Source organism: Periophthalmus magnuspinnatus, chromosome 17 (genome assembly GCF_009829125.3).
Source record: "Periophthalmus magnuspinnatus isolate fPerMag1 chromosome 17, fPerMag1.2.pri, whole genome shotgun sequence".
Taxonomy (NCBI): domain Eukaryota; kingdom Metazoa; phylum Chordata; class Actinopteri; order Gobiiformes; family Gobiidae; genus Periophthalmus; species Periophthalmus magnuspinnatus.
Window position 1 is genome coordinate 20,526,443 of NC_047142.1, and position 72,089 is coordinate 20,598,531.

The 72,089-nt window shown below is 39.5% G+C and overlaps 3 protein-coding genes across 4 annotated transcripts; 2 read left to right on the plus strand and 1 right to left on the minus strand.

Annotated features, from left to right (window-relative positions):
- The first annotated feature begins 2,719 nt into the window (after nucleotides 1-2,719).
- On the plus strand, nucleotides 2,720-4,530 carry LOC117385419 (neurogenic differentiation factor 6-B). The gene is made up of 2 exons (XM_033982716.2): nucleotides 2,720-2,774; nucleotides 3,527-4,530. Exon 2 carries the CDS (start codon nucleotides 3,532-3,534, stop codon nucleotides 4,528-4,530), a length of 999 nt encoding a protein of 332 aa, XP_033838607.1. The 5' UTR covers nucleotides 2,720-2,774; nucleotides 3,527-3,531.
- A 27,496-nt stretch (nucleotides 4,531-32,026) lies between these two features.
- On the minus strand, nucleotides 32,027-34,052 carry LOC117385427 (chemokine XC receptor 1-like). The gene is made up of 2 exons (XM_033982724.2): nucleotides 34,004-34,052; nucleotides 32,027-33,812 (listed from the first exon to the last, which is right to left on the minus strand). The coding sequence occupies exon 2, from the start codon at nucleotides 33,807-33,809 to the stop codon at nucleotides 32,793-32,795; it is 1,017 nt and encodes a 338-aa protein (XP_033838615.1). The 5' UTR covers nucleotides 33,810-33,812; nucleotides 34,004-34,052; the 3' UTR covers nucleotides 32,027-32,792.
- A 3,117-nt stretch (nucleotides 34,053-37,169) lies between these two features.
- Nucleotides 37,170-60,174, plus strand: LOC117385472 (FYVE and coiled-coil domain-containing protein 1-like). 2 transcript variants are annotated; one of them, XM_055228409.1, is made up of 19 exons: nucleotides 37,170-37,243; nucleotides 37,850-37,927; nucleotides 38,861-38,967; nucleotides 39,152-39,277; nucleotides 41,866-41,972; nucleotides 42,795-42,938; nucleotides 45,315-45,402; nucleotides 46,062-48,022; nucleotides 49,457-49,817; nucleotides 50,554-50,646; nucleotides 51,069-51,187; nucleotides 51,444-51,611; nucleotides 52,362-52,502; nucleotides 53,623-53,840; nucleotides 54,653-54,788; nucleotides 55,740-55,844; nucleotides 56,410-56,620; nucleotides 57,564-57,673; nucleotides 58,321-60,174. In XM_055228409.1, exons 2-19 carry the CDS (start codon nucleotides 37,870-37,872, stop codon nucleotides 58,394-58,396), a joined length of 4,329 nt encoding a protein of 1,442 aa, XP_055084384.1. In that variant the 5' UTR covers nucleotides 37,170-37,243; nucleotides 37,850-37,869; the 3' UTR covers nucleotides 58,397-60,174. The 2 variants fall into 2 exon arrangements, with proteins under 2 accessions (XP_055084384.1, XP_033838650.1); XM_033982759.2 differs by having other exon boundaries at nucleotides 37,869-37,927.
- The last annotated feature ends 11,915 nt before the right edge of the window (nucleotides 60,175-72,089 follow it).

Sequence of the window (72,089 nt, forward strand, 5' to 3'; positions counted from 1 at the left end):
ATACGCCATTTCTAGAAACATTTAGTTCACACACACAATACCAATTTATTCACACACACACACAACCACTCAGTTTTATATATACAAATACTCTTTCTTTCATACACGTTCACTCTTATGGTAAATGTATATGGTTTGGATACTGGTTGCATGACATTTTGCAGACTCCATTTAGGATTTGAGTCATGACATGCTCATAAATCATTTAAAAACTATCAGACACAAACCCTATGGTGAGTTTAATGAAATAAAAACTCATAGTGGAGAAATACAGAGACGTCACACCTATCCGTCATAGATACAAGAAATACAGAAGTGATTTTGACATTAAATTGTATAGTATCTAGGTTCAATACAATATGAAAACAGGTTCTTTTGAGATTTAGTGACTGCATGCTACTTTCCATAACATATTTTCTAAACGTACTGTTCTTCACAATATTTTTTGCTTTTTTTTTACATTCAAAGGCCGCCAACATGCCCCACTAGCTCTTCCAAATACCAATCACTCACACCACATTTACAGGTAATGTTATTGAAGAGTCTCGCCTAAAGACACAACAAAAACGTGCACAGGTTCCAGCGGGTGTTGTTCCTTCAATCTTCGACTGGTGGACAAGCGCTTTAACCCCTGAAAAGAGGCTTAAAAAAGTAATACAATAAGCCGGATTTAAACTTTAGTTAGTTTCCTTGTTCACATTAATAATCAATTAAGACAAAAAGTATTAATGTCAACGCCTGCAGTTCACCAGACGGTCACTAGGGGCTGGCTCCAAAACTAAACCAAAGCCCAAGAGGGGGATTAAAAAGTGTGTTTGCTCAGCTCATTGGGCGTGGCTTTAGAGTGACAGATCAGGCAGCTGCAGTCGTCATAGGTGGCTAACTGCTAGCTTTGATTGACAGCTCACTCGTCAATAAGTTAAAACAACAATGCTCTTTTTTCTGTATTTGTTCCACTCTTTTTCTGCGTCATACATGAAAAGGTGAGATGATCGTGGACTGTGTCACATAGAGTCTGAAACGGTGACTACAGCAGTTTGTTACATGAGCCAAAGAGGACCTCAGCCTAAAGCATTGTTTACTAATGGATTATTAATTAAAGCTTAATCTTGAGTCTAATGCTATAGTGACACTAGTGGTTAGGAGGTGAACTTCAGCTAATAACATTTCAGCAGTTGGGGAAAACCTATGAATGTTGTTGGCTGATGTACTTATTACTTTAAGGTCCCGAGACAAATGAGACTCACTGAAAAAAGTATGATAAAACCAGATGCCATGTTGTTACTTTGCACTGTGTAGCCTCTTAAATGAGAAGGTATAAGGGCTTGGTTATTAGATGGGAGACCGCTGGGAATACTAGGGATCATGGGGGCAACAGTGAACAGTGTTGTTGCGTCCTAGAGCAAGACACTTTACCCCAGGGGTGTCCAAACTTTTTTCATGAAGGGCCGCATATAAAATCACAGAGAAAGCCGAGGGCCGACTGAGGGCCATAGACTGGTCGCCAATACAGTGAATACTTCAAATGTGTGTTATTATTACAAGTTAGACTGAACCGCTAGACCTTTATTCATGCTTACATCCTCAATGGGACACATTAAATATTTGATAAGGGATAAGATTTTCAGAAATATACAGTAAAAAGTACTGTGTAAAGAAATACAGGCCAATTCACCTGGAAGCTTGAGGCCCAAGAAAAATTGGTCTGAGGGCCGCATTTGGCCCCCGGGCCGCAGTTTGGGCATGCCTGCCTTACCCACATGGTGTAAGCAGTGTGGTGTGTGTTTGTAAGCAAATTCCGAGAAAAGAGTCCATGGCCACAATCCGGCGAGTTTAAATCATATACTGTACTTCATCTAGGCATTTCGTGGAACATTCTACACAAACAAATAACATCTCTATGGAGACAAGCATGTTTTGGACAAGCTGGACCCTCCCAACACCAGAAAAGTTACATAGTCCTTCTTTTAAAAAAAAGAACAAAAACAAAAAAAAGAACCTAAACAAAATTTGAGACATATGGCGAAATTGGACTGCACTGAGTAATTAGTTGTTGGTGTGGTATGGTTTTCAAAAGTGCCAATTAACTCAACTAAAAGATTTGTTTGTTTCATAGCATTTAGGAGTGATTTTGATTTTGATCGTGGTGTTTTCTACTTATTTGCATAATACCACCAGGCAGTTTTCCACGTAGGCCTGCTTTATGTCACGTTCTTAACCGTGTCAGCTGAATCAAAAGTTACTTGTCCCGCGCTGGAGCCACTGTCCTCGTGCTGACAGCTCAAGCTCGTGGCCCTCTCACCTGTTGAGAGTCTCTTCCGGTGCGCATCCATCTTCCCGCGCGGACAGACGCACGCACAGACGTTGTAACATGGCTTGGAGGCTGCGGATACGAGTTGTTATCCCTCTCCTCTTCGTGTTTTTGACTGTAAACGCCGGGCCTCGCGGTGCCCATTACCGGAGCTGCCAGATGACGGCTGTACGGCGCCGCGGAGCTCCCGTGGGACGCAGAACACGTGGTCTGAGGCTGCCACGAGACGTCAGCGGCAGATGGCACGGTACCCGCGGTTGGCATGAGTGTCATTCCTCAAAGAGAGAGAGAGACGGAGAGGAAGAGACAGAGGGAGAGAGAGAGACGGGGGTGGAGTAGTTGAGAGGGGAGGAGAAAAGGAGCGCGAGACCGGGCTTTTTCTCCTGGTTTTGAACTGAAACGAGAAACACAGCACCGCGCGCTCTGGGGAAGTGGAGACATGCGAGGTGCACGCTGACCACAGGTAAGAGCACTTTGGCAAACTTTGATTTAGTTCAGTGTTATGCTACATCTTTAATATGTTTTATAAAATGATTAATTTTGGTTTATAAGGCTGTTGATTATTATTATCCTTATTATAAATAGATTGGTTTCTTGGCTTTATCAGATTTCATCCTCTGATTGAAAAATATCTTTTCTTTCTCAATTCTTTTATATTTATGCCTGTTTATGTGTATTTATTTATATGAGCGGCATATGTTTTATTGAGTTGGTTATACTTTGTTTTTAGAGCTTCATTTCTCTATAGTCCAATAATCTTTAGTCTTGGCTTATCTTTCTCTTACGTCTACTGCCTGTTTTGATTTAGTCATGTTTGTTTAGTCAAGATCCCAACCAGAAGATACAGTATGATGCATTTTCTAATTACTAAGACCGGGGTGGCGGTGGAATAAACTGTGCAGGTTTTTAGTTCCTTATAATATCCTGTAGTAATATTTAGACTTTGCTTATGCAGTGATATAGTCTCTGTCCACAACTGAGATTTTAAGACTGATAAAACAATCAGGCAAAACTATTGAGCCTATTTAGTAATTGAGACATGGATGTCTCTCATTGTCCACACTGTTATTCACACCTTAAATTAAAGACATGAGACAATGAAGTAGCTGTGACATTGGTCTTCCTCCTGGGAGCGCGTGCACGAGGTAATTAAGAGACAACCTTCCCGTGAGCGGCTGCGCGCCTCACTCATCCTCCGATTGTGTTGTGTTGCAGGAAATATGTTGACACTGCCATTCGAGGAAGCGCATATGATGTGTGAACCCCGCTTCGGCGCGAACTTCCCGCGTGAGGACCCCGGTGACCGGGACCGGGACAAGGTGGACATGAGGGACATGAGGGACATGAGGGACGTAGACTGTGACGTGTCTTCAGACCGCGATGAGGACGAGCGCGAGTTCGATCAAGACGAGGACGGTCTGCCCAAAAAGAGGGGTCCACGGAAGAAAAAGGGGAAGGAGCAGATGGACCGGGCCAAGATGCGGAGACAAGAAGCCAACGCCCGGGAGCGCTCCCGGATGCATGGCCTCAATGCTGCGCTTGAGAGCCTCCGTAAAGTAGTGCCATGCTACTCCAAAACTCAGAAACTGTCCAAGATTGAGACTCTGAGACTGGCCAAGAACTACATCTGGGCCCTGTCCGAAACGCTGAGCGCGGGGAAGAGGCCGGACCTGCTCGCCTTCGTTCAGACTCTGTGTAAAGGACTGTCCCAGCCCACCACCAACCTCGTGGCTGGCTGTTTGCAGCTGAACGCCCGGAACTTCCTCACTGACCACAACGGCGAGGTGATGTTCAGCGGGCGGTCTCCTTATGATACCATGTACTCGTATCCCAGCACGGACACCCCCAGCGGAAGTGGTGTGGACAGCGGCAAAGCATTCCGTCACTATGGCTACAGCAGCACGTACGAGCCCTACTACGACAACGCGTCCTCGGAGAGCGGTGGCAGCCCTCACTTTGACCCGCAGCTCAGTCCTCCCTTAAACTTCAACGGGATTTTCTCTCTCAAACACGACGAACCGCCGGATTACGGCAAGAGCCACGCTTCTGCCGCTTCTCACTATGGGGCTATGCGCTACTGCGGTGCGCCAGGACGCACGACTTTGACGCACAACTCCATGTACAGAGTCTCCCCGGAGGCGCGCTTTCCCTACGACCTCCACATGCGCAGCCAGTCTTTCCAGTCGCAGGGGGAGGTCAACGGGTCATATCACAATTAACTCTTCAATCAAACTAGAGAGGACGTAACCAACTGACGCACAGCAGGAGTTTTTTTTGTGTCATGTGATGTTTGACCTTCAATTCAAAACGCCTGTCCTCAAATTTTACAAAAAAGAAAAAACAATATTTTAATGTGCTTCAAAAGGTTCAAAAACTGTGCTTTTGCGACATTTACTTCATTTAAATCATGCTTCTGTGTCCTTAAACATTCAGGAAATGTAAAATGATCATTTTGCAGTACAAACAGTGCATGTGTGTTTCACAGGACGCAGTTATGATCGTGGGACAGATTATTACAGGGCAAGTTCATGCCTGTAATTGTGTGGAGACTTGATGCAAAATGACAACGGTCTTTGTGTCAAGTGGTAGGCTACTTTATATTCTGTTTAAAACAAATACATTTTGTAGATTATATTTAGGCTGTAAAGTCAAAAATAATACGTTATATTAAACATATAATTTATTCACACTCAGTTTTTTGTATGAACTGAATGTGGCATGTTTATTGCCAAACAGATAATATTTACTTTTTGACAGTGTATTTTATTTATTGAGGTAATTATTTATTTGTTTCATTTGTTCACTTTATTGCCTATCCGCACAGCAGTTTAAATTGAAGTACAGATGTACAGTAGTTGGATGACACACTGGTCACTGTGGAGACTATCATTTTAGACTTTCAAATTGATGCCAACTTTTGTCTGAGTGTGTTCAGGGAGTTTCTGAGACATGATTGGAGTTAGCAATAACAATGACAACACTGAGCTATGCAAAGCTAATGCAATCCTCTTGAAAATCTTTTTGAAAAACAGTAATCAACAAATGATTAAGGTGGCCTGAAGTCATCTGTAAAAAGCGAGTAAATAGTGTGTTCACGAGGTGAATGTAAATCACACTTGTATTTATTTCATGTTGGTATTTATTATTTAGGCCTATGTCGTTATATGGACTTGAATGTGCATAAAGTATTATAAAACTGTATTGTAAAATTACGTTTTCTGTGAAATTCATGCATTTCGTTGATAAAATGCCACAATGGAAAATCAGAACATGCCTTAAAACGAGACGAGGAAAGTTATTATATGCAACGACCTGAAAATTTGGATTTATCTTTTCTGCTCAGACGCACTTGGTGTATTTTCAGACTTTTGGTCAAGACTTTGGTCAGTGGAATACACTTTACACAAAAGAAAACTCGTTATGGATCGAGCTCTTCGTGAAGTAATGTTTTCATGTTTTGTGATGTGTTTGTCGCAATAAAACGAGGCTGTGAGGCGCACCGACACTATCTCTACAGGTTTTTATGACAAGTGATAGACACCAGATGGACATTAAACTGAAAAATAAATCTCCGTATGAAAACATTTGTTTATATTAAGTCTAAATTATACAAACGGAAATATGTTTCATATTTTCACTTTTTTTTTTAGCGAGACGAAATCAATCAGTTATGACATTAAATTCGTAAATATCTGAGCGTTTTAAATTATTGGCACCAGACGAATGGATTTGGATGGCTTTTACGCACGCGTCCCAAACGTGTCTCGTCTTTGGGACTTGATCAGATGCTTGATTTGTGACACAAATGCCCACGAGCTGTTGGACCGGAGCCAGAGAGCGCAGACAGTTGATCCCAGTCCTCAGCCAGAGGAACCCAAATCTCTAGAGACGTTTCGTTTCCAAGGAAATGCGCTCCAAGCACGTCTCCGCTCACAATTAAAAATCGTCCAAAATTATGTTTTAAAAATAAATGACACCGACATTATTTGAAATTATACAGACAAATGTATTAAATAGTCTAGTCGTGCTTATGTGTAGCTGCTGTGTGGATTTTATTGCGATAAATTAGGGTGAAGAGGTTTTGAATATTGACATGCACAAAAACAATGGAAATCTACAATAGCCTTCGTCTTGAACTTTTGCCTTTAGCCTATAAAACGAGTGAATGAGTTTTCCCTAATTGTTACGTGTTACTAAATTTGACTATATCTTGGCTCATTCATTTTCACTGGCTGCCTCTATATTTTAACCTAATAAAATTGTTAATCAAATAAAAATGGCCCCACATGAGAATGATAAAAAGCAATCATGGGTAAAATATAAATCTGACTGAAGTTATTTTGATGCACCGCAACCTGTGTCCTGGCGGGATCCGTGTAAAAGAAAAGAATCTTTTAAATGTTCGTCTTAAAAAAAACACCAAACAACATCAACGCTATAATATAATATACAGACGATTTGGAAGTATTGGAAGTTATATGCGCGCACCAGTCCATGGAGCTTGAAACTTGAACAACTAAATGCTTTCTTCGTTTGACCCTTTATATATTATTTCATCCAAAACACTAAGATCCCTTATTTGAGACATTTAGGCCCTTTTAAAATTCTGACATTTGAATCAACCATCTGGAATAGGCCTATAATATTATTTGAATGTAGTTTTCGCTCAGGTTACTCATCTGACTTCGCTCACAACATCTCACGCGTAAAGACGATTCTTGCGGTTTCAAAAACAGCTCAATTTCTTGTAACCCAAAAGTGAGAAGCGCTTTTCCCCCTGGTACGTAAAACGTGTGGACTCTAGTGTTAGTCCCGTTGGGGCCTTTGAACTCGCGCTGTTGGCCCTTGTCCCATCCTCGCTCCACTCATCCGCGCTCCGCTCCCCCCAGTGCGCGCTCCCCCGGGTTGTACGCGCTTGTGACTGAGGGTTCAAATCCCTCTGGGGACCTTTTCCGAGGAGTGAGCGGTGTGTTTTATCACGCCCACGGGGTCTAGGGGCTGCGCGCGGCAGTTTAGCACAGGGTCAAACGTGTACACGCTGAGCGCACGTTCACGGCGCTCATTAGACGGGGTGCGGGGAGCGGAGGGAGAGAGATCGAGAAGGAGCATATGGCCGGGTTTGTGTGGGAGGTGAGATAGCGTATATGCCTATGTATAGAGAGATGCAATCGTAATTAGTTCACAACAAACAGCGTGCTCCTATAGGGCCCTTTAACAATGAGCATATGGGAAGTTTAGGGAAAGTTTACTCCTTTTTACGCACATCAGCTCTGGGTGGGAATAACGCCTAAGAAAACGCTGAACTTATCCAACCATTACATATACAGCACATATATATAATAATAATAAAATACAGCGCAGGTAACTGGCAGTCTTCAAATACCAAGGGACCCTCATCCAGAGCGCATCATGACAGGTGGGCTCATTTGCATAAAGCACATCCTGTAGCTTTTACAGGTGGACCGAATTATTTATTTTCGGAGCAAAACATAACAAAAAACATGAACAAAATAAGATAATTAAATAATAATACAAATAATTCAATCACACTGAATAATGTCAATTTAAACAGCTTTATATTTGTGTCACTGGTGAGAAAGAGTGGCTTGTTGACTACAGGCTTTTGACTCTGACAGAGCTACAGTTTGAGTCACTTGTAGCTTTGGAAGTCATGTTTGGAAGTGTTGGGTACTTTTGAGCTCAGTGGAATAGAACTGGGAAACTGGAGCTTAGGAGAGGAATTTTGAACGCACTAAAAGGAAAGAAAGAATGGCCTGGATTGGAACTGTGAACAAATGAGTCAATACTTCTTTGTCAAGGTTTGGTCAAAGCCAGAGGAGTCACTTGTTCACACTGCAGTAGAAAATACAGGTCTGATTGGGTGTTCTAAAGTAACTCTTTCAATGTTTCTTTTTTGTCTTAGTCAGTTTAGTTTGGCTGTCATTTTCATTGCTAAAACCCCTGCACAGATCAGATTTCTCACATCACATGTAGGCCTGTAACAAAACTGACTATATCGACTTATCGTTCAATACAAGAGAGATGGAATAGTATTTTAGGGTGTCAATAGTAGGAAATTTTAGTAAGATAATAAGACTGGTAAGACTGGAGAACTTCTATGACTCATTATAGATCCAAACTAATTACTAAAGTGTTGCATTTTCTGTTTAGTGATTGCAGCTCATTTTAAACCATATCCCACATTTTATAGAATAGAATTTGGATATAAATCTGCTTTAGGGTTATTGTGTCAGTGGCATAATTTAGTTTCAGTATTATCATTTATGATCTATATTTACTTGAGCAATATATCACACTTCAGGTCTTATCATATGTAAGAATCAGATAACTCCAGAAATCAGATTATGATGAGATTGTTTGATATAGTGATGCAAAACACTTAAAATCATTCTGTTTTGCAGTAGTGGCCTATAACATATCACAGACTGGTCAAGACTTCAACTTTAACTAAAGATTTACACTTTCTCTGCTTTTATCATTGAATATTAGGCTATAATGTCAACAGTATCGAAACAGAGCCTTTGTTTTCCACATATTAAACTGTCTTGAAGATTTCAGACATGTTTTGTTCAATGTTACAAGAACAGAACTTGTTTGCGAAACAATGTTTTGTGATTCCCAGTTTCTTGGTTTATTGACAACAGACAGTAGTTTTTCCTCAATCAATGAAATAACCAAATATTGAAGTTTCCTTGTCCAAAAGTTGAACAAAAATCCTGCGCTTTAAAACACTGTATACATGGGATACAGGCAAGTTGTTTTTTTTGTTTTTTTGTTTTTTTTAATAACATAACTGACACCCAAAGTTAAAAAGAGAGAAAAAGAAGAAGGAAACTTAACTTATTTTGAATGAGAGCAGTCAAGAAAATGCTAGATTAATGCCACCGCGCCGGCAAGCATCCTCAAATTCCGTGCCATTCCCAAGCCCCAGATGGTGTGGGATGGGAAACGGTCCCCCATTAAATTCCTAATAATCATTTCTCCGGCGGATCGGGGGTGGCAGCGGGACGGGGCGCGCGGGGTGCCTGTGAGTGCGTGTGTGTGCGTATGCGTGCGTGCGTGGGGGGATTTGGTGTTTTAATTAGACAGATTTAAGGAGCTGAACCCTCTCCCCCTCTCCCCCCCATCGGCAGCACCTCTCCATCACTGTGTGGGCTTGAGGAGCGCGCTGGAGGTCGGGCTGCAGCCTCGGATGCGCCTGGGCCTGACACTGTGCGACTACGGGCCAGGATCTCATTAACGTGTCAGATTGGAGGATCAGTCTCCCTGGCAGCAGTCCCGGGACCCTCTCTCTCCCCTTCTCTCCCCCCTTCTCTCTCTCTCTCCCTCACAGGAAGTACTTTCTCTCCATCCACAAATTTGGCACGGAGAGGTTATAGCCGCGGCGGGATGGTGCGAGGAGAAGAGGAAGCTATAATTATAATATTTGGTCAGATTGAGTAAATATTGGTAAAGGATTGTGGGTTTTCAAGAGCAGTTTTTATCCAAGTGGGAGCGAAAATGAAGGGGTTGTACACAAGTAAAGTACACTAAAGTGATTAATCAAGTAAAAGTGAATTGGTGAAGTTTGCTGCAGGATGGCTTAGGGGTTTCATTTTGAATGCGTTATGAAATTGACTGGATTTTGATACCCACTATTCACGTCTATTTAATTTCAAAAAAAAAAAAAAAAAAAAAAAAAAAAATTCCACTCTTTAGGCCTAAATGTTTTTGTGTTTGCATTAAAAAAAAGTAAAAAAAAAAAAAAAAAAAAAGTTAAAAAAAAAAAAAAAAATCTACTCTTTAGGCCTAAATGTTTTTGTGTTTGCATAAAAAAAGTTAAAAAAAAAAAAAAAAAAAAAAAATCTACACTTTAGGCATAAATGTTTTTGTGTTTGCATAAAAAAGTAAAATAATAATAATAATAATAATAATAATAAAAATAATAATAATAATAATAATAAAAAAATCTACACTATAGGCCTAAATGTTTTTGTGTTTGCATAAAAAAGTAAAAAAAAAAATTATAATAAAAATAATAATAATAAAATCTACACTATAGGCCTAAATGTTTTTGTGTTTGTATTAAAAAAGAAAAAAAAATCAACATAAAAATGTTAAGTAAATATCTGAGGAGTAAAAAAAAAATCCAAATCTTCAGATCTACAATGTCCATAACTAATACTGAATGCATCTTTTTTTTTTTTTTTTTTTAGAGCTCAGAATCACAACAGCACAACACTTTGGTTCACACTTTGGTTGATTGAACAAACAGAAAGTTATTAAATAAAACATTGGTATACTGTATAAGAGAAGAAGCAGAGTGAAGGAGAGACCTGTTCTCATCCGACAGGCTGTACATGTGTCCAGAACAATATTAGATTAGAATTATTAGAAAAACAGAATATACAAGTTTATTTTTATGTCAAATATGACCCACATAATTGTAACTCTTTCCTCCCCATATCCGTTATGACTGATGCTCTGGTTGTGTTGTGGAGGTGGGGATATGCTAAACAGCAGAGTAGAGCATCTGTCACTACATCACCTTCTTTGTGAGTCTATACAATCCCCCTGTGTGAAAAAGGGGGTAAATGTGCTTTATGGGCAGAACATGGAGCCGATTCACGTGGATTGGAGCAGGAGCAGGTGGGGAGCTTACAGGGTGTGATCCTATGACACCCCAGCAACACCACTATTTCAGGGTGCTCCGATCAGGCGTCACCCGAGCAGCTGGTACACCCATGGGTGCTTGGAAGGAGAGACAAACCGGCAGACATGCAGCAGTCATGGGAAAACTATGAGGGGAAATTATCAACAATGAGACAATGGTTGTGTTAAATTAAACCAAATGATGGGTGAGAGCAAGAAAGGACAGAAGAAACGACATATTCGACTACTGGGTGCTGTTTCTACACATATGGTCAGATAAAAATATATATAAAATCTTGAGTATGGAGCATAGAGAAAGAAAAATGTAATTCTATCTACTGGACAACAAGTTATTTAAGTGAAGATGTTTTGCTGGTCATTCAAGCCACTTCTGGTACATAGATTGTATATATGCTATCTATGGCACATGTGTCAAACTCAAGGCCCATGTGCCAAATGTGGTGCGTCATGTCATTTCATGTGGCCCACAACAAGGCAAACTAAAAGGTATGACTGTCTTAAAATGTCAGTTTATCAGGAGATAGCAAGTCATACAGCCATATTTTTTCATTTATGGAAATACATATGCAATATTTGTAAATGGAATAAGTAATAAATACAGAAAATTTAAGTTAAAAAGGTAGTTACATTTATTTTAGATTACATCAGGCCCTTTCCTGATGTGGCCCTCGGTGAAAATATGTTTGACCCCCCTGATCTATGGTTCGGCACAAAATACCTTGCTCAGTGCTTTCAAGGGCCTTAATGTTCAATAGAATATAACAGAAGAAAATGTGATAAACTTTATAATCCTGTAAGAAAATGTGTCTCAACCTCGGTGCAACACATAAAACTAGCCTTTAAAAAAATCTATATTTATACAGTGAGAGCCCAATGAGAGCCCTTAGACTCTCTTTTTCAAAAATATAGAAAAAATAGAAACAAAAAACAAAGAAAACAAACGGGTACATAAGGTACATGAAGCTTTGGTCACATGCACACCAAAAATCAGACTATTACCTGGTTTCTGGACGTCTGAAATGATTAAAATGACATGCAAGTCGTTACATCTGAAGTGAGCATTCAGAGGGAGCATAATCACAAAGAAATGAGCTGATTTTGCTGTTCACGTGTCATTTTAAAAGTCTTACAACTCCAAAAATCTGTTAATAACCCGACTGTGAGCATGCATTTAACTGAAGCCATATATAGCTTTAGACCTCCCAAAAAATTCTAGTTAACATTAGTAGAACAGGTTGAGTACTTTATTTTACACCAACTTCTTCCTCTCTTATATGTAATTATGTATATTTTTTATTTATTATAATATTTCTTTCTTTATAAAGCATGAATACATATGAGTACATACGATAAAATAAGATAAACTTTATTATTTATCCACGTGGAATTTCCAGTGTTGCAAAATACAGTAGAAATATGCATTAAGATGAACATAAATGACTAATAGGCTTAAATCCAACCATTTAACTGTTACAATATACCGTGAATATACTTACATGAGCTAAAACTGGTTCAAAATCCAGAAAGCCCTTTATGCAAAACAAATGTAATCCCGCTGCCAACAACAACAACAATAAAAGCTCTTGCTATCTTTTATAATTACCATGTTGTGATACAGTGTGTGTTTTCATTGCTTTTGTGTATAATGAGTACATATTATAACCACAATCACTCCATCTAAATGCATGTAGGGCCCCTCGCTGCTCTTCATGTCACCGGTGGAATGATGTTTGTGCAAATAGGCCTCCGGGTGGCACTAGAGGGGAGGTCACGGGGTCAGCTCTATCAAATACAATCGTTCTTTTGGGAAACATTATGCTCCGTCAAGATGTTTCACACTACGTTTGTTTGGCTCCTCCCACTTTGTTATTTGTGTTAAAACGGCAGGAACATGTGTTTGCCCCATAACATAACATAACCAGAGGATGTTAAAGGTACTTACCTGAAATTGGCTTAATACATTCTCGGCAAAAAAAAACAAAAAAACACCTGAGCTTTGGGTTATTTTCTGGGCAAGTACATTCAAAAAGACGATTAGAGTTGGATTAGTATTGTATTGTTGATTTAATGTGTGGCAGTTACTGATTTTAATTTAGAAAAATGTGCCATTATAAACAAATGTAACTCAAAATAATTAAACATCGCTGGTAAGGTAACACATGTGGATATGAATTCTGTTGTAGTATCTGTCTGTGTGATTGTGATGCTGTCAACTGATGCAAAATATCACTTTTTTCAGCATCTGTGATTCATTTGTGCTCAAGTGTTGAAGTTTAAAGCAGCCTGCATTTTTCATTTGTTTGTATACTAATTAAAATAACATTGAAAAGAAAATTAATTTGAGTTCCAGCCAAAAAGTAATAAATAAAAGTGTTTAATAATGTGAGAGGGTCCGCCACCTGCTTGTTTCCATGGAGATGCTGTTGTGTTGCCTAATATCTATTTCAGTTGCCGGGTTACAAGTCAAATCTATGGAGAGGTGACCCTGTTTTTATCACAGTAAGAATACATGATTATTTTAGCGATAAAACATCAGTAATTTAAGGCATGTGATGGCTGAGTTTAATGCATACTGCGGAAGATTACAGACAAAGCAACATCTAGATAGCATGGAGACAAGCGCTTTTCCACTTTCAAGGCACTCAAACATGGACACAACAAAAACATTCATTTGTGGGAGCTGGAATCGCACTGCCAACCTGTGGGTAAGTGGATCTGACTGCTTAACCGATTATGTTTATGTTGTGAGCGGGATTTGAACCGCCAACCTTTGAATCAGTGGACAAGTGATGGCATAAGGTCCACCAGAAAAGTTGCAAAGTGAACTCTACTAAAAAACAGTGGCATTATTACAAATATATTATTGTGTTTTACATTCAAAAAACATTCAGATGTACTTAAAATATACAGAATATATGACAAGATTAAACCTCTTCTCTCAACTCAAAGACCTTCAAATACTACATGTTAGCTTACATTTCTGTATCTAAAAAAGCACACTCTTTATTCTAAACCTGTTCTCTCAAATCAAAGACCTTCAAATGCTACATGTCAGTTTACATTTCTGTATCTAAGGAGTGAACTCTTTATCTTTGCTGTGATAAATGTGCCTCCGTCCTCACCTCAGCTCTGGCCCCATCAGCCCGCTCCCATTTGGAAATGAGGAATCACCTACATTAAACATGTAAGAACAAGTAGGAACTTTGTCGCCTCATCTAGACTAATTATATAGTGCTTTGTGAGGAGTCATTAGGTACATAATTAACTATCTATTAGTATGGAGAAAAATCCATTCATAATATCCATAGCAAAAGGACTTACTGCTCTTTCTTAACTCGAGCCGTATTGTTTTATAATCACTTCCCCTCATGACTAATACCACCCTTGATCAACCATCAAATAGCACTCCATTTCTGAGAGCGCCGGGGTTAGCTGCACTATGGGAAATTAGAGGGTGCCAAGTAGTGGGCTGGACTCCAAATGAGGGACGTCGCAGAACACTGAATCCTTGGAAGAGAGGGAGAGGGAGAGAAGAAAAATGACATTAAAAATAGCTTGTGATGGAATGCTGTCAAATATTTGTTCATCTATTTAACCTTTTGCCTTTCGTAAACTATACAAATGGCGGAAAAATAAAAGTGGTCACGGTTAGAGGAACATTTATGTGTCTTGCTCAAGGACACAGTGGCAATATACATCAACCTTTCAGACCTTTGAGTTAGTACACAAAAGCCCTAAATACATCTTATTACTTATTAGGCTTATGTAGGCGACAGTAGCTCAGTTGGTAGAGTGTCTGAAGGTTGGCAGTTCGAATCCCCAGTGACCTACAGGTGGGCAGTGCAATTTCAGCTCCCACAGATGATTGCTGTCATTGTGTCCTTGGGCAAGACATTTAACCCACCTCACCCCCAGTGTCTGTGTGCACTGATGTATGAATGCGTGTGTTATACAGCTATATGATAATTCAAAATGTAACAAAGTTTTAAAAATATGGAAATGGTATAATCCCAAGAACACAACACATGAGCACTTTGCTAAACTTGTCTTGTGCACATCTCATGCAGTCGCAGGTTTATTGACCATATTTTCATTTATCAAACACATGAATATTAAGATCACATAGGAACACACTGGTTTTCATCTTGGAACCAAACCCAAAGTCAGGGGGGGGGTCCAAACTTTTCTCATTAAGGGCCACATATAAAAACAGAAGCAGAGCTGAGGGTCGGTTGAGGGCCATAGACTGGTCACCAATACAGTGAATACTTCAAATCTGCGCCATTATTACAAGTTAGACTGAAATACTAGACCTTTATTCATGCTTACATCCTCAATGGGGCACATTAAATATTTTATTAGGGCTTGTTAAATAGATTTTCAGAAATGTACAGTAAAAAGCACTGTTTAAGGTAATATGACTCAATTCACCTAGAAGCTTGAGGGCAAAAAAAAATTGGTACGAGGGCTACATTTGGCCCCTGGTCCACAGTTTGGGCATGTCTGGCTTAGAGGCTGGGGTGCTAACTACTCTGCCACACTGTCATTTATCAAGTGTATAGCCATAAAAAATAAAATTAAAACAAAATAAATCAGCAATCATAATCAGCTTTGTAAATGCAATCTTCTCGAAATATTCCATCTTGGTGAACCGTTTGTACAGACATCAGCTGGCATAGTACATGAACAAATAAAATGTTCTTTAACAAGGTCCAATCCAATTTTTCTGCACAGTATTAATCTTGTTCGGAGTTTACAGTGAACTCAATGGGGGATTTTCTCAGAGATTTTCTCAGAGTAACAAATGTCCCCCCTGCGCGCTTATACAAGTCCAACTATGATCTTGGTACTGCACAATATCTCTTTAGTATTCTGGTCCATTCTGTGCCTTCACAATCTGTCCCATACTGCCTTTCAAGCATTTCCTGTGGGACTCCTGCTGTGCTGCAAGGCCTCGTCGCTCTCCCTCTTTTTCTCTCCATCCCACTTTCCCCCGTCTCTCTCTCTCCTTCTCCATCCTTTGCTATCCTCTCTCTCTCTCCCTTTCCCTCTCTACTGCCCCCTCACTCCTTCCCTTTGTCTTGCTCTCTTTCTCCTTCTCTCTCTTTACCTTTCTACTTCCCTTCCCCTTCTTCCATTTATTTTCACCCCTCTCTCCCTCCCTCCTTTTTTCTTTCTCTCCCTCTTTTTCTACATCTTTCTCCTTCCTTCCTTCTCTCTCCCTCTCCATTGCCACCTTTGCTGCTTCTCTCTCTCTCTAACCTCCTCTCTCTCTGCCTCTCTATTGCTTCCTCTATCTCCGTCCTTCTCTCTCCTTCTCTTTTTCCATACTTCCTCCCTTCTTCTTCTCTCTCTTTCCCTCTCTACTGCCCCCTCACTCCTTCGCTTTATCTCTCTCTCTCTTTGTCCTTCTCTTTCTCACCATCTCTACTACCCCTTCCTCTCCTTCCATCTATTTTCACCCCCCTCTCCCACCCTCCCTTTTTCTTTCTCTCCCACTTTTTCTCCATTTTTCTCCTTCCCTCTCTCCATCTCTCCAATGCCACTCTCACTGCTTCTCTCTCTTTCCCCAACCTCCTCTCTCTCTGCCTCTCCATTGCATCCTCTGTCTCCCTTCCTCTCCCCCCTTCTCTTGTTCCATACTTCCTCCCTTCTTCTGTCTCTCTCTCCCTTTCAACTACCCCTTCCTTACCTCCCATTTCTTTTCATCCCCTTTCTCTCCCTCTCTCACCCGCGCCCCCAATCAGTCCCCTTTTCTTTCTCTCCCTGTTGTTCTCCATCCTTCTCTCTCCTTCTCTCTCTGCCTCTCTATCAGTCCTTCTCTCTCCTTGCCTTTTCTCTCCCCCTCTCTCCTTCTCTTTCTCCACACTTCCTCCCTTCTTCTGTCACCCCCGCCTTCCAGCACCCTTTCTCTCCCTCCTCTCTCTCCTTTACTTTCTGTTTTCTCCCTCTCTTCCTCCATCCTTCTCCCTCCTTCTCTCTCTCTGCGTCTCTATCGCTCCCATTCTCTCCTTCCCTCTCTCTCCTTCTCTTTCGCCATACTTCCTCCCTTCTTCTGTCTCTCTGTCACCCCCGCCTTCAATTTCTTTCCAGCACCCCCTCTCTCCCTCCCCTCTCTTCTTCACTTTCTCCATCATTCTCCCTGCTTCTCTCTCCCTCCCTCCTCCCCGTCCCTCCCTCCATACCCCCCTCCTTCCTCCCTTCCTCCCTCCCTCCTCCCTCCCTCTTTCTCTCGCACATATACATCCCCACTGGTGCTGGTGGAGGAGAGTGAGCTGTCTGCCTGCCTTGCTGCCTGGGTTGGATTCTTGGTGCCAGTCCAAAAATGTGTCACTCGGGACACGCATGGCCGGCTGGAGGCTGGGATGCTGCCGCTAATGGGCCCCGCAGCCGTCGGCGCCACCTGGGGATGGGAGAGGGGATGGATGGATGAGGGAGAACGGGGGAGAGAGGGAGGGAGAGAGAGAGAGAGAAGATGCACAATGTGTTGGGAACAAACAGAAAGAGCTAGAATGTTCTATCGATCTGTTTATGGCTATTTCCGTGTCATCTGGTCTCATCAGAACTCACACGCAGTTCTTTATTCTGTCAAACCTACTCAAGTATTAGATCTATAATAGTCATTTATAACAGTGGCTAGGTTTACATGCATGCAAAATCTGATTATTTTGAGATTTTTAGCGTTGTCAGATTAATAAAATGTGTGCAGATTACTTACTCACATACAGTTTTGCCATCTGCATGTAATTTGTTTTCAAGTTACAAGACTACTTACTACTACTACTACGTAAAACCCAAATAAAACTACACACACAATTTGTTGCATTCTTCATTTATCCATCATTTTTATACAGCGATTTTCCACCTTCAACGCACTCAAACCGCTTTACACACACATTCATACACCAGTGTACGCAGACACAAGTGTTTTGCACAAGGACACAATGACAATATTCATCTGTGGGAGTTGTAATCGCACCGCCAACCTGTGGGTGCGTGAATCTAACCGCTCAGCCAATTATATTTTTGTCGATGACGAGATTCGGACCACCACCAACCGATCAGTGGACAAACGCTCTACCAACTGAGCTACTGTCTCCCACCACAACCCCGTGTTCCAACTCCAACGCACAATAAAACTCAATTAAGTGTCTTGCCCAAGGAGTTGTCGTAACAGAAAGTCTGACAAATTCATCCCAGCAGTAGCAAATAGCGAATCAGCCCCATATAAACGCTATGCTGATAAATAAACTATTCTTTGGTATCATAAATATTTGATCGTTTAATCAGTCTTTCATCGTTTATCATTTCATCACATTGTAAATACTGTAAATAAATCAATAATAACTATAACCCATAAGCTAGTACACGAGGCCTTTAGCTCCCTCATTATGCTTTGTATTACTAATCCCGATATCTTACAAGCTATCACTTACTTCCATCCTGCTCGTTATTTACCCATGAAATGAATCTGTTTATTGTTCAGTAAACTGTAAAAAACCTCCTCAGCTCCAACACCTTTCTATCAATCCCCGTAAAACCCAGAATCCTCCAAATCGATTAGGCACATAAACCTATAGCTCCTTCCCAATAAGCTCCTTTTGAACTTGTGGAATGAATGCGTTTAGAATGAAAAGTCAACATTTTCCCCTGCCATGAAAGGCGCGCTGTAAAAAATGGCGGAGGCATAAACAGGCAGGGCAGGTGTTGACGATGCAAATGAAACGGATGACAGATGGTGAGGCTCGCGATTGCTCACTGTGTAGATAATAGATGGAGGTAATCAAATTCCACTGAGGCTCTGGGACTTTCTTCAGAACTTTCCCATCAATTGCACCATCAAACGCCCCCCCTCCCCTTCTCCAACCCCCCCTTGCCTGCACCTTAGTCCGACACGCAAAGAATTGACAAGATTTGAGGTTTTACTTCATGAGGTTTGGTAGAAAGAAAAACATGCTCTTGTAATGTTTTGGCGTGTTTAGGGTTGCTTTATGTTTTTCAGTATGGGAGGGCTATAGCAGTTTGGTTACTTAAAGAGCCCATATTACACTATTACTACTAGTCTGAAAACAGTCTGTTCCCCCTTGTGATGTCATGTTGTAATACAGGAAGTGCTTCACTGTGTTTTTAAACTCCATACACCTTCACTAGAATCATTTGGATGATTTCAGCCCTGGAATTACTAATATCTACTGAAGAAAAGGTCAAAGGTAGCTGTTAACTCGAAAACTACTGCTTCATGACATCACAAGGTGGAACAGAGCATTTTGAGCTTTGGAGATGGAGTCACTAATAATTAAGGGTTACTCAAACATGTGTGAATCAAACAAAATACACTCCAGGTAACAGCATTATAACATAACTAAAGCTCACAAGAATCAAGTTTGTGTCATATAGGATCTTTTTTTCCCTATTTTGTTTATTAAAGTATCACTTGAAAATAAATCTACTCAAAAAAATAAACAAATAAAAATGTACTCAAAGACTAAAAAAAAAGTATTTCACACAAGTGTTGTTAATTTGTTAAATTGTTAAATGTAGTGATATTGATTTTGGTGAACAGTAGTAATATGAATCAATTTGTTAATGTTTCTTATGAATTTTGTGTATTTATTTTTGTTTCCTCAAAGGTAAAGCTTAAATTCCACAACTTTAATCAAGATGTTACCACGAACAAATAGCCCCTCAAATCATCTGAAAAGTACTTCTTACTTTTCAGTCCAGTTCACAAATGTAGTGGAGAAGAAAGTACAAATACCTGCTCTCAAATGTAGTGAAGTAAAAGTAAAACGTATCCACTGTAAAATTTAGTTAAGTAAAGTACAGGTATCTAAAAACACAGTACTATACTACTTGTACTTTGTTAAGTTCCCCCACTGGTCAGTAGTGTAAGAATAATGCGCAATGGTTGGTCTGAGGCTACTATGGGCCATTGGGAGGTCAGTGTTGTCATGAGACTCAAATATTTCAACTCAGTGTCGATACTATGAAAATCTCAATACTCAATATCAATACTTAAAGCAACAATGATCATAAAATACTTTAAAAACTATATATTTTTAGCTCATAATAGTTTCTTTGTTATTACCATGTGGTCTTATAGTTCTGATTTAGATTAAGATTCTTAAACTGTAAGGAAAGGTCCAATTTAGTCTTTATTATTATAGTCTCAGTACTGATATTGTTTCAAAAGTTTTATTAATGAAAGTGTCTAGGTATTCTTCAAAGTTTTTTTCAAGTTTCGACAACCTCACAGGACAGACGCACACTAACCGCTCTCATATTCATTCACAAGTGGCCACAATATAATACAGATTGCAATTTACACTCCTGTTTTGGGGATGAAAGCACGCAAAAATCTCCCCGCAGACAAATACACAGACAACAGTTTGAAACTATAGGTTGGTACACTTCAACTTATTTTAATGTGACACATAAATGGTCAATAGTCACATTTTTATACAGCACTTTTCCACCTTCAAGATGCTCCTCCCAGTATTATATCATTTATGAGGAGGATTCCTTGTTTTAATTATCTTTTTGGACACTACCTGGTTTAGATGTCCTATGAAAAAAATGACTTCTAATATATATAAAAAAAGCTGTAACTGACCAAGAAGCTCAAGATCTGGGCCAGACATTTCAGTGTGGTAGCCTGTTTCTCCCATAGATATATCTACTGTATATATAAATGGCTACTGCGTTCCAAATAGGAAATGAGTATGGGTGCCCTGAAAACTGTCACCCCTATCTATCTCTATAACTGCTAATGTTCGTATTAACCTGCAGTACATCATCGTGGTGTTTTTATTTCGCAATTGTGTCCGTAAATCAAGATATGAACCTTAATAACAGACAAATCAGGTGCCTTTTTCCCCCGAGGTCGCTCCCTCTAACGTTAGCAACAGGTTTGATTGACAGTGTGGTTAAGTGAAGAGGCGTTCACTCCAACAGCCTTGCTCCGGATTGGCTCTTTGGTCTGATACTTGTGGAAATCGGCTCCAAATTGACCCCTAGCCTCGATGAGCTCCATTTAACTGGAGTCGAACGGTGTAGGTCATGTCACATTCCCTCAGTCCACTTCTTTATACAGTCTTTGGATGCTCCTGACAGGTAGCCCCAGATACCTATTAAAAATGTGCCAAATGCAGAATACAACTTTCCTCATGGGGACAATAAAGTCATGTTTACTTCAACTAGCACAAAGCACTCCGCCAACACGCACACAGAGACACACAAACAAAAACTCGATTTTATGAAGTTCTGTTGCCACGCACTTGTGTAACATTTAACATCTTCCTGAGGGCAGCGTTTTATCCCATGTCTGTTTTATCTTGTGTGCTACAACAGCTGAGCATGTTTTTGAGCATCTGAGGCGAAGCTGTGAATCATAAACACCCATTTGAACAATAACGCCATAGAAGAACTGAACAATAACATCATCAAGAAGGAGAGGCAAGGCTGCGGGCGACACTCAGCTCTCTCCAAACAATCCACACACACCTTTTATGTCCTTCCCTGGCTTTAACTCACTCCAAATCGTAAAGCTTTCATAGATTCACTCGCTTTAGTTGTTTAGCTGTGTCTCGCTTTCACTGCAGGCAACCGGGCTGTTCCCTCTTCCACATAGACCCATCACTGCATTGACAGGCATTTGATATTTCACAGGCCGTGGCTATGAAGGTCAGCGTAATGGTCCGTTTGTGTTTGGTATTTGTCGTGCTTGAGTGGAAGCTTCAAAACAAAGAGGGTCAGACAACGCAGTAAATGAGGATTTTTATGAGTAAAACATGTCATTAAATACGCAAATAAGTCTCTCAATAGGCATGTAATGTGTTCCTGATCACAAACTATTTAGCACAAAGCGGGGACTGAAAATATCACCTGCCATGAAATATACCCCTCATATATTCATGTGTATCTGGAGGACAACTACAACTGAATACAACCATTGATGAGGGAGATTTAGCACTTTGGAAACTTGACTTCATTAAGAATCATGAACTCAAAGGCCTCTCTTACTTTTTTCCCCAGATTTATTTAAAGTGCACTATGTAACTTTTCTGGCAGGTACATCACCTACAGGTCTCCATGGAGATGTTATTACTGTTCCTTGACTATTCCACAACAAAACTATGTTGCATTTATCAATTATAGGTGTTTCTATTGTTAGAGAATACACTGAAAGCATGCATTCTTACTGTGAGTGGGGTCACCTCTCCACAGATCTGACCTGTAATTTGGCCTGATAGTATCACATGTTTGTCTAAATGGGATTATATGAGTTTAATGCTATGAAACATTCCAGGGAAATCATGTTTTCACAAGCAGGTGGTCTTCAGTAAAGCCCATGTTCCAAAAATATGGTTAAATTTTCTCCAAATTAAATGGTAAATGGTAAACGGTCATATTCTTATATAGCGCTTTTCCACCTTCAAGGAACTCAAAGGCACTCAAACCAACAGACATTCTTACAACAGTGTGCACAGACACTTGGGGCGAGGTGGGTTAAGTGTCTTGCCCAAGGACATAATGACAGTATTCATCTGTGGGAGCTGGAATCGCACCGCCAACCTGTGGGTCACTGAATCTAACCACTCTCCCAATGAGGTCTATATCAAGAGCAGGATTTGAACTGCTAACCTTCGGATCAGTGGACAAACACTCAACCAACCTAGATTATGATGAAACAGATAATATGAAAGATTATGATTTAGAGATATGAGTTATTTTATATTGTTTACTTTATTCATGAAAAATATGCAATTATTACCTAAATGAAATCTCTGAGCAAACACACTAAAATTTTCACACCGCAGCGGACATTTAAAGCCGTTTGAAACTTGGCTGTGGCGTTACCAGACAAGAGCTGGGCGGGAGCTGTGGCAAACCAGACTGCAAGTGCCAATAATTCTGCAAAAGCATTTTCCTGTCACCACCCTCAGAGAGCTGCATATTACTAACAATCCCTCTTCACACTTGTATCTCCGCTCACAGCTTTGAGTGTCACACATATGTCTACAGAGGAGCGTAGGAGAGCGGGCATCGGCAGGCAAGTACACGCTACCGATCGCAAGTTTTACACGTGGAAGGTGATGCCGTTTTTTCCCTATGTTTTTAAGGGAATATAAGCGCTAATTGCTCTTGAGAAATCTCGGGACACTGCGCCATATTGGTGATGTTAAAGGTGCAAATGTATTAGCTTATTTTTTTATTGGTGGGATATTGCTAACAGCGCAGCAGTTTTCTGACAGGAAGGGAACGCGCCAAGAGCAATGGTGGGAAGGAACTTTTAATTATTGGCTCTTTAATGCAGTTACAAAGCTATTTCGTATTACACGATTGATTTATTTGTTTTTTCCTCAATGTGAACAGTAAAAGCGGAGGTGTTCAAGACGGCAGCTATAACCTCTGATCACACAGGTCAGGCCATTAGCAAAGAATTGTTAACAAGGACAGAGCTGGAAGTGTCCTTGGCTCTGTATTTCCCCATCATAGTTTAAGCAGGTTTGATGAAAATTTGCGCTGTTACTATGTCAATTAGCAATTCAAAGCAAACTGTTATGCTTATCTTACAAATTCTGGTGGAATCCATAAATAGCAGTGGTTGTAGTTGAGGTTTTTTTTGTTTGTTTGGTTTTTCATTTGGGCTTGCATCTCCACAAACCTGACTCTCATTTGGCCACGTTCTGCTTGTCTCCATGGTTCCACAGTATGGCCTTAAGTGTATCTATGGTTTTAACTTTCTATTTCCCTGGAATCATGCAATTACTGTGCCACCTTCAGAAAGATACAGTGTTATTATTATTATTATTATTATTATTATTATTATTATTATTATTATTATTATTATTATTATTATTATTATTATTATTATTATTATTATTATTAATGCATTTATTATTATTTTTTATTTTATTATTTTTTTATTTATTTATACAGGAAAAGTCAGTGAGTCTCTTTGTCATAAGTCCCCTGTTCAAAATACAATACAAACAAAACACAAGCAAAACAAATAAGTATATAAGCCCACCTAAAACCTTAAAAACAGGTGCAGGCGTGTGCTACTTTAAGGCAAGGTAGTTGTAATAATAATAATAATACCATTGTTAATTAAATTTAATTTGAGGAATATTTATTGAAGAGGGTGAACAGTGGCAACCAAAGTATTAGTATACAGTACACATTTGTAGTACTTTTTTCACCTCTGAGACAAAGTAATGGAGTTTGATGCTGGCGACACTGTTGAACAAACCCATTATGACAACGAGATACATATTGTTTTGGAAATACACATTTTCCTGCTGCTCCCTTCCCATTCGGATCATACCGCCAAAGTGAATGTAATTACTTTTCCCCCACTCATTTGGATAATCTCTCCCACAGTTACCTTACCCTCTGCAAAATTCCCAATTAACTACAAATATCCCTTTTGAAAAACGCAAAACAACAGCACCACGTGAAATTTCTTAATGAATTCCTTTGTTTCAGACTGGCACAGATGAGGCATTAGTTAGTTAGGCAAAACCCCGCACAGCCATGGCGGTGCCCGTTTACGGCTGATGGGGCTGCGTGTCCTCGGGCTGGGCTTGCCAAGCTGCCAGTCTGCGCCGTCACACCTTGGTGCCTTTAAAGATTGCCCTGCAGAGATTGGGAGGGGGGGGGGGGGGCGGGAGGGGTAGGGGGTAGTTTGGTTGGTTGGTGGTGGTGGGGGGGCAGTTGAGGGGTAAAGCACGCGCAGGGCCTTGCGTTTTTTAACAACTCACAGTCTGGCAACCCGGGAGCTTTACGACGGAGGAGCGGTGCCAAGAACTGCCCACCGGAGAGAAGAGAGGAGAGGGAGGGGAGCAAGAGGGGGGAAGGCAGGGGGGGGTAGGGTGGAGATTTGAGTCTGATTTACACATGCATACACAAGTCGGGCCCCTGTTACGCACTGCATGAGTATGTGTTCAAATGTCCCCTTATCATGTATCAATGTGTGGAGCAAATACTGTGTTAAATATATTCATCAAACACTCCCCTTGAAGGCTGTGGTGCGTTTTGTCATGTGGCGCTGTATCGGTAATTAAATATTGTTATGATGAGCTATGGTTAGGAGTTAGCACACACAAATACTCAGATAGGAAAAAAAAAGTATTCAAGCATATATAGTTTTTCATTTGAACATATATATCTCAAATAGATTATTCTAAAATATTTATTATTTGCTTTGGGTCAATATAAAATAATAAAGTGGAAAAGATAACATAATATATTGGGTAAACATTTCTTTTTTTTTTTTTTTAGAGTAAATGTCCACAAGATTTTGAATGAATAAATAAAAAAAAATGTAAGTGTGTGTGTTTGAAGCTTTTAAGGGTAATCCAAATACTTTTCATGCACTGTTATGTTACAACCATTTTAGCAAACACGTTATCTTGATAGAGTCGAAGATGAGATAATGGGAGTGAAGTGTCTTGCTCAGTGATACAAACCCAAAATTTGATGGTCTTCCTGTTTCAGCCTCTATAAGATTGTTGTTTTGACATGGTGCAAGTAAAATGTCTAACCCCAAGGAGCTCTGATTCATCATGGGAATACAACAACCATCATCATCAGTCAGGCCAAATGTAACACACCAGTCCAACACATATGAAATAGTGTTCACCAATTTAACCCGAGCACTGTTTGAAGCTAATATTCCTGCATATCGCTGGATTTCAGATGATGTCACAACATTTTATAGGCCAATCATGTTTAATATATGAAATTAATATTGTTTAAATGCAAATGATCTCATTAAACATTTGTGAATTTACCTTTTGGATATTTCATGGCAAAGTCCAGTGTAATCCAGTGTGTCCAGTCAATAGGGAAAAGTGGCTTTTGTCCCCCAACTGAGAGCATGACATCATCACTTCTAGAAACTGAAAAATACCGATATATTGACCAGATTGTACGTAATCTGAAGTGCAGTTAGTTCTTGGGTCTAATCACTGATAGAAATGATCCAGTTAAACATCTGTGAATTTACCTTTTGGATATTTCATGGCAAAGTACAATATAATCAATAGGGAAAACTGGCGCTTGCCCCGATGTGAGAGTACGACATCATCACATTCTAGCAACTGAAGAATACCAATATATTGATCAGATTGCATGTTGCGTTTAGGTGCATTATAAGACCACATGCACGGTCCATCCCCCTGTATTGGAGTAATCCGCACAAATGGCAGTGGATGGCAGAATGTAAATGAGCTGGTTATTACACAGCAACGTTCATCAAACCAGGCTGGAAAGACTTCAATGGCCCTGATGAATATGCATGCAAATTTGTTAATTAAGTTAATTATTCTGCTGAAAATTCATTTGTCTTCCCAAGGACATTTCAGCGATGATTTTAACATGTTTCCACCATTAGTCATGCACCGCGCCACCAAAAATCACTTCTGGTTCACCTTTTGGAGCGGGATAGAGGGACCGCAGGACGGTGCGGGTGGAGAGGTGAGAGGTGCGGGTAAGAGGGTGATGTTTTTCGGGTGAGGGGTGGAGGCAGACAGCTGGTGGGGCCCGGGGATAGAGAGAAACAAGCCAGGAACACAGAGACTGAGGCTGTGAGAGCAGAGAGAGCAGCAACAACCATGTCTGAAGTCCAGGTCTGGTTGGCCCCAAACAAGACCAAAATGTTTTCACTCACATGTAGGTCACAAGGGATACGGGCAGAAGCCTGTTTTAGGTCATATTGACTTTATAATTTCTCGCTGAACTTCATTAAAGGCTAAGGAAACGCAGCAGACCAGCGGCTATAACTCATATTCTTATTCAAATTTACTTTTTCATGCAGTGTTATCAACTTTGTGGTTTACATTTGCCGGTAAACTCTGACTGAACTGAATATTTCCAATGTTTACAGTGTATACCAGCAGATATTCAAACTGCCCTCTCATTAAAGGTATTACTGAGATATTCCAGCAGTCAAAGTAGTCCCTTATTAAAAAAAAAAAAAAAATCACACATTGATGTTCTCTTCTGACAGATAGCGATGGCCAACCTACTTTTTCATAGAGTGTACAAAAGTAGAGGTTTCAAAGTAGAGGCTGAACTCTGCATGTATATTATACCTTTACTTGCATTTATTTTACTACAGGATTTTTATTTCTACAATATACTTGTAAAACTTACGTCGTCTCTCTGCAGATCTGATTTGTAAGTTGACTTGGCGGCGTCGTGTACAGTGGATGGAGCGTTTAAGACAGGGGTGTCAAACCCATTTTCACCGAGGGCTACATCAGCAAAATGATTCCCCTCAAAGGGCTGTAACGTAAAATAAACAACTTTTTTTTTTAACTTGTTCATTAAGTGTTTATTTATTTATTACTTATTCAGGTTACAAATATTGCATATGCATGTCCATAAATGTATAAATGTATATCTCCTGTTAAACTGACATTTTAAGGCAGACATACCTTTTAATCTACCTTGTCGTGGGCCACAAAAAATGACATGGTGGGCCACATTTGGTCCGCGGGCCTTGAGTTTGACACATGTGGCTTGAGACAAAGCAATAACATTTCCATGGAGCAAGTGATGGAGCGTCCACCAGAAAAGCAACATAGTGCAGCTTGCAGTTTATATCTTTTTAAATAAATGCAAAATACTAGGTCTGTGCCCCTCAGTGTATCCTCAATATCTCAAATATTTGGAACTGGTAGTGTTTAGAGAAATGCATGCAATGGAGTTAAAGGTAAACTCAGGTCACTTATAGTAACAGTTTACTTTTCCATAGGCATCTGACAGCTTCAATTTCCAGCATGTGCATTCCTCTCTTCAGCCTAATGTATAAATATGAATTATTTCGCCACAAAATCAGCACAACACCTGAAAATTAACAACATGAAATAAAAAGTAGGAGATGTACAGATGAAGTTATCAAACAGGCAGATGGGAGCAGTTATAGACACATGCGGCCGCTCCGTTTCAAACATCAAATGGACAGAGAGACGCACTGGCTCTGGTCTGACAATCCAGATGTGTGAGTGCTTAATTAAGTCTCCATAGCAGTTAATCACCACAGCGACAGCAGGGATAAGTACAAGAGGCAAGACTTAAACTACAATATACAGGTATCCAACTGCATGGATTTGGAGGGTATTAGTGAAGGAACATGCTGTCAAAAAAGTTTCTAACAAAGAGAAATATTAATTAGTTCATTACTTCATATTTTAATAAGACAGGTGCATGTATTTGTTGTTTTGTTCAGATTAAACAGGAGATGTTAAAGAATCTGCCTGTTATATATTGCTCAAATCCAATGTTCCCTCTAGTGGAGAAATGCAGTTCTGCAGATTTAAGCACCTGTCAGTTTAAGTGGGTGAAGACAGTTGCTACATGAGGGACAGACAGGAAATATAAAGTAAAGTAGACATATTTTAGCTAGTTTCAAAACATACTTAATGATATTTTTAAGGTTTATTTGAAAGCAGAAAGTTGGAGGAAAGTTGTGCGGTAGAAATTTTAGTCAAGATACACTGCAAGAAGTGTTAAAAGCCACACTAGTCTTTGTCAAATCATTTAGTCTCACAGGAAGGCTATAGGTAACTGTGTTTTCCATTTATATGTCTGCTGTTTTATTTCACATGTTTATTGTTTGATCATCCTTACCTATACTCACATGCTTAGGTAAATGTGTTATCTCTCTGAGCTAAGACCTAAATGTAAATTGTACTTGAGGAAGGGCTTGGACCTCAGTATTTAAGTGTGTTTACCTCATTGCTCTTCGCCCACTGCAGCAGAAACTCTGTCAGTAGTCGAACCGTTTGTTTAGCGGTGCAAATGTAATAAAACCAACATACACAGTCTCCTTGTACGTTTGCAGATAATTTCCATGACAGTTGCTCAGTGAGATATTACCTAAAAAGTTGTCGGTACACCATACTGCCATTGCGCTCTTGAGCAAGACACTTCACCTAGCTTCCCTGTATGAATGTTTTAGTGTGACTGGTTATCAGTGGTGGTTTTTCATGTAGAGGTCAACCTGCTTCTTTCCATCCAAATGTTTTACAGTATGGCACTGGCGTTAAACTTCCCAGCCCCATGGAAACAAGAAGGTGACTTCAGCGTGCAGAGTTACAGGTCAGATCTGTGGAGAAGAAACCCCGCTCACGTTAAGAATGCATGTTTTTCAAGGTAGAATAAACACAAAATGGATATGTTTTATTCAATATTGTGGAACAGATTATAGCAAATCAATAACATCTCCATGGAAACAAGCGAGTGGACCAGAAAAGTATAAAATGCGCTTTTAAGTAAATATTCTTCATCCATAATCCAGATGCCTAACACAACCTTTACTGTATTTTTACTTTTTGGACAAACTTCAGCACTTTTGTCATGTAATCCAATTGGCATTCTAATCAGATTAAACACGGCTGTACATGTTTATGCTTATATATGCTACACACTGGACCTGATCCCTTTTTTTTTTTGCTACATTTGATTCCCATGACGAATATGATTAAGATTAGCCGCTTTAGCATAATGTCATACATGCCAGCGTGAGTTACAGAGGGATTAAGTCGTCTATATTTGCTTCTGAAAACAGTTGTTTGTAATGATAAGGCTGACACACTCAATCGATTTGCACGCGCCGTCCCTGACAGTGCAGATTAACTAGCAATAAGCCTTTATTAGCAGTCAAATACACACATTTACACATTTGCAAGATATCAATTAATTTCACATATGGTAGCAGTAATTATGGTTATAGATAAGGGGGATTAAGCATGTAGAAAAGGAGGGATCGAGTGGTCTTGCCCCGAAGAGAGGAGGAACAGAGAGAGGAGGCATGGGGCTTGGGAGGGCCACTAGCTTGCTGCATAAACAACAGCTGTGTAGCTCGTGGCTAAAAACAGGATTGAACAACAACATCATTTGCTAAGAAAATGATCCGGGGAAGAGATAGACATGAAGATAAGAGATGAGAGGCTTGAAATTATCATCTGTGCAGGGTTCCATTTTTTATTTGTCTTTTGCCTTTATATCGCTGCTGTATTATTAATTCACGGTCTTAATGTGCTTTTAATGCAAAGTTACATGGCAACATCAAAACAGGGACACAATTTGTATTTGCCAGTATTTTGTTTTGGAAAATATTATGCCGCCACTTTGGGATTAACTTGAAATTATATAAAAAGTTTGTGTTTGTGTTTAAATGATATACATATGGCAATGCTATGATGGATTTATATAATTTTTTCAATGCATTCGAAATATTTATTGGATTGTTGTTAATGCATTGTGTAATTGAAAGAAGGACCCCCAGAAGAGTACAGCTGCTGTAAAGATGAGCTAACAGAGATCTTATAATAAACCAAATTTATAAAACCAGGCTAGCACTTTATCATAACTCAATTATATAGGCCTATGGATGACATAATACCGATCTTCCTATATTACACAAAATGGATTCTTGTGAGTTTTTAGCCATGTTATAATCTTGTTACCTCCTCAAAAACATACCTGGAGTTGAGTTTTGTTTTATTCACACATGTTTGAGTAATCCTTTGTTATTAGTCTGTCTACATCTCAAGTTCAAAACGCTCTGTTCCACCTTGTGATGTCATGAAGTGGTAGTTTCCAAGTTTACAGCTACCTTTCACCTTTAATTCAGAAGAGATTGAAAATTACATGCCTAAAATCACCCAAATGATTCTAGTGAAGGTGTATGGAGTTTAAAAACACAATGGAGCACTTTTTGTATTACCACGTGACATCACAAGGTGGAACAGAGTGTTTTCTGTTTGAGAGAAGAACCTAAATATGCAGGATTTATGAGTTAAACAAGTGTAAATGTGAAACAAAACACGACTGTAGGCGTGTTTGTGATGAGGAAACAACATTATAACATATGTCAGGAAATAGTGTAATATGGGCCCTTTAATAAATGTCAATGAAGTGTTTTGATTTTGATTTGAATAAACGGGGCACCAGGATTTCATTTTAAAGTTTAACAAAATACCTAATATTTCTCTCTTTCTCTTTGTAATATGCATATTTACCACAGTATATATATATATATCCACTACCTTAACTCACTGTGCACGTTCATTACATGGTGTGAGGTTAACTTACAAAAAAGTGAAATTTAAAAAAAAAAGAGCATTCAAAGTCTATGGGATTTGGTCACAGTACATATCTTGTTTTTGTTCCAGTGCTGAGACAATATGATGCATGTCTCTTCCCACTCTTCACCCCCATTACACCATTACACTCTGCTTTCTGTCACGTCCTACTTTTGAAACTTTACTGAAACTAAAGCATTTATTGCATTATCATGAGTTTATCTGAGTTTAAAATCAGTTGACGGATTCACAGCATATTATGTAATCTTGTGGGTGTTTTGCAAGTCTAAAGTTTTTTTAAAGTCACAAATTGGAGTCGTATCAGCAGACCTTTTATGATTATTTTTAGCTTCACCGTACCTACTCTCCTCAACACTTGTGTGAAAATGCGTTTTGTGTTCTCCATTGAGGGGCTGTGCGACTGCTCTGTCCTTGACTTGTATCCATCCAGCGAAGCGTGTTGGATGCTTTAGTTAATTAAGCCTAATCTACCCCCAGAGACAAATCTGAGAGCTGTTACAGTGTGCTGTCTCACCCGCTCCTCTTCGGGACCCCCATAGAGGCCCTGTACACCCAGTGGCCCTCACACTCACACGGGACACTTTATGCATGTTTAAAGATTTATAGTACAACATACAAATGATAGTAAAATCATAAATTTGCATGTCTATGTCCTGTCTATCTCCTCCAGTGCTGGGGTGGTATTTACTGCTGTACTGGGGAGTGTAAATTATGTTTTGATAGCTTTTATCTTGCTGTAAAATTGAAACTCCCAAGACCACCTCTTTTTTTCTGTAAAACAATATTTATCACTTAACACAACATTTTAATTACTCTAGTAGTATGTATCTCCACCTTTTCTCCAATGTTGCTTTAATTCATTTAAATATACACAGATTCAACACAAACCATATTAAAACAAAAATATTATTATATCAATTTTACATCACATCTCAATGCATTGTTTATTTACACACAAGAAACAAAAACTATACATTTACAGAGACTAAATACAAACAATAAGTACCCGATTGTTCCCATGTATTTAGCAAAATATGTCTTGCCCAGTACACATATTGTGAGCAGCTCTTAAAGGTATACTACGCAAAATATTACGCAATGTTGTTACCTCCTCAAAAACATACCTGGAGCTGTGTCTTGTTTCATTCACACATGTTTGAGTAACCCTTTATTATTAGTCTCTTTACATCTCTCAAGACCAAAATGCTCTGTTCCACCTTGTGATGTCATGAAGCGGTAGTTTTCAAGTTCCCTTTTACCTTCAGTAAAAGGTAAGGTTTAAAAGCAGGCAAAAAATACACAGTGGAGCACTTCCTGTTTTACCACATGACATCACAATGTGGAAGAGAGTGTTTTCTGTTTGAGAGAAGTATGTTTGTGATGAGGAAACAACATTCAGAACAGATCAGAAAATAGTACAATATGTGCTCTTTAAGGTCTAAAAGACATCTAATTATGAACACATTATTTGAGACAGTAAAAAATCTGACATCTTTAAATTCACAGTAGTACAAATGACTTGCTTAATTACTATTACTTTCTATTGACAAATGCATTGCTGAGATCACAGAGGTTTAAAGCAGGTAATAGAGCCAAAAGTAAATAGAGGCACTATTGATTCTCAAAAATAGATGCATTGCTTTGCCACAGTTTAATGCTATTTTCAATATTTACAACCAAAAATCTGTTTACAGTGACATCTCTTCTCCGCTGGTGATGGAGGTTATTGTCATTCTGCTCTGTCGGCTGCGAACACTGCTGCTGGTTTGCTTTGTGCTGCTGTGTCCTAAACCTTTTACAAATCTCATCAAATGATTTTTAAACTTGACCCCCACAAACACATAAAACACAGGGTTGAGGCAGCAATGGGAGAATGCTAATAGTCTGCTAATATTGAAAGCGTATTCGAGTGCGGTGTATGTTTCACAGTCATTATTGCGAACTTCTGGATGCGACTGTAGGAAGAGTATGACATTGTACGGTGCCCAGCCTAGAAAGAATACAACCATGAGGGTAAAAATGACTTTAAGGGTTTTGCTTTTTCTACGCTGTCCAGTTGGGCGCAACAGTCTCCAAATAATTTGCGAATAGCAGAAAATAAAGACCAGAGATGTTAAAGTGAACAGGGCAATTTGTTGGTAGATTCCCCAAAAGCTTATATCAGAATTTGCGATATATCCGCAAAAATTGTCATCATTTACCTGTGTGAAAATATAGTATGGGATGGCGGCAACAATACTGACCAACCAGATAACAATAGGAGCTAAAATACAGTACAGTCCTGTAGTCGATACAATGTCCGAGAGAGGATTGACGACTGCAATGTAGCGGTGGATGGTCATAAGGATGAGGAGAAAGCCACTGCTGTAAAAACCAATGTAGAAAACAAAGTTGACAGATTTGCACGCAGCTTCTCCGAGGAGCCAGGTGCCCTTCACGTGGTAGTAAACCCAAAAGGGCAGACCGGCCGTGAACAGCAGGTCCGAGATGGCTAGGTGGAGAATAAAAGCGTTGGTGATGGACTTCAGGTTTTCATATTTGACCAGAATGATGACGACCAGCAAGTTGCCAAAGACACTCAGGATGACCACGACGGAGAAAAACACAGGGTTGAAGGTTTGACCGAATTTTACGGAGTTAGTAACGTTACAATCTTCATTTTCATACTCATCAACATAGTCATAGTTTGATGTAGTTGAGTTCATTTTCTATGTAAACAAAAACAGAGACATTGTGATCAATACATACTGCAAGTGGCATGATATATATAACTTTTCCATTAGTGTTTTTGTCTATAATTTACATACATTTTGCAGTTACATGGGGCTAATTACTAGCCCAGATACTTTATACTGTAAACTCAATGCATAAAGACCCTTAAAAATATTGAAACACTTACTTTTGTAGCAAGACACACAAGACACTGATGAGAAACTTAACTCTGGAGCACCAATGCTTCCTTACAACTTCCTTAAATACTATGCAGAAAGCTGAACAGAGAAAACACTGATTTTTCACTTCATCATTTCATTTAAAAAAACAAAACAAAACAAAAAATGACATTTTCTACTGAACATCCATCCATCCATCCATTTTCTTCCGCTTATCCGGGGCCGGGTCACGGGGGCAGCAGTCTAAGCAGGGACTCCCAGACTTCCCTCACCCTGGACACGTCCTCCAGCTCCTCCGGTGGGACCCCAAGGCGTTCCCAGGCCAGCCGAGAGACATAGTCCCTCCAGCGTGTCCTGGGTCTTCCCCGGGGCCTCCTCCCGGTGGGACATGCCCAGAACACCTCCCTAGGGAGGCGTCCAGGAGGCATCCTGAGCAGATGCCCGAGCCACCTCAACTGGTTCCTCTAAACGTGTAGGAGCAGCGGCTCTACTCTAAGCTCCTCCCGTGTGACCGAGCTCCTCACCCTATCCCTAAGGGTGCGCCCGGCCACTGAAACCCATTTCAGCCGCTTGTATCCGCGACCTTGTCCTCTTTCGGTCATTACCCAGAGCTCATGACCATAGGTGAGGGTAGGAACATAGATTGACCGGTAAATCGAGAGCTTCGCCTTTGGGCTCAGCTCCTTCTTCACCACAACGGACCGATACAGCGACCGCATCACTGCAGACGCTGCACCGATCCACCTGTCAATCTCCCGCTCCATCCTTCCCTCACTCGTGAACAAGACCCCGAGATACTTGAACTCCTCCACTTGGGGCAGAGACTCACCACCCACCCGGAGAGAGCAAACCACCTTTTTCCGGTCGAGAACCATGGCCTCGGATTTGGAAGAGCTGATTCTCATCCCAGCCACTTCACACTCGGCTGCAAACCGCCCCAGTGCCTGCTGCAGGTCCTGGCTCGAAGAAGCCATCAGGACAACATCATCTGCAAACAGCAGAGATGAAATCCTGTGGTTCCCAAACCAGACCCCCTCCGGCCCCTGGCTGCGCCTAGTCCATAAATATAATGAACAGAACCGGTGACAAAGGGCAGCCCTGGCGGAGTCCAACATGCACCGGGAACATGTCTAACTTACTGCCGGCAATGCGAACACAGCTCCTGCTCCGGTCATACAGGGACCGGACAGCCCTTAGGAAAGAGCCCCGGACCCCATATTCCCAGAGCACCCCCCAAAGGACACCACGAGGGACACGGTCGAATGCCTTCTCCAGATCCACAAAACACATGTGGACTGGTTGGGCATACTCCCATGAGCCCTTGAGGACCCGATGGAGAGTATAAAGCTGGTCCAGTGTTCCACGACCAGGACAAAAACCACACTGCTCCTCCTGAATCCGAGGTTCGACTATCGGTCAGATTCTCCTCTCCAGTACCCTGGAATAGACCTTACCGGGAAGGCTGAGGAGTGTGATTCCCCTGTAATTGGAACACACCCTCCGGTCCCCCTTCTTATACAGAGGGATCACCACCCCGGTCTGCCATTCCACAGGTACTGTCCCCAACCGCCACGCGATGTTGCAGAGACGTGTCAGCCAAGACAGTCCCACAACATCCAGAGACTTGAGGTACTCAGGACGGATCTCATCCACCCCCGGAGCCTTGTCACCGAGGAGCTTGCCAACCACCTCAGTGACTTCAGCCAGGGTGATGGACGAGTCCGCCTCTGGGTCCCCAGTTTCTGCTTCCTCCTCGGAAGACGTGACTGTGGGATTGAGGAGATCCTCAAAGTATTCCTTCCACCGCCCGACAACATCCCCAGTCGAGGTCAGCAGCTCTCCACCCGCACTGTAAACAGTGTTGGTGAAGCACTGCTTCCCCCTCCTGAGGCGTCGGACGGTTTGCCAGAATCTCTTTGAGGCCGTCCGATAGTCCTCCTCCATGGCCTCCCCGAACTCCTCCCAACCCCGAGTTTTTACCTCTGTGACTGCCCGAGCTGTGGCACGCTTGGCCCGCCGGTACTCATCAGCTGCCTCAGGAGTCCCATTGTTCAGTAGAAGTGGGACTTCTACTGAACAATCTTTCTTTAATTGTTGGCTTGATTAAATATATTTAAATTAATAGGCCAACTTGTAAATATTTTGTATATGTTTAGTCTATTTCTAGTTTCATCTAATAGAGGTAAAAGATCATTAAATACCTTTTTATATTTTATAAAAATAAAAAACACAAAAAACTTATGCTTAACTTTATTTTTAGTTCATACATAACCAGCGGAAGTACTCAGTTTTGTTACTCAAGTAAAAATACAGATATTGGAGTAAAAGTAAAAGTATCACATTTAAAAATATACTTAAGTAAAACTATTAACTGTTGTTTTGTTTTTGTGTGTAGGCAGCACGGTGGCTGAGTGGCAACACTCATGCCTCACAGCAAGAGGGTTTGGTTTGATTCCCGGGTCACCCAGGCCTTTCTGTGTGGAGTTTTTCATGTTTCTCCCCGTGCCTGGATGGGTTTCCTCTGGGTACTCCGGTTTCCCCCATCAACAAAAACATGAACGCCCTTCGAGACAACTGTTGTTGTGATTTTGGGCGTTACAAAAATAAATGAATTGAATTGAAATTGAATTGAATTAAAGTACTTGTTTAAAAATGTAAAAGTAAAAGTATTTTGTGAACACTACGAGGTCTTATAAGGCTAAGGATTTTGATAAAGGTTTGTGCTGAATTTTGTTCAACAGAAACAACCGAATCAGTCAGTTATTTATTTATTTTTATTGGTTTTTATCTATATATTTTTGTTTGCTCAAATTACGAAAATAAATAAATAAATAAATAAATACAAAATCTGTCTTTTCAGCAAGTCTCAAACAATAATGAAAAATATTTTTACTTTTCAGTCCTGCTCAATAATATAGTGGATGTAGTGGAGAAGAAAGAACATATACCTTCTCTCAAATTCAGTGAAGTAAAAGTAAAAAGCATCCACCAAAATGTACTTATGTAAAGTACAGATACCTAAAATAATTCTTAAGAACAGTACTTATGTACTTTTACTTGATTACGTTCCACCACTGTACACAACACGTTTCTCCGTTTGTTTATTTACTCTTTGTCTTTCAACCGAACTTGGCCTGTGATTGGCTGACAGAGCTGTCCATCACCCTCAGGTCCCGCCCCCACAGACAGCATGTTCCTCCTGCTGTAGCACCGTGAAGCTTTACACCTCGGAATATTTTGCATATCAAGTACGTGTTTTGTCTGATTCTTATTTCCTTTAAAAATGGGCATGATTGGCATCTCTTCCTGTCAAACTCCAGTAATATGTTGTTCAAATATTTGGAAAAATCATGAAATTCACGATTGGGAACAGGTGCATGGAGATGTAGCTGCTGGATGGCTTGCTGTTGCTAGTTTGGTTCAGCGATGATTAGGATGCTATTTGATGACTTTAAACGTGTTTTTATCAAATGTTCTTTGGTAATATTCTCTGCAATGGTAGAAAACATTGGTTCAAATACGTCTACGTCTATTAGAGCGACTGACACGTATTTGTCCTTTTCATTTTCGCCTAATACTGATGTCACTGTGTAATTTGCTAACTTTACTTAGCTCCCATGCTCCTACAGTGATTCATTTTAATCGGAAACTACCCAGTAATGCGTTAGGTAATTAAACATTAATTAAACATTGCACAGGCAGGGATGAAATAGTTCCCATTTTTACAAAGACTATTAAATTGATGAATGATAGTACATTTGGGGCTGTTTTTATTCTAACTTGCCTATATGATATTACTTAGCTGCTATATGTCTTATTGTTAATTGTGTAATTTATTTTTATTTTTTTTTAAGTCTTTTCCTTTTATTTGAGAATGGCCTCTTCATCTGTTGGAGATAATCAACTGCAGAGGATAATCAGGGATCTCCAAGGTAACAACACAAAACCACTATTGTCTGCCATGTTTGTAGTGTTTGGCCTTTTCCAGGTAAAAACAAAAAACTGAAAAAAACATGTACAAAATTCAGTGTTAAATGGTCACATTTTCTAAGGAACCACTCACCCATTCATGCACACACATTCATATAATAGTGTACACAGAGACCGGGGCTGACGTGGGTTGCCCAAAGACACAACAATAGCATTCATCTGTGAGAGCCACACTGTCAACCTTTGAGTCAGTGGATCTGATTGCTCAACCAATGATGTTTTAATGCTGTAAGTCAGTGAACAAACGCTTTACCAACTAAGCGCTGTGAGTCAGTGAACAAACGCTTTATCAACTAAGCTATTGTTGCCTGGACTAGTAGAAGTTAGAAGCCGTGATGTAACAAAACAATGTACACAAACAATGTATTTCTATGACATTTTGCAAACTTACATGATATTTAGTATACAAAAATAAGCTCACTAATAATAAAAAATAGCCTCTCTTCCAAGTAGAGAGGCTATTTAACAGTGTCCTCTCATTTTTAGAATAACAATATTTTACTGTATATTAATAACTAGGAGCTTAAGCCCAGACCATTATCTTCATGAACAGGTGTGGTTCTGCAGAAGTGGCTTTCATTACACCTTTATTTGTAAATTTGTCTTCTCCAATTTATCACGACACTTTCATTTTTACAGTTGCCCTGAATGTGTCAGAATATTAATAGTTAGTGGTAAATATGCAACTTCAATATGATGACATCTCCCAATAAAACAATAGCATTATGTACTGTTATTTTTAAATTAAGATTTATAATAATAATAATAATAATATTTCTAAACAGATTTAAATGGTTCTGCAAGTATATACTTGGTAGTGCATATTTTAGAGTACATTTCTTGTCATTAATTTCTCATTACATTGTCTCTTTTAGAAGCTGTGGTGGAGCTGAGTAAAGAGCACAGAGAGTGCCGTGAGCCGATAACTGACGATAGCCCAAATCTGCACAAGTTTTTCTATAAACTGGAATATTTACTGCAGGTAATGGATACAACAGTGAAAACAATATCTCATCAAACTGTTGGGCTTGGGGACAAAACACAAAATTAGGATCTTGAGAATAATTCAAGATGTGACATAATATAATACAATTATAATATACATTATTATACTTCATATACTGTTTTTTGTGATTTTAATTTTGTATACATTTTTTGTTTTCAAGTTTGACCAGAAAGAGAAGAGCACATTTCTTGGTCAGAGGAAAGACTACTGGGATTATTTCTGCGAGTGCCTGATTAAGATCAAAGGAGCTAATGATGGCATCCGTTTTGTTAAGTCCATCCCTGAGGTAATCCTGGTCTTCCTTTGGCTTCCTTCACACGCACACACACACGCACACGCACACACACAAACACACACACACAAAACACTTGTAAAACTGTAGCTAATCCTTTGGTCAGTCTCGTAACACTGTCGCTAACTTACTCGTGGCTTTACACTGGTTCTTTCAGCTTTTAGCTTGTTTCTCTGCTTCGCGCAAGTGCTTCATTGCGGTAAGCCTTTTAATTGAATATGAATTAGTAGAGACATTTAAAGAGCATTTTAAATTTAGGATTTTAGTACTTTATACATTTATTATTTTTACCTTCACAGCTGTGGTAAGGCTTTTAGTTGAATAGCTTTATACTCATCAATATTTATTATAAGATAAACTTGTATTAAGAGTTTTTTAAATTTTAGTTTTGGTACATTTGTTTTGTTATAGCACATGGAACTACACAAATAATTTTTAAATAGAAATGCATCGATACTTCTAAGACTTAGCTTTTGAGATCATAGCCCACTATTACTTGAATTATCAAAGTTTACGGTTTTGCCTCAGTGATTAAAAAGTCTTTTACATCAGCATTGTTTGACTTAATTATTACAGAATTAATGATGCCACTGTACCATATGGCATTGTGCTTTAATCATTCATTTTTATGGGGGGGAATTAGCTAGCTAATGTACTTATGTGTAAACACTATAATTACTGAGTTTGTAAGTTTGGTGTTACAGGCTTTCAAACCACTTACATTATGCTGATGATCATTACTGAACTCATTTTGGGGTGAGAGCATTTTCTTCACAATTGTGTGTCATTTATACATATATAAGAAACGACAGCTAATTTTCAAAAGAGTTCTCTTACTTCCTAAATAGGCTCTTTGCACAGCAGCACTTGGTAACCGCACTGTTAGCATCACTACTTCCTGTCCAATTTTATATCTATGAGGCTTTTAAGTCAAGTCATGCTAAAATGAATAAACATTTAAAGATCAGGCAGTGGACAGGGAGCTGTGGGTGGATATTACTGAAAACATGTTAAAAATTACACCTATAAAATGAATACTTCTGTGTTCAAAAAGAGAGATGTTTGTGTCTCATTGCTAGTGCTAAAGCAAATTTTTAGGTATAATAAATATTAAAACGACACCACAAACGGAAATATTTTACATTTAAAAACAATCTGGTAGTCTCTATTTTAATATGTTTTCCGGTTTTCATTGAAGTGATTGTTAGCTTTGAGACACCGTGAGCTAGCTAGCGTGCACAGAGCCTATTCTTTAACGTGGAGGTAGTTATATCCTTATGCTTAAAAAAAAAATACATTTAAATATAGCATAATCATTGAGTAAACAAACTGACTCACCTCAAATTTATCATCATACAAGTACATTTTGACCACTTGTTATCAAAGACTATACAAAGTGTTGGTTAAAGGTTCACTATGTAACGTTTCTGGTGGAGGGTCTGTCACTTGCTTGTCTTCCTGGAGAGGTTATTGCTTTTCCTGGAATGTTACTGTGGTAGGATTTATTTTTTAAAATCTGGTATATCACTACAGGTTTTGTTATTACTTGATGCATTAAAAACATGCATTCTCACAGTGAAGCGGGGACACCTTTTCACACATCTGTTCTCTAACTTGATGCTTGTCTCCATGGAGATTGATAAGACTAGTGCTATACTGTGAAACATTTTCAACAAAGCAATAGTATATCCCCTGCCAGAAAAATTACAGGGTGCACCTTGCAAATATATGTCATGTTTTAGACAGAGGGAGGACCCAAAAATGTAGCACTGCACTTTTTAACAAAGACCAAAAGTAAAACTAAACAGAAAACATGGATATTGAGATGTTGGAGGTGGTTCATGTTTAAACTTTTCAGAGTCACACATGTACAGGCTGTGAGGTTTATTGTATTGTATTTATTTTTTTTTCCAACAGCAACAGTAGCTCTCACGTGCACTGGGGTCATTTAAGTACACTGTCATCTTGAAACTTTAAAATCAGCACATTAGAGCGCTTATTGTAATCAGTTCTGTGGGTGTTGTAGTTTTTTATTAAACAGCTGTTAGGTCACGTGACTTGTAGTTGTTCCCGCTGCTGGTTAGGACAATCAGATTCTCCAAACGCAGCTGAAGATCTGCCTAGAACTCTTATCGTTGACACTGTGACGTATCTCCAAAAGTAAAGGAGTTAAGTTCTACAACGCAGGAGCTAAGAGCTGTAATCAGAACAATTTGGAATGAGCCAAGGTATATATGCACACAGAGGAGCGAGACACAGGTAAGAGACATTAGGGCGGGGCGAAAATCAATACGACAGGAAATAAAACATGCAGGGTTACAGAAATGACAAAATAAAAGCAGTTACTGAATGGTCATGTAACAAGGAAAATCATGACCATGATTCACATCGGAGAGATTGACTTCTTATCTTCCTTATGCAGATAATACTAAAAGTGCACATGCAATTACAGTAATAAAAATTATGATGCAAGGATTATCTTTTATAAAAAACAAATAAATAAATGAGTGTTAACTATAAACTATCACAGTAATAATAGTAGACATTGTAATGCGTATTGTATGTGTACTTTGTGTCCTCAGCTGAAGACTTCTCTGGGTAAAGGAAGGGCCTTCATTCGTTACTGTTTGGTTCATCAGAGACTGGCGGACACGTTGCAGCAGTGTCTCATCAATCAGAGGGTCACAAGGTAAAGTCCATGTGATACAGGCTTCAGGACCGATCTGGTTATTCTAGGTTAAATGTTTGTACACTATCAGTTACTTGTATACACCTCACACAAACTGGATTTTAAGGAAATGTGAGTTTCTCTTCCTTTTAATTCTGGGTTAGACTTACTGGCTGTACACTGTGTATTTTTTAACTTGTTTTACTTATATGGTGTGTTCATAGACATATAAATACCATATACAAATTAGGACAAAACTGGTACTCAAAGTAAACCAGGACTTGACCAGGACTTGACCAGGACTTAAATCAGGATGTAAAACAGGACTTAAATCAGAACTTAAACCAAGACTTAAACCAGGGCTTAAACCGGACAGAACAAAATCAACTTCCTGACTATGGCTCAAACCAGAACAAGTACCTTTTAATGTCTTATCTTTTTTAATTGAATTATCTTTTTATAGTATTTATTTTATTTGTTTTAAATTAACTTGAATATAACAACAATGTTTCATGTGTACATTTGATTACACAAAATAATGGATTTTTCATTTCTGGTATTCTTATATCCGTATATGTATATTCTCTTTTTTTAAGTTCATTATTAAATACATTTATATTTCCACCTTATGTATAAAGCTTCGCATATTAATTTTGTTTAAGAAATCATGTTACTATCAATAGCTGGTCTCTTCTTGTTTAAATTTGAGGTTTGGACAATTGGATAATTATTTTTAACTAGTGTAACCCGAACTCACTAGAATATTTTTTTCCTTGACCATATAAAATACGTGTTTCAGTCTTTTGACACAAATATCTTTAAGGTGCATTTTTGTGTTGACAGTGACTGGTATTACGCCCGGAGTCCCTTCCTCAAGTCCTACCTCACGGCTGACATTATCAACCACCTTTATGAGCTCAACCAAATCCAATTTGACGTGGCAGCGAGAGGCTACGACCTCGACGCCGACTGGCCGAGCTTCGCAAGGTAATTAACTATACCCTCTGTTTACTTACTACGCATCTATAGGAGTCAATGGGTTCTTACCTTTGGAGGTGGCACAAGTACCAACACTCATGCTTATCGTTGTATTATTTACTGTATTTACTTAATAATAATGCCTTACACTTGTAAAGAGATTTACAGGTTTAAAGCTTTTCCCCTCCCACTTCTTTGACTGATCACCCTCTGTGAGGTCTGGGAGACTCACAGGTGGTTTAACCAATCACAGTGAAATGTGAACTGAGGAGAATGAGAAGATTGCTTTAACTGTCTGTTAAAGGTAATATAAATCTGAAATATAAATCTAAAAAAATTATTGTAATGCTGAAAATTGTGATATTTTGCTTTGCCATTGCATCTACCTTCTATATGAATAAAATTACTGTCCTAAAAATTATCAAACAAAATGCTTAATTGCACAGTACTACTACTACTGCTACTTCATCTCATTGCATCTACCTCTTCCTTTTGGTAAAGCCATAGACTGTATATATAAATGAACTAGCTAAATCGCTAGACGCCGCGTTCCAAATAGAAAGTGAGCATGGGCGCACTTCCGGCTCCACTGACTCCAGTTCACTTTCTGTTGAGAAACTGTTGCCCCTCTTTCTGTAACCACTGCTGTCAGGCCCATCATTTTGGTCTTAAAATGTTCAAATTAACCCGCTCTACATGATCCCGGTATTTTTATTTTACAATTGTAGTCGTAAATCAAAATATGAACATTAAAACCAGATAAATCAGGTGCCTTCTTTTCCCGAGGTTCCTTCTGCTAGCATTAGCAACAGGTTTGATTGACAGCATTGCTAAGTGCCGGTGGGACGTTATCTTCAACAGCCCCGCTCCGGATTGGCTCTTTGGTTATGATACTCGGAATTTCTAATATGAAAATCGGCTCCAAATTTGCCCCAATAACTGCTAACCTCACTGAGCTTTATTTGACTGGACTGAACGTGAGGTCACACTCCCTTAGTCCGCTTCCTCATACAGTCTATGGGTAAAGCTGCAGTTCCACTCTATAAACCTTACTGTGGGTGTAATAATTAATAATAACACATCTTTGCAGAACGGCTAATTTGAAATGTCAAAAGTGGTGAAATCACTATTGGTTTTTCACAGTCTGAAGTAACAGTTCATTATCTGATCCCATTCACAGCTCCTTTTTGCTGCACTGTGTAAAAAATGTGCAGGTGCTGACACTCTGTTAGTCTTAATGGTTATCTCTGCTGTCAGCACCTTTGTCAAACTTTTCACTTCCGCATCATCGATTTGTGCTACATTTGTTTAACATTGTCTACTGTAACTATGTTTGTATGTTGTTGTGAAAGCGTTGTTGTTATTTAAATGTCGCTACAATAACGCTGTCAACACATCGAGCTATTGACCTGGAAAAAGTCAATAGAGATGGTATTTTCAATTAGATATAGGATTTTATGTTGCATGACTTCTCATCTAGAGGAATAATAATAATGTTGTTTTGTTTATTAATGACTAATTAGCTATGATACATTTAACACAGCATGGATATTCAAGATCATGGTGGCAGTGTCATGTAGAAATATTTTCCCTCGCTTTTTAGCTTTGTAATCCATGTTTTGTAAAGAAAACTTAATTATTCATGAATGGAATGTGTTTACAGTGTTTTATTTAAGAAAATGATATCAATGTGTTCACAGAGGTTAAACCTCCTTGTCAAAGTCTGAGCTTGTCAGAAGCTAAGCAGGGCTGGGCCTGGTTAGTACTTGGATGGGATACTGCTGGGAATCAACGGTTGCTGTGTTCTTAGGCAAAACACCTAGTATGAATCTGGATAGTGCTGGAGGTGTAGGGCTTCACAATACTGTATATACAAGATTACATTTTTAGAAAACAAAACAAAAACCCACACCTGGTTATGTCAAGCTACTATTGCAGCCACAACTGCCCAGTGGTTGTCTGGCAAAATTGAGGCTGCCAATCTACGCCATAAGCCCCTCCAACCACCAAAAATACTCACTGACACACCACATTCATACTAAGCAATGTGGGTGAAGTTTCACGCCTAAGAACATAAGGACAGTGGTCTCCCATTCCAGTACTAACCAGGCCCAACCCTGCTTAGCTTTCAAGATCAGATTAGATGTGACATTCTCTAGGTGGTATGACTGTATACTTTGCAAATGTAAACAGCAACAACAGCTAAAGCATAATGGTATATGTCACCAGATATATGTTGTTTAGTTCTTAGCCTTGCTTTGATCTCTACACAATTGAACTAGCAAATATATTTTTAGCTTTTAACAGAATACACAGTAACAGTGTTTGCCCAACATTAATACATTTAATAGTGTGGTGACACCTTTAATACTTGTTTTGTAACAGGAGGACATTAGGGCCAGCTGGTGCTTATTCCTGGAGACCTCCCAGTCGCTGCTCTAGTGTCAACAGCCTGGTCAGCAGCTTGTCTCAGGTAATCACATGGACACAGATACAAATGTCAAACGCAATTCTCTGTTCCTTTTGGTTGTTCCCTGATAACCTATAGCATTAAATGTTAGACTACACACACACGGACACAAAAGTGTGAGTGTGTGTGCGAGTGTGTGTCTGTGCATGCCCTGTTAAAACAGAAGATGAAACACTTCAATTTTAGAATATATGTGTGAAGCCATAAAGGTAGTATTTTGTGTTATACTGTCTCTCATGCCCATTACATAAAAAAACTATAGAAAAAGTATTGTTTCTGTTTTAACTAATAGCAGTTAGGGTTAGTGTTAATATTAATTCAATTTTAGTTATTATTGTGGAACAGGGCTTCACACAAATGTTTAAATAACAGAAAATCAGTGAAAACTGTGAAACAGTCATAGGTAAAAAACAAAACAAAAACAGACTAGCAGATTAGCCATGGACAAAAATCTCCCTGTCCATAGACTCTCCTTCTCAGCAAAAAAACAAAACACAATTATTAAGTGGCTGCACATTACTCATTCAGCATATGTATCTGATCATTTATGTACACATATAATGAAAGAAGGAGTAGATAGGAGTTTCAATAATGTTTGAAGCCTTATTTTTCCACATAAGAAACTCAAAATTGATGTTGTATTTTTGTGTATTTCTCATCAGGCTCAGGAGTTTGGAGCTATACCGGACTTGGGCCACAGTCTTCTGGGAGACCTGGGTGAATTGGGGGAATCCTGTAGTTTAGCAGAGAACCTTCGCCATGAGCTGGACCAATCAGAACTCAGGCAACAAGAACTTGTAGCCCAAGTCCAAGACCTCAGCCAGGAGGCAGGCAAACTCAAAAGTGTCATAAACGACTTGAAAGGACAGTTACAGGTTGCTCAGCAGTCAGTGAGCCAAAATACTGAAAACCATTTGCTAAACGTACAAGAAAAATGCGAGCTTAGAGATAGACTTTGCGCTGCGGAGAATAGAAATATGGAGCTACTCTCAAAACTAGATGAAGCTCTAAAGGAGAAAGGGCAGCAGACAGCTAGCTATTGCAATTCAGCGTGGAAAATGCAAGAGTTATTGGACAAACTCAAAATATCTGAACAGGAGAGAATGGAGGCGAAGAAAGAGGCAGAAGACAAGGCAAAACACTCAGAGCGCTTGTCCCAGGAATTAAAACTTAAACAAGACGAATTGAAAAACTGCGAGGAAAAGCTAGCTCAGGTTAAGGCTAAAGCAGACAGCGAACGGGAGTTAGCATTGAAACGGCTGGAGGAGTTGCAAGGCGCAGTAGGTAGAATCCAGGGGGCGCTAACGTTGAAGGAGAAAGAAACGGGTAATTTGAGAGCTCAACTTCAAGATTTACAAGCGTCATTGGAGAGTAGAGAAAGGCAGGCGGAGGAACTGAGGAGACGTTTGCGCGAAGAGCAAGAAGAAGTGGAACAAAGGTGTGACGAAGATTTGGAATTACAAATTGTCGATTTAAAAATGACACTTAGGACGAGGGAAAAAGAGCTGAGTGCAGGTTCGGAGAGGATCAAGCATTTAGAGGAACAATTAGAAAAGCTAAATGTTGATACAGATAGTCATTGCGCTACAGAAATGCCCCCAAGTGAAGATAATATGGGGGACTATAAGATCCAGTGTAGCAATCTGACAGAAATAAACGCCAAGCTGCTACTAACGGTTAAAAAGAGCGAAGATAGTCTAAAGGAGTTATCTGAATGCAAGGTTAATTTGTTAGAGCAGCTGGCTATGTTGAAAGCATCCGAAAAGCATTTAAAGGGGCGGCTGGATGCAGCCAATATTAGCGTGGAAGATAGAGAAAAGAAGTTATTAGATGAAAACTTGTATCTAGAAGAGATTGTTGAAAAGATAATGATGCAAAAATATGAGTTGGAAGAACAATTAAAACGGGTAGAGGGTGAGAACAGTGAGGTGTTGGAGGCTAAGTCCTTGTTGGCAAAAGAGTTGGCTGTGATTCGAGATGAGAGGGATTTGTTAGCAGCCAGGGAGGCAATGCTAGCTAGAAATGTCAGTGTGTCTCAAAGGGGTAATGAAGATTTGCTGGGGAAACTACAAGTGACAGAGGATAAGCTAAAAGAGCAGACTGTGCAATGCGGTATACTCCAAGCTAGAGTAGTGGAGTTGGAAGGCAGAGTGGCAGAGCTTCATAGCGAAAAGGGTGCAGCAGAAAGCAATGAGAAGATGCAAAAAGCTATAATGGAAGCAAAAGACGCTCCGTTTAGGTTGGTGATTGCCGAAGCGCAACTGGAAATGAATTTAAAAGAAATGCACAGATTACAAGAGGAAGTAGTGATGCTTAGGAGTCAACTTCAATCTGGTACAGAGGAGAAAATCAAAGCCCTGGCCTTACATGAAGTTAGCGAAGCATCAAGGGAGGATCTGAGGGTTCTGGCCGAACAGTTGAAAGGTCAAGTGGAAGAGCTGAACCGGAGGCACGTGGACGAGATCCTGAGGGCGCGGGAGAGAGAGGAGGCGTTGGCGAGGGAGAGAGATGGAGAGGCACAGGCGCGCGTGGGGCTGGCGACGGAGGTGACCGCATCCAGAGAAGAGATGGAGCGACTGAAACGCAGATATGACGCTCTGTGTGTGGAGAACAGCGACACAAGGTGAGGGGGGAAGACGAGGTTACAGTGATCAGTTTGTGTCCAGTTTCTGATGCATAAAATAATTCATTTGGAACATGTAACTTTAATAACCTGCCTACTTCTGTCCATGGAGATGTTATTGCTTTGCTTGGAATATACCACAGGATGCTATTAAACATACGCATCTTGCCTTTTCATTTCAGGTCTTTTTACTATTTAAAATATATTTATTGACCTGCATTCCTACCATGAAAGGGCCAGCGTCTCCACAGATCTGACCTGTAACTTGGCGTCAGTTTCTTCTTACCATGGAGATGGATACATTTACTCCCATACAGTGGAACATTCAAAACAAAGAATGTACATCAAAAGTACCATAGTGCACCCTTTAACTAATCTAACAACTTTGATTTTAAGCACCACAGATGATCCAAAGCGCTTAAAATGTGAAAAAAAAAAAAGATTAATTAAACCTACACAGAAGATGTATGTGTGAGTTATGTGTTGTCCTGATATTTCTCACAGAATAATACATTTATTCATTTGCACATGTCTCAGCCATATGCCCTTTAGCAATAAAATAAACAATCAAAATTTTAAATTAATTTAAATGATGTAATATTGTTGTTGATGACAGACATGCTATTTTGATTTAGAGCTATTTTTATGTAATAATGTGTGAATCACTTAATATGCATATTCAAATTTGACATGTGGACTTCGCCCTAAAAATCCACCTCTTCGTCATTGGTTTTCCTGCTTGTTACTGAACTAATTGTAAGAAAATCTAGAAAATCTTCAAACTCAGCATAAGATTATTGTATATTTAGGGTCATTATCCAAGATTAATTCATGGAGCCATAAGAATCTTCATAATCAGTCTTACCAAAAAAAAAAAACCAAACATAGTTTGTAATAGTATTTTATGGTTTTAGAGGTGGGAGATATTATGATTAAAATTGGAAAATGATAGCAAAAGAGCTGATTAAAAATAAAACAAACAGAAAAGTCTTCCTCCAAATAAGGGCATAAAGGGATATTTCCATAGTTTTGAGGTTACTTTTATGGTCACATTTTATAGTAATAATAATGATAACAATTGTAATGATAATGATCATAATTTTAGGCCATTGATGCATTTTTAAAATATAGTCCAAATATCATTTTCGAAATAATGCAAAAGAATATATACATTGAGACTGTAGTTGTATCATTTTAGAACAATACTAACATTTCAAACTGTATTTTAAAACTAATAAATAGATGTGATACTACCGATTTTGATTCCACAATGTATTAAAAATGTATTATCAAATTTTAAAACCTTTTGTATCAATACTTCAATTGAGTGTCTAGTTTTCATACTGGTTTTAGTATTGATAAGTAAATGAGTTTCTCTACTTTTGACAACCCTATTGGCCACCCGTTGTTAAATGTCTTTTGTCATACTTCCAGAGAGGCGCTGCACCGAGCCAACACAGAGACTGCAGAGCTGGGGGTCCACGTTTGCATGCTCACTGCTGAAAACGAAGAGGCCCGGCTCCGACTGGACGGTCTGTGCTCACGGCTCGAGGAGATGGAGGAGGAGGCGCAGGAGCTCAATGCAACAGTGGAGCAGCTACAACAGGAGAACCAGGAACTACAGAGGAACAGCAGCACAGACGGATCAGGGACGGAAACCAGAGAGGGGCTGGAGCGGAGACTGAGCCAGGCCAGACAGGAGGCAGAGGCACTACGGGCTGCGAGTGGGGAGCAGATCCAAGCTTTGAGGTTTCAGATCACCAGCCAGGAAATCAACCATGCAAATCAAATACAGGTACAAGCAAAAGTTACGTTTTTGACAATAACTGATTGATCAATGAACTGGCTTTATCTGGATAAATACATTTAAAAGTAGTATCAGTTAATTATTATGTTGTATAAAAGAGAAAAGAATCAGCACCATCCGATAACCCACAGAATTGAGGGAAAACGAAACAAAATCAAACAACTGTTATAGTATAAAATATACTAGTCAATTATTTGTCTTAAGCTTGTATTTTTATGTGCAAAGACCACAAGTAATTGATTCATAGTTAGCTGATAATTATTTGAGAAAGCAACCAATTCATGGATCAAGAAATTCACACCCCTATTCAGATTCAAATAATATTAATAAAAAGTGACTGATCAGATCCTCTTTTGTTTTGGTGGTTTTGTTCTTGTATCTTGTGAAGGGACCAAGGTTTAGGATTTGTTCACTGTGTTTTCATTGACAAAATAACACATCAATGAAACTATGAAACTGTTTGAATGGACTGCAATATAAATATAATTTTATATCTACTGGTGATGTGTCAAAATGTAGTTGCAAGGTGATTGGATGCAGCTTGTGTTTCCATATTATTTTGCTATAGCTGCAACAAATAAAGTAATTAGACCAATTGGGTAAGATGAGAATCATATGCCTAGTGTCTTCAAGATGTCAATATTTAATTATGTTATGAATGTATTGTATTTGTAAAAAAAAAAGGTTAAAAAATAAAGCATATCAAATGTTTTTTATGATACAGGGTGTCGATCAAGAACTACAGGAAGTGAAATTACAACTGGACGCTGAGCTCAGGAGAGCAGTCGACCTGGAGAACAGACTCACTGAGCTAGAGGTAGGAAATGAAACATTTACACCCTTAAAACCACAATCTACGCCATTTATTCAAGAGAAAAGGGAATAAGGGCAAAATCAAGTTTACAGTATTGTTTTGTTTGTTTTTTTGTGGAACTGGCCATTACCATAACATTGTGACAAATAAATGTTCTATGGTATAGTAGAGCATAACAGTGAAGTCAGGGATATATTTTGGAGTGGGTGAAAAAAAACAAAGACAGATGAATTTTCGTAAACATTACAGACTTATATTTTAGATGTTCTAATAAATGCGCCTTCTGATTGTATATGCCGTGTCTTGGTGTGACAAAAGCAAATTGCCATTGCATTGTGTTCATTGGCTTCCTCGTAACTTTATGGCCGTGAGCGTATCATCCAAAGAAGCAGGACTAATGTTTCGCTTTGCTGTGCTGATCGCAGGCCCAGAATCACAGTTACTGCCGACAGATTGAGGAGAAAAACATCCAGATGGCCCAGTCGCAAAATCTCATCCAGCAAAAAGAAAATGAGTTAATCTATCTGAAAGGAAATTTATCAAGGTGAGATACAGTATTCATAATCACACACTCTGGACTCATTTAAAGCCCTGTTGAAACGCCAATCTAATCTTGTTTATTCTGAAATGACTGCTTTCCTTATTGTTATTACACCGCATCTATGATTGTGCAAGAATCTCTAAGATCTGGTGAAATCATCTTTTAAGCTTGTGTGAGTGCGATCAAAAGGGAATTGGAAAAACATGTTATTGATGGGACATTTGTCATTGTGTGTGTTGGGTTGTTATGTTGTTGTTAGGTCGGAGGAAGCGCGAGAAGCAGCAGAGAATGCTTGTAAAGAGCTTAGCGAGAATCTACGCAGACTCACGCAGGACAAAAAGAGTGTGGATCAGAAGACGGCAGCAGAACTGGACGACCTCTACCGAACCAAAATCAACTTAGAAGAAAGGCTTATAGAGCTCATTAGGTATAAACATATATGGTACATGTTGTTTTCATTGATTTATTTTAGATAATGCTGCATTCACGTATTGGAGGAACATGAATTATTCAATCCACAGGTCTACATTTACTGTATATTGTACATAACTGTGGTTCGGGTCAAATATGTTCGCTAAAATAATTAAAAAAAAAAACTGCTCACCAAGGTAAGGAGTGAATATATAACCATAAAATTAGATAAATTAGATTACATAATGCTGTTCCAAAGCATTAATAACATATGCACAAAATCCACATATTGCCAAAACATGAATTAATATATGTTAAAGGTGCACTGTGTGTCTATTTAGATGGTATTGGTTTGTATCTATTTAGTCTTTATTCAACTATGTTGTTTCAGTGCTCAAAAATACACTAAAAATGCATTCTTATTGTGTACACCTTGTTTGAGATAAATAAGTTTAATGTCATATTGTGGAACATTTCAGGCAAAGCAATAACATTCTCCATGGAGACAGGCAGGTGGTGTACCCTCCAACAGAAAGTTACATTGTGCGCCTCATTATTTTTGAAACAATGACCTCTTGACATTTGACCTTGTAGTCTCTCCTACTCATGTAGTAAGACTTAACACTACAAAACACTACATAACCCAGGTCACCCCATCTGCTCTTAAACCGGGTTCACCCTTGGACCACCTGACCACAGCAGCCGCTCCCTGTCAATGCGTTACTCTTTCTACTGTAAATATTCATACAGTTTGTGTGTCCCTCAGGGAGAAGGACGCACTGTGGCAGAAGTCAGATGCCCTGGAGTTTGAGCAGAAACTTCGGGATGAGGAGACCGAGCGGGACGTCAACCACTGCATCTCCTGTCTCAGCCCCTTCAGCTTCTGGCTTCGAAAGTACACGTGCAGGTCAGTCACGGGACACGCCGACTCTGCCCTTGTCCTCATCAACCACAAAGCTGTGTCCAATTCAAATTAGTGTGGCCGCAGAGACACTGAATACACAGGGGAGATGCAGATTATCATAGTGAAAATGCACACGTCAGGCCAGATTAGAGTGCGGTACACAGATGAGAGGTTTAGTCACAGTATGAGTGGTTGTTAAAAAGAAGAACTTTTACTTACAGTCGAAATGGGGCTTACTGTAAGGTCACTCAATCTTTTAGTAAAAACTGGTCATTGATGCTATAGCATTTACTGTACATGGGACAGAATTAATGTAGTAATGCCCTGATGTGAGTGAGCTGGTTTATGCACTTTGTCAGTTGTGATAATGGTTTTCACTGACTGGGCCACGCTCTCTCAGTCCGACTCTATAGACTTGTGTCTTTAAAGTGCAGAGCTGTGCTGCAGAAGGGTGCTATCTTCAGCCACTCATTTCAGTGTTCAGTCGATGTGGAAAATGATACCATATCACATGAAAATAACATGTGTTAATGTCTATTGACATGAGATAAGACTAGAAACTTTTTCTCAGTAAAAAAGGAAAGGGGGCTAAGAAAGTTTACCTTGAGGACAAATACTGAAATACTTTTGGTACTGGAAAAAACAGTATGTGCGACTTCAATATGTGTAAACACACTTCAAAGCTCTTCCATGTTGTGCTTAATCAGTCTGTCAAAACATGATTTTATGATCATTTACATGAGCATAAAGCTTTCAAAAATATTAAAAAGTGGTTTACGTGGGTTTATTCAAGCTTGTTCAGGAGCCCGAACAAGTTAGAATTGGACTTTCTTCATGATAACCCACGATATAAGCATTAAGACTTGTCCATAATACTGTGATGTACATGTCTCACTAGTCTAATACTTTAGGATGGCTTCCCTCAAATGTTCATTCCTTCAGAAGTAAGATCCTGCATATTACTTAACATAATATTGAAGATTTGCATATTTATATAGGATTACATTGTTCCTGCTCTACAAAAAGCCTTACTTCACAATCTCTTTCTATTGAATTCATTTATTGGTGTTATATAAATGCACTGTGTCTCTCTGACTGTGCCTGACCTCTTGCTGTGTGGCAGATTGTGTGGGCGTCCCTTCTGCTACTACTGCTGCAGCAACTCAGTCAGCACCCAGCAGGGCGGCCCCAAAGAGCGCTGCTGCCTGGACTGTTACAACCAGCACAGCGCGGTGATAGAGCGTCACCCTCAGGACGAGCCCGTGAACTACAGCAGCACTCCAGCGACGCCTCTCAGCCGACTTCTACAGGCAGGACGAGCTGCCACTAGTCTGGTGACAGGTGAAGGCTACTATCAGACAAGCCTGGACTTTGGGGTTTAAAGTAGTGACTGATAAACCTTTGACACTGACTGCAGAGAAAAATGCAGAACTAGACTAATACAGTAAAAAAAATTCTTGAGGTGACCAAGACTAAACCCATTTCACTCTATCTAAGTGTAAACTAGTGCTGTTTTAAAGTATTTTAAAATCACTTATTTGATCATTCAGCTGTATCCAAACGTTTTATTAAAGAGGGGATATAATGCATTTTTTTTAGCCTTCTACCATGTTATAAAAGAACATGCCAGCTCTCCATAAACGTACAAAAACATGATACAAAACTGTACACAACTTGACAAACCTGATGTGATGTGCAGTTTCTGAAGCGGGATTCTGTTGTAATAAAACTCTCAAGGGGGAGTGATGGAGAGCAAAGGGAGAAGAGACTCAAAACATCAAAAACAAAAGTGAACCTTATAAAATATGTTAATACATTGGTTTTGGTGAATATAACATTTTCAAAACAATGTGATCTTAATATGTTATGTGTTACAGTAAATACCCCATAGAAGCAAAAACCTCCACTTTAACTATTTAAAATTGAATGCTTACTGAATACTTTAAAAGGAAAGAGAAAAGTACAGATAATTACAGCTGTCATATGCAGAGCTATACAGTTTTTAGCCTAGATTTGAACACAATTAACCCAGGACTGAACCGGAGATAACGGAAATCAAATTTGTTCAAAGTAGGCCAAACTTGCATCTAAATCCATGCTTAAATGTTTGATGAATGGACTTTTTTAGATACTTGTGCTATTTGTGTCCACAGGAGCCGAACCTCCAGAGAAACAAGACGATGGAGTGTTTGACATCATCACAGAGGAGGAAGTGAGCGGAGTCTACGACAGTGACTCATTCTTGACAGCCTGCTCCTCTGCACAAGGCCAGCAGGGGGCAGCACAACTGTAAGTATCATACACAACAGCCCCCGTGAACTGCATTATGACACATCCCATTACATACCATTTATCAGACCTCAACAGTATTTTTCCTATTTATTTAGTGACAGTTGTACAAGGCTGTGTATCGAGAATACATCTTGATTATCCATGTTGTCTCCTAATGCGATTTGTGCCGACAGTCCATTATTTATTCACTTGCTCTTTTGGCTCCTCCAACATTGGTCATTGATCATTGAAATCCATTAAAATCAGTTTGTAGTTATGAGGTTTAAAAAATACATTTATCTTCAAATCGCTTCTGTCGTAATCCTAAATCTGCCCCGTAGAGTTTAATGATATGATATAAGTACATAGGTTACATTATCATTTTTGTTTGTTTTGCTTTTCTTTTTGTTATAGTATTGTATTTAGTTTGTATATTATTGACTAAAATTGCACTATATAACTTTTCAACCACATGATTATCTCCATGGAGGTTAATGTTTTGCTTAGAATGCTTCTACAGTATGGGATTAAATGTATTTATCTTACATTTATTCAACTACAACTACAACTGTTAAAGCTTAAAAATACCATGTGAAGCAAGAAATCTTACAATGTTGCTTCTACTCAGATCTGACCTGTATCTTAGCTTAGTGGCGTTGCTTGCTTGTTTCCATGGAGATAAGATACATTGAATGCCATGATTTTGTCATCTCCATGGAGACAAGCAGGTAAATTACATATTGAACCTTTAAAAAAAAAACCCTAAACTTAAAATGACACCTATTGCAAAAAAAAAACCCAAAACATGTAAAGTTATTCCAGGCCAACACATTATTTTTATTCAGCATTTTTGGACAATGACTTGTACACACATATATTTCAATAATAGTGAGCAGTTATGAATTCTTGTTAATATAATTCAAATACCCAAAATATCCTAAAATCCTAAAATATAACATTCTTTTCCAGAAACAGCAGTGCCAGTGCAGGAGACTTAACCTCAGAAGACCCAGAGGACTTCAGTGCCACAGTCCAGGACGCAGAGATCGGCCTACTCAAGTCTGGAGAGCTCACGTGGGTTCGACATACAGAGAGAGGGGGAGAGAGGGGAGTGAGTGAGAGAGTGAAAGAGAGGCAGGGTCATTTCAAGGGTCAATCTATATTTTGACTTGAGAAGTGAAACGTGAAAGTTGAGCAACACTGACTGCTTCCCTAACCATACGTCATAGCTGGGTTATTGTTTCGGAAGCAAGCAGTTTTGAGAGAATCATTATCTATTGATGAAATCGCCAGCAAATATTACAGTAGACTTTTTTATGTTGACAAGTGGTGTAGAACGACATTAGGTCCGGGCGATTTGGCAATAAAAATCGAATTGTGATCTCATCCCTGTGACAAAAGGCCATTTTGGTGATGACGTCATATTATGATTCCGTGTTTTAATGTAACTCTAAAGCTTAAGCACTTCTACCCATCAAAACCTTCTATTGGTCATCCTCAACATTCAACCAAAAAGGAACTTGTTGTTTGTCGGGCCTAGTTAACACAATAGCACAATGTTAGCTATGCATTATGACTTCATTCAATACAAAAAAATACAAAAACTTAAATTCATCTATCTTTTTGTCATGCGTTGCAGAGTATGCATCCCATTCTCTCTGGATGACATCTCTGCCTTCGGGGATAGTTACCGCGAGCTGTTCATTAAATCCAGCTGTTACAGCACCCTGCCCCTCAGTGTGAGCAGCTCAGGCCCCACTGTGTCCTGGACGTTCACCTCTGAACCTAAGAGCATCTCCTTTAGTGTGGTCTACAAAGAGAGCCCCAATACGCCACTGGAACAAGCCAAGGTCAGACAGAGAACTTTAATGTGCTTTGCTTTTTTTTATTTATAATTAATATTAAACGTTTATCTAGTGTTGAGTGTATAACGGAGGCCCAATGGAGGCCCAGAATGATCAGAGGTCTCCATCCTTTTGCGTCCTGGAAGCTACTTATATGAAACAAAAATATTACAGCGCTGCTCAAGTATCTGTATATCGGCAACCATGAGCCTAGTATAAAGCATTATTATGAATTATTTACTGTACAAATGTAGATATCTAAGTACATTTGATTGATAATATACCTGTGAGAAAATCAAATGTTCCTGATTCACCTTAATATATAGAAAGATATATATTGGCAGGTTGTTTTTTGTTTTGTTTTTTGTGTTTTTTTGCACAGAGAATAGAACAAATTTACACATTGAGTTGGCTGCTCATTGCCGCCTTGTTAGAAGTTGGATTGTATATTCATTGCATATGTGTGTATGTATGTAATCCATAATTATGCATTATTGTCTCATTTCACAAAATCTGGCTATACTTAAAGTGCCTTAAACCATAGTGGAAAATAATTAAGCTTAGATTATAACACAATACAAAATGTCCCTACTTATTTAGTCATCTCAAAATGTTGCATCTCAAACTAACAGCATAATTCCTCATGGTTTTCTCTCTAACAAAACGTCTGATTGTGAAATTTAGATGTTATTACTATTCCTTTGTTCAGTTTCTTCCACTGCCAAACCTCCTCTTTGTACAGTACCTACAATTCTGAATGAAAGTACAAAAGGAAAAGAAATGTGTTATTCCCATATAATTTACTTAAATAAAAGCACCTATGAATTTATACTGAGAGAGCCCCCTCACTGCTAGTATAACCCAAGGTCAGACAGTCACTTGTTTCAAAGGCTTTCGTCTGCTTTCAGTACCTGTCCTCACTAAAATGTCCGCCCTCGTCTCTGCTCAGGTCCTGATCCCATTGACCCGCTGCAATTCACACAAAGAGACGATCCAGGGAGAGCTGAAAGTGCGCCACCCGGGGGAATACACCCTCATCTTTGACAACTCCTTCTCCAGGTCAGTCTGTGGAGATACTTATCGGCTGTACGTCCGGCTGTTTATCACTGCAAAAAGGAATATCAAAAACTGCCTTGAATTCAGAATATGAATCTTTATTTGAGTAGTTTTGATTTGGTTAGCTTTAGTTGATTGCAGGATGGGTCTGCTACCTGCTGGAATGTTCCAGAATATTCAATTGAAATATTCTATCTTGCATTTAATCTGTGACATGTTTCTTAGACATGTTTCTAGAACGTAGAAGAAAAGATGCATTTTCATTGTGAGTGGGGTCCCCTCTCCACAGATCTGACCTATAACTTGTCCTGGTTGTGTCACCTGCTTGACTCCATGGAGTTAGACAGGTTTAATTCCATACTGTGGAACATCTTTTTGGAGACAAACATGTTGTACCTTGTACCAGTTAAATGCTGCATAGTTTACCCTTTTCCCTAATTTATTGGCAAGTAATTTGGCTTAGAATATGAAGAACTGTTTTCTGAAAAGTCTAGGTCCATCAAGTAATATTGACTAACCAAAACTGCTCATACTCATAATATTCTGTATTAATCCCGATATTAAAGTAGATTTGTCTTCTTTGCAGTGTGCTTTTTTTAAACTGTCCTTGACTTTCAAAACTAACTCTTGAACTGAATTCTGTTAATCAGGTTCATCTCAAAGAAAGTGCTGTACCACCTGAGTGTAGACAAGCCCGTGGTCTATGACGGGAGTGACCTGCTTTGAACAGAGGGAAAAGAGGACGAGCGAAGACCAGTTCAGGAGCTGTTGGAACTTTAAGACTCCATCAAGGGGTACTTTTCAATTTTAAGATGTAAGTTTTTTTTGTTTTTTTTTATTTTGCCCAATCATGGTACTGATGGAACTGATGGCATTACTGCCATAAAAGCATTTTTTTTAATTATAGTTTAATTTATTTTTTTTTGGTTGTTTTTGTTTTATTTTTTTCCTAGCTAAGCTAATCTTTTTTTGTTTGACGTTCTTCATTTCATCAGTTAGGTATTTGCATATGTGGCAGATGTACTTCCTAACTCACCATTTATCCAGCATGACTCAATCTGAACTTTACAAACAACTACCAGTCTACTGACAATGTTTCAATTGTTTGTTTTTCCTGTTTAAAATTGAAATAATTTTAATTTTGGACCTTGATGAATAGGAAAAACTAATCATGATTTTTGGCATGTTAGTGTATAGGGTTTTGTTTAAATGATTGGGTTAAGCTGCATGACTGCATGCATGTTATTATTGAATTGACAAAGGTACTCCAAGTAACCTCATTTTCACATGTTTACACGAAGTTATTCATATTTACTTTTGTAGCATTTGTATAGAATATAGGACTTATGAAGAAGTGCATTGTTTACTGGTGTGATTACTGTATAGTTAAGTTAAAGGGGCTGTATCTGATTTTTTTATTTTTCTTCTGAAGATTTGTCTTGCCCCAGTACAGATATATTGTAAAAGCAGGTCTTGAGGTCAAAATGAAAGTGTTTTATCGCCCGTCAACCAGGAAGTAACGCTAGTGCACTGTTAGCATGCTAGTTACTGTTAGCATTACCGTGATGACAAAACTCCACACTGACCTCTGAAAGTTGTGAATAATTAGGACACTCGGAATGCGTTTGAAAAGTAAGGAATACGTATGGACCGCTGCAAACTAAAATGAATGAACTACTGTTTTTTCATGTTTTTGAGAAAAATCCGGTACAGCGCCTTTAACACTTGCTACGGTACAACAGCTACACTAACACGGACCTTATTTGTGTGAGTAAGCTATCTTTCTAATTGTGAAAATGTGAACAAAATCAAACTTTATGCCAACTGAAATGCAAAGAAAAAAAGTGTCACAAGCTATGCGTACGCTATGCAAGAAACATCATTAAGAATTACTAAATCTGTTTTATGCTTCTAAACAGTAATGGAGTAAACCGTTAACGGTATTAAAATATGACGTTGCTCTTGGATATTGACAAGCCATTGTTCCAGTTCTATAAACCCACAGAGCAGCATCAGCAGATACGAGCTATTCTTAGGAACATTCACATATCACTTTTATACTTGAACATGTCCCGTGTGGGCTCAGGCATTTGTGCTAAAACTAGCTCTTTTATATTTACCAGATTGGTCTTAAACCTATTTATGACTTGAATTTACCTCTGGATCAGTGTCTTCCAGATTTTTGTAATATTCTCTGGTGAAATATACTTACAATATTAACCAAACAGGACTACTAATATAAAGATTCAAATATATTATATATTTATGTACTAATTGATAAAATGCAGCATTACATCCTGGCTACAGATTATAAAGGGTATTTATGTTACAATTTCCCATGATGCTTTGTTTTCTTTTTTTATTTTTCTGTGTGAATTTAGATACTGCGTTTGCCAAAGGGACTGTTTAACTGCTCTGTAAATAATTGTTAACTAAACTGACAAACAATTTACTGAATATTTATAACTGACTCATTGATTAATAAACAGCCTATGATGAAATTGTACAAAATCTCTTTTTCAGTGGATCATAGTACAGTCGAGGAGTCAAACCCGTTACCGTCTTGCTGTGAGTTCTACAGGAGTGTATGTACATTAGAGTTGAGGACCAAGGCAGGTAGATATACAAGATACTACTACTGTATACATGAAGAACTAAAAGTACATGTTTTTTCTGATGTATTCTGAAGTATTGCAGTTGTAAATAGATTTGTGATTTATCTTTTAGTAGACTTCTCGTCAAAGTGCACATTGTAAACAACTCCCAGAGCATTAAGTGAAATATGGACTGAATTTCAGAACATCAACTACAGCTACAACAAGATTTTTCTAAACAAAGTCAGAATAATTAGTTCTTTGCAGAGGGCATTCAGTTATCTCAATAATTGCAGCTGTTTTTTTATTTGTGATATCGTGCAGGCCTAACTAAAAGTAGGATGACTACCTCGAATAAATCCTGGTGAAATCATTATTATAATATGCCCACGATCCACTACTGGCTCCTGCACCATTGTTTGAGAACCGCTGCTGTGTATTGTACAGTTAATTCATGAAGGAAATTGAGTAAGATCCAGATTTAGCCTCATACATGCGTTTCTGTTCATGCTTGTCTATTCTGTGTGGGATATTTATGTAGCAGAGGCCTCTTCCCAAGGTTAATGATCTCATTGTAAAGCATGTCACACCTCCTCTATCCCCGAGCCCTCCCTCGCTCTCTCTCCTCCCTCTGCTTCCATGTATTTCTATGTCTCTCTCGCCCTGACGCCTTGGTTAGTTGTGAATCGCACACGGATGAGCCTTGGCCACGACGATGGTCTGTTTTTGTGTGCTTGAGTTTCTAAGAATGAATCCTGAAGCAGCAAAGGCTCATGGGTAAAAAGAGCAGAGGCGCGATGCATTCAGGCACTCTCCTACATTATGTGCTTTTCAGTATTCACACAGACACAGCATTTTACAGGGCTGTCACCTTATCAGATACCACATGCTGAACGTAGACAGCTCCTCCAGCCAGTATCTGCACACACTGCTCTGAAATGTGGCCTATATCACAAATGTATGTCTTTATGTTTTATGCACATCATATTTTAGTCTCCGGGTCATTTCATACTTGCACGTTTGTTGTGTAGAAGTAGGCTCTTTAAAGCTGCCATGTGTAATGAGATTGGTCAGTATACTCCTGTTGTATTCTCACACTTCACCACTAGATGTTGTCTACATAACTGCTGTCTAATAGTGGGCCGGCTTTGGACTGACAGAAGAAGACCACAGAGAACAGGTGAGTTTAAACAAAAGGTCGGGTGAGGGGAGAAGTGGTTTCACATCTGCCATCAACAGGTTTAAAAGAAAAAACAAAAAATGAACAAACTACAAATGGTAGCTTTAATGGGAGCCATATCTATGGGATCAGTTCATTTGAAAGAGCCATTACAAAGCCTGGCTCTTTCATGTTTATTTATACTTAGGACGCCAGTTTAATAACTCATTTTAATTGTAGTAATATTCCTCTTGTCGACAGTTAATGTTGGATGGAAAAGAAAAAAAACTAAACTAAAAAAAATTAATAAAAAAAAAAAAACTAAACTAAATATTAACTATAAGATTTGATTAAAATGATCCAAACTTGAGATGGGACAGCTACTCTCAGAAATAATGTGAAATTGGTATCTTTGTATTTGAATAACTACAAAACACAACTACAATTTCTATAAGCAAAATATGTATTATGTTATATGTTTTATTTCTTTGCAAAAATTTGATGAGATCTTAAAGTGGCACTTAACACCCAAACTCCGCCCATAACCATGCTTCAAATAGAACTGCTGAACAGTACCTGGACGACTAAACGAGTGAGTGAGGGGGGCAGGGTCTGGATGTATAAGGTCTAACAAGTATCCACACTTCAAAATCAGATGTTTGTAACCAAAAACACCTGGCCGCAATCAGTGCAGTCATGTATGATGTCACCAACTACTGAAACATTAAAATTGCCACAAAAAATTACTAAGAACAGTAGATAACGCTATTAAAAGCCCTTGTACACAGTTTAGTAGCAAAAAAACTAAAAGGTGTTTAATTCCACATGGTAAAGGTCCATCGAAAAAGAACCAATTTCAAATCACTATATTTGAATATATATATTTATATTTTTTACTGTAAACACTTGGCTCTCTCAAAATGTAATGACTACTACTTTTACTTCGTTACATTCCGCTACTGTACTTAATTAAAGTACAGATACCTAAAATTTACACTTAAGCCAGTTTTAAAGTGAAGGGGCAAACAGCGAGGAAAAATCATTAATTTCACACAATTCTTTATTAAAGTTTGAAGCTTTATTAAGTCTGCACAACATACTTTGACTTTTACTTAGACTTAGATTTTTAAATGGGCACTTTAATACTTTTATGTAAGTCATTTTTTTCATGTGATACTTGTACCTGAGTTCTTTTTTTCCTCCAATCAAGTACTTCTTTCACCACTGCCTTTTATCATCCTCTTTCAGTCCTTATTTTGACTGTAACCTTTTTAATGGCGTAGTATCTTACAGTATGTACCTCCCCCATAGCCTCCTCTTTTCTCACAGACTCACTCATTATCTTGTATTCCCTCTGTGGTGATGTAACCAGTCTCTGTATTTCCTCTGTACTCCAGTGATCAGTGAAACCTCCTGAAGTCTGATTGCAAAGTGCTGTGACTAATTCCCCCACTTAAAATCCCTTCATATTTCCAGCGGTGTGCACAATAATACGATAATTACATCTAATCAGTGTTTAGTGGGAAAAGTTAGAAGGTAAATGGTCACATTTTTATAGAGCATATATTCATTCACCAGTGTACGCAGACACTGGGGACGGCGCGACAACAGTATTTATTCGCGGGAACTGAAACCGCACCTCTAACCCGTGGGTCAAGGGATCAAGAGCAGGATCTATATTGTATTTCTAAAAGTAGCGAAGATACTGTTTGGATTCTAAACTACAGTCTTTCATGTTTTAGTATCCTAAAATGTCCTTAGGGGCTATTATTATTATAGTCCCTATTGACAGATTACCAGAGTACAGTCCGTGTTGTTGAGCGGGCTACAGGAAACATTACTTTTTATTTACGATCTGTTTGAAGCATTTTCGTGACTAAAATGTGAATTCCCAGTCATCAATAACAGTTTGATGTGTGTATTTCTGTCTAAGTTACTTCCTGTGGGACTGATAAAGCAGAGACGTTCGATACAGTTCAATAGATTCCCAAATCAGACGGGAATTTAAACACAAACAGCATTTACAGTCGAGATGAATGTAAAATAAATAATATTGCCTTCTTTACTGATTAAGTATATGAATATTTAGGTCAGAAAGTGTTCAAAATTAATGTAAAATAATCATGTCACATTTTTTCCCCAACAACGTTTGAGCCAGTTAAAGCTGCACCATGCCACTTTTCTATTGCCGGGTTTGCTTTTGCCTGGAATGTTTCATAGTATGGTATTAAACGTATCAATGGAGAAAAGCAGGTGACGATTAAGGTCTGATCTGTGGACTGGCGATCCCACACATAGTACTAATGCATGTTTAGTAACTGTATAAATGCAAGATGCTCGTTTTATACTGATTCAACGCACACAGCTATTGCATCTCCATGGAGACAAGCAAGTTGCGAGCTCCCCACCGGAATAGTTCCACAGTACATCTTTAAAGCTGCACACAGACCGGTTAACGATCTCACATTATCAACATCTTCCATTGGAACACAAGCTGAATAGAAATACATATTCATTTGAGATCAAGGTCAAACTGTACCGTATTATGACACTTTTGTTCACTTCCAGAGCATTTTCAGCACTCTCTCCCCCTCTTCCTGCTCTCACCCCTCCCTCGCCCCTCACACCTCCAGCTAACCTGCTCAGAGGTGACATTTTATTTGCATAACTGAATATAGATCCACCTAAAGGGGGGGAGGGGTCACCTGTCTCACCTGTCCCACCATAGACTGCATATGTGCACTGACTCAGGTGACTTTTCTCCTCTCCCTCTTCTTCCTCTTTCTCTCCCTCTTTCTTCTTCCTCTCCCTTCATCTCTCTCCATCTCTCTACCTCTCTCTTTCTTGTGGTCCTCATCTCCTCTTTTCCTCTCTTTCCTCTCTCTTCTGCCTCATTCCCCCTTCTTTCTTTCCTTCTTTCATTCTCTCTCCCCCTCTTTATTTCTCTTCCTACCTCTCTTCCTGCTCTCTCTTTTTCTCACTCCTCTCCCCTCTCTCTCCCTCCTCTTTCCCTCTCTTCTTCCCTCTCTCTTCACCCTGCCTCCTCTTCTCTCTTCCTACCTCCTCTCCTACCTTCTACATCCTCTTTCTCACTCTCTCTTTCTCGTTCCTCTCCCCTCTCTCTTCCTTCTCCTCTCCTCTTTTCCTCCCTCACCCCCTCTCTCTCCCTGTCTTCCTCCTCCCTCTCTCCGCCGCTCTCTTCCTACCTCCTCTCCTGCCTTCTACATCCTCTTTCTCGCTTGCTCTCTTTCTCGCCCCTCTCCCCTCTCTCTCCCTCCTCTTTCCCTCTCTTCTTCCCTCTCTCTTCACCCTGCCTCCACCTCTCTGTTCCTACCTCCTCTCCTGCCTTCTACATCCTCTTTCTCGCTCTCTCTCTTCCTCGCTCCTCTCCCCTATGTTTCTTCCCCTTTTACCTACATCCTCTTTCTTGCTCTCTCTCTTTCTCGCTCCGTCTCCCCTCTCTCTTCCTCATCTCTCCCTCTCTTCACCCTGCCTCCTCCTCTCTGTTCCTACCTCCTCTCCTACCTTCTACATCCTCTTTCTCACTCTCTCTTTCTCGTTCCTCTCCCCTCTCTCTTCCTTCTCCTCTCCTCTTTTCCTCCCTCACCCCCTCTCTCTCCCTGTCTTCCTCCTCCCTCTCTCCGCCGCTCTCTTCCTACCTCCTCTCCTGCCTTCTACATCCTCTTTCTCGCTTGCTCTCTTTCTCGCCCCTCTCTCTCCCTCCTCTTTCCCTCTCTTCTTCCCTCTCTCTTCACCCTGCCTCCACCTCTCTGTTCCTACCTCCTCTCCTGCCTTCTACATCCTCTTTCTCGCTCTCTCTCTTCCTCGCTCCTCTCCCCTATGTTTCTTCCCCTTTTACCTACATCCTCTTTCTTGCTCTCTCTCTTTCTCGCTCCGTCTCCCCTCTCTCTTCCTCATCTCTCCCTCTCTTCACCCTGCCTCCTCCTCTCTGTTCCTACCTCCTCTCCTGCCTTCTACATCCTCTTTCTCGCTCTCTCTTTCTCCTTCCTCTCCCCTCTGTTTCTTCCCCAGTTAACTACCTCTTCTTTCTCGCTCTTTCCCTCCCCCTCTTCCCTCTCTCCCCCTCTCCCTCCCTCTCTCCTCTCCCCATCTCACTGTGGTGTTAACATCGGTCCGTGTCCCCCTCTCCGTGTGCTTTGCTCCTGTCACACACACTTATTTTCTGTGTCTATATCTGGTTGTGGCAGTGTCCTGGGACCTTCACATGCTGCCAGGGCTTTTCCCACACTGTAGATCCTGTTTCAGGCAGATCAATGCACCGTGTCACAGCTGTTCTGTACCACCATTTTTACAGCGTTAGACGAGCGCTGTGTAACTTTTCCGGGAGTCCATCACCTTTTTTGTCTCCCTGAAAATGCTAATGCTTCTCCTGGAACGCTATATCTTGCATTTAATCATGAGTGTGTTTTAATTTTTGTCAATAATATCTTGAAATTACGCATTCTTACTGTGAGCCGGGTCACGTTTCCACAGATCTGACCTGTAGCGTGACCTGGTGACGTCATCTGCTTATCTCCATGATAACTAGATGAGTTTAAAGTTGTGTACCGGTGCATTCTAAACCAGCTACATAGTGCAGCTTTAAGGGAAGGTTCTTAAAGGTTGGTCAGTGCTGAAGCCATTATTCTAGCTTATGGTTTTAACGATGATCTTATTAAGAATTGATTCGATTTATAAAGTGATCCACGGCTGGGACGGGCTGACTGGGACATTGCATGCAAACGCTAACTGCCTCTCTGACCAAAACCACAAATACTCACACATCAATGCCATATAGACTGGGGACATGTGTCAAGTATCTTGCCCAAGGACACTACAACAGTATAACTTTGGAGAATAGGTCAGTTCTCTTTAGACTTTTTTCTTTTCAGATATGAGGTAAGAGTCTGATTAGTCGTCTTTGTGCACCAAAGACAATGGACTGAACAGAAAAGTGCTATTCTGGGAGGCCTGTTCTATTATATTAAAGGACAGCAGCATGTTACAGATACGAACTGATTGATGCGCACTGAAACTGAAACCATAACAAATCAACAACAACAAAAAAATCTATAAGTAAACAGAAACATTGGCCTACTTCAGTTAGTTTTTCATTTTGGATATTTTAAAGGTGCACTGTGTAATCTTGCTGGTGTAGGATCTGCCTCCATTGAGATGCTTTTTCTTTGCCTTGAATCAGTGGTGGAATGTAACAAAATTAAAGAAGTAAAGTACTGTACTTAAGTAAAAAACTGAGGTATCTGTACTTTACTTGGATACTTTACTTCTACATTTGAGAGCAGGTATTTGTACTTTCTACTCCATCACATTTCTTAACTGGACTGAAAAGTAAAATGATTTTTTTTAGTGTTGTTTGAAACTTGTTGAAAAGGCTCATGGATTTATTTTCAACGAATTCATAGCAAACAAATAAAAATATAGGAATAGTCTAGGAAAAAGAACGACTGATTCAATTGTTTCTGTTGCACAAATCTGCCAGCTCAAAGCTTCAGCAAAAATACTTTTACTTTTTACTCTTTAAGTATATTTTTTAAACAAGAACTTTAATACTTTTACTTAAGTAGTTTTTTTTCTCTTTTTTTTTTTACAACTTTTTTTGCTCTGGTATCCTGGTTCCTTTATTCAAGTAAAAAAAAAAACAAAAAAAACTTCCTGCTAATAATGTTCTGCAGCATGAAGTGAAACTTGTCTATCTCCATGGAGACAGGTTAAAGGTCAAATCTGTGGAGAGGTGACCTTGCTCCCAGTAAGAATGTTTTTCAATGCATTTTGGCAAGGAAAAAAAATAAAAACACTAACAGAATAAATGCAAGATAGATATGTTTAATGCTGTACTGTGGAACATTTCACTCAAAGCAATAACATGGAGACAAGCAGGTAGAGAACTTTCTACTTCCACTTGGAAAGTTACATAGTGCATCTTTATAGGACCTATATTATGCAAAACTGACTCTTGTGAACTTTAAGCCATGTTATAATGTTTTTACTGGCACAAAAATATACCTGGAGTTGTGTTTTGTTTCATTCACACATGTTTGAGTAACCCTGCATTATTAGTCTACATCAGCAAAGCTCAAAATGCTCTGTTCCACCTTGTGATGTCATGAAGCTACAGTTTTTAAGTTAACAACTACCTTTTATCTTTTATTTAGAGGAGATTGGCATGGATTCTACTGAAGTTGTATGGAATTCTGGGTATGTTTGTGATGAGGAAACAACATTATAACACAGATCAACAAATCGCATAATATGGGCCCTTTAATGTACAGGATTTTCATAAAACAATGAAGCGAATGATGTAAACAAATCATTTACTTTTATGCAGCTGTAAACATGTTAAGAAGATAAATAAACTGCTTCATCTTTTCCATTCAAGATACAGGTAATGCCTTGGCTGTGGTCTGTGGGTGCTTGTTAATGTCCTCTGTATAGTTGCAGAGCATGGAAATAAGATATACCTTTATTTGTCCCATATATGTTGCGTTTCTTTGACTCTCCATATCATTTGCAGTTGTAGCTCTATAGTTTTCCCCAAATCCTGCATTCAGATTCTTTTTATCCCCCATGGCATCTTTGAAATTCACTGTCTCCTCTCGTCCTCGCTTCTCGCCTGCAGCTTTGTGCTTTGTCTGGTTATACTGGGATTTATTTAAAGTCTAGGGATATGATCTCAACATTGTAAGCATTAAGTAAAACATATTGACCACATTTTTTCCGATACACATCTCTACTATACACCGGAGCGTCTGACTCACTTCTGTGTCCGTATAGATTGATCCACCCACAAACCCGCGCCATCTTAAATCACATATGAAGCACATAGAAAACATACAGAAGAGTGGGGTGAGACGAGAGGAAAGCGGAAAGAGGTGGGGACTTTGCTTGTTCATTACTGCCTTCCTTGTATCGAGAAGTACATCGCCAAATCGTAGCTTGATGACCGCTGTTTCCATGGCAACACTGTTACAGAGAGAGAAAGCGAGAGAGAGAGTGCACAAAACCCCCACAACAGCTCCAAAGATCATAAGATGTTATTTTTATAAGTACATTGCCGAAGAAGGAAACATTTGAGCATTTTATCACACAGGAAGAAGTAATGTAGTGTGCTTAATTGGTGTATTGGCATTGGGTGATTGATTGGCGGTTTGGTAATCAATGTTATCGGGATGAGGGCGCTGTACGGCCCCAGGGTGGTACTATAGCATTGGTAATTAATAGAATGGATTAGCTGAATGCCTGCTTTGAGAGCGATTGGCCTGCAGAAAATCCTGTGCAGTTTGAACTAGTGCCCTTCTGTTAAAATGGCTGTAAGTAATAATAACTGTCAATAATATTAATAATGCATGAGTTTTAAAGAGCCTTTGATACACTGTCATCACACTTCAGTAATGGAGGTAACTGGACGCAAATTCAACTAAACGGTAAATGGTTTTTCCACCTTCAAGGCACTCAACGCACTTTACATGAAGGAAACACACATATACACTAGTGTACGCAGACACCGGGGGCAAGGATGGTTAAGTGTCTTGCCCAAGGACACAATGACAGCATCTGTGAGAGCCGGAATTGCACTACTGCTCCACCGTAAGTAGACCGTTAATACACATCAGGTCTGAGTCTATAACAGATATATGCAACAGTTATGGATTACATGAGTAGAAATGTGAGCTATGTCGCTTTTCTTTTACACATGATGAAAAAAATACCATTTTGTGAGCTTCTTAAAAAGTATAATTTGTGGTATTTATTATATTGAAAAATCAGAAATTTGAAGTGGTTTTCATAATCTATTAAATAATGTCATGTAATGTAAATGTCTTTAAAGTCGGCTCTGGTAATACAATAGACACAGCACCAAACGTCATATTTATAACTATTATTTAGAGGTATAGATCCTTTAAAATGCTGTGTTTTCATCATTTTTGGGACTAATAAAGTAATGGAGACAACTGTAGGTGTTTTATTTTTATTTTTTGAATAGTGTCAGATGGAAAAAAGGAAGAATGCGACTCTGTTTCTGTTTGTTACATAGAAAACATAAAACACAACTTCACTGATCCACAGCAGAAGAATTCACTGGTCAAAATTCAGGAAACAACAAAAAACTCAGAAAAAGTCACCACAAAATCTGTAACAAAACAAAAATAAAAACAACAAAAAAATTTGAAGTCAAGTTTTGAAGAAATTAAAGAAAACTGACCGTGTCCTTCAAGCAAAAATATTTTCAGATGGATTAGTTAGAAATTGTATCACAAGATTTAACTCAGGTGTTATTATCTTGCCAAAAATGTTCCACAGTACTTTTCTCCATGTAAATAAAGCTATTGATATCATCAGGCCAAGTTACTGGTCCGATCTGTGGAGAGGCATCCCCACTCACTTAAAAAAAACCCATTATTATTCAATGTATTTCGAAAAGCAAAATCACCTATAATCAGATAAATGTTTAATGCCATACTATGGAACATTCTAGGTGGACCCACCACTTGAAGAGTATTTTTAAACAATGCATTTTATTTAAAAAAATGACTTGAAGAGTAAATACACATTATACCCACCCCTGATTTTCAGTTCTATGTCGTAAAATGTTTATTCTTATTTTATTTCCTTGTAAACCTCAACTGTGATTTAACCCTTTGAGTAAAAATGCTGCTGAAAACTGTTTCCCTTTGGCCCTAATGTTGTAAAAAACAGCAGCTTTCTCACAGTTTTGCATTGTGTCCCGTGGCACATGTTTCCCATCCTCTATTAGCGCTAACGCCTCATTTGCTGCCGTCCACATTGTATCGTCAACAACAGTCCATTCCCCTATGGCCCCTCCGCTGTCACCTCCTTCTGCATGAGTTAGTGCTTTCACATGCCTACATCTCCCCCTGTTCAGTGTCTGTGGCTGGTGGGGTTGGGAGGGGGGTGTATTTTCAGAGGAGCCTTGGTTGGCTTCTCGGTGGACTGTACGTTTCCATGGATACGCGGTTCATTGGTTGGATGGTCTGTGCGCTCCTGCCGCTTGTGTCATTGACTTCAATTAGTCCAGAAGGCCGTTTCTCTCTCTCCCTTTCTCTCTCTCTCTCTCTCTCTCCCTCCCTTTCTCTCTCTCTCACTCTCTGCCCCCCCGCCTTACTCTCTCCCTCCCCCCCTTTCCCTCTCTTCTCGCTGCTGCCCTCTTTGCTTCCATGTCATTCCAATCTTCTCTCTACCACTCCCCCCTCCCTGCCTCTCCCTCTCGTTCCCCCTCTTTCCCTCTCTTCTCACTGTCCTTTCCTCTCTCTCTCTTTCCCACTGTCCTCTTCGCTTCCATGTCATTCCATCTTTCTCTCTCTGCCACTCCCCCCTCTCCCTTCTACCTCCCTCTCTCTCTCCTCCCTGCCTCGCTCTCCTTCCCCCTCGCTCCCTCTATATCAGTCCTTCTCTCCCTCCCTCTCGCTTTCCTCCCCGTCTCTCTCTCTCCCACTGCCCCCTTTGCTTCCATGTTATGCCAGCCTTTCTTTCTACCACTCCCTCCCTTCTCTCTCTCTCTCTTTTTCTCCCTTCCTCCCTCTCTCCCTGCCTCTCCCTCTCCTCTCACTGTCCTTCCCTCTCTCTGTCTCTCTCTCTCTCTCCCACTGCCCTCTTTGCTTCCATGTCATTCCATCCTTCTCTCGCTACCACTCCCCCCTCTCTCTCTCTGTCCCCCCCTCTCCCTGCCTCTCCCTCTCCTTCTCTACTGCTCTATCTATCTCTCTCCTTCCCTCTATGCTTCCATGTCATTCCATCCTTTTCTCTCTACCACTCCCTCCCCTCTCTCGCTCTCTTTCTCCCTCCCTCTCCTCCCCTTCTCTCCCTCTCTATCTGTCTTCCTCTCCCTTCCTCTCACTGTCCTTTTCCCTCTCTCCCTCTCTCCCTCTCCCTCTCTCTCTCCCCCCCACTGCCCTCTTCGCTTCCATGTCAGTCCAGCCTTTTCTCTCTACCACTCCCCCCTATCTCTCTTTTTGTCCCCCCTCTCTCCCTGCCTCTTCCTCTCCTTCCCCCTCTCTCCTTCTCTATCTATCTCTCTCCTTCCCTCTTTGCTTCCATGCCATTCCATCCTTTTCTCTCTACCCCTCTCTCGCTCTCTTTCTCCCTCCCTCTCCTCCCCCTCTCTCCCTGCCTCTCTGTCCTTCCCCCTCTCTCCCTCTATATCTGTCTTTCTCTCCCTCCCTCTCGCTGTCCTTTCCCCTCTATCTCTGTCTCTGCCCTCTTTGCTTCCATGTCATTCCATCCTTCTCTCTCTCTCTTTCTCCGTCTCACCCTCTTTCTCCCCCTCCTCCTCTCCTCCTGTCTTTCTTTCTCCTAAAGCACATACTTACACAGAGAGGCAGCCTCAAAGGGTCGCACCTAATTGGCCGTGGACATGAGAGAAGCAGAAAATGGAACAAATGAGGTTTTGGATGAGAGCATGAAGATAGATACAGTGGTGCTTATATATTATAGATTTATCATAAAAAAAACAAAAACATTTAGACAGTTGCAGACATAAACAAACAAAACTATCCTGTACTTTTAGATTTAAAAAGTTGTTGAAATGAGACTGTAACGTTTATTTGCAACCAAAGTCCTGCATAGTTGTGGATAACCGGTATTTTTAAATTGCCGTAAATTCAAAATACAGATTACTGCTGACAACTGA

What these genes read in the sequence shown, in the direction of transcription:
- LOC117385472 (XM_055228409.1), top strand. Translation starts at nt 37,870, where the DNA reads ATGGCCTCTTCATCTGTTGGAGATAATCAACTGCAGAGGATAATCAGG. An exon ending in GTGGAGAACAGCGACACAAG is followed by an intron (nt 48,023 to 49,456) that starts GTGAGGGGGGAA and finishes TCATACTTCCAG; the next exon opens with AGAGGCGCTGCACCGAGCCA. An exon ending in AGGCTTATAGAGCTCATTAG is followed by an intron (nt 51,612 to 52,361) that starts GTATAAACATAT and finishes TGTGTCCCTCAG; the next exon opens with GGAGAAGGACGCACTGTGGC.
- LOC117385419 (XM_033982716.2), top strand. Translation starts at nt 3,532, where the DNA reads ATGTTGACACTGCCATTCGAGGAAGCGCATATGATGTGTGAACCCCGC.
- LOC117385427 (XM_033982724.2), bottom strand. Translation starts at nt 33,809, where the DNA reads ATGAACTCAACTACATCAAACTATGACTATGTTGATGAGTATGAAAAT.